General features: G+C 42.1%; 1 long non-coding RNA gene across 1 annotated transcript; it reads right to left on the reverse strand.

The window, feature by feature from the left end:
• Positions 1-17,087: 17,087 nt before the first annotated feature.
• Positions 17,088-47,278, reverse strand: LOC107183907. Its single transcript, XR_001514729.1, has 3 exons — positions 35,911-47,278; positions 33,586-33,587; positions 17,088-17,098 (listed from the first exon to the last, which is right to left on the reverse strand). It is a non-coding gene; the product is annotated as an uncharacterized LOC107183907 (long non-coding RNA).
• Positions 47,279-59,745: the final 12,467 nt, after the last annotated feature.

Here is a 59,745-nt window from a genome sequence, read left to right on the forward strand (position 1 = left end):
TCTATGTAAACACTATTTGTGCTGCATATTAGAAGTTTAATAAAAATGATATAGCACCTCTCTGTTAGATTTATAATTTGCATAGCAGTGGTGAATATGAGAATTTGATCAAAATGTTGCTCTGTGTAATAGTGTTTACAGGATTGTTGAAAAGAGGTGAAGTTTAGTATCTTCACTGCACCCCAGGAAGTCATTATGATGAAAATATATACTTCAGGGTAGCTTAGCGACCCCTAAGAAGTTACTGTTTTGAGTTAGAATCACAGGGTCTTAAAATACAAAAAACAGGTGGCATATTTTGCAAACAGTGCTCAGCCTAATATTTAAAAAAACACACTCTGATAAGATTTATGATGAGTGCATATATTGCAATTCTTTTTATAATAACTCGAAGGTGGAGAAGTCCAAGATTCAGCACTTAAGAAGCCCATTTCTTAAGACTGAATCTATCCCAAGTTTGTCCCATGGTGTCTGTGTGAGTTTTTTTGTTTTTTTTTTTACCATTTTGTTTTCCGCTGTGGAATCAGCTGAGGATAGAGTGTGAGGAGTGACTCCGAGTTTCCTTTGCTTTTGTCAAACTGTGTCACAACTGTAAAGTTATTTTAACAGAGTTTATTTGCCTAGGCATTTCCTTTCTCTGGTAGTAGTGTAAGAGAAAGGGAAACAACAGTTTAAAATCTAAGCCCAGTTGAGCGAGGATGAGCGACTCTCCCAGCTCCCAGCCTAAGCAGACAGTTTAGTGATAAGTTTGTGGGCTTTTTAAAGCTTTTAAGAAGTAGTCACACATCTCTTTTTGGAATCTTTCATTTCAATTTTCCTCCAGCAACTGCAGTGGGAATTAGACAAGTTCGAAAGTTCTATTTTTTTTTTCTTGGACCAGTCCTGCTGACTTCTATCACAGTTAACGCTGACTCAAATGGGGCTACTTTTGTGAGTTCTTTGATATATGGCGTATTTGGTATAAAAAATCATTACCTTACCCAAAATACGATCACTGAAGTCATTCATATGCTTGGTGGGATTATCCAATAGCTTTCCTTGAGGTCACTACTGAATCCTCCTTCCTTGGTCACCAACGCCCCCTGGGTTGTGGGTCTGGCTCTTGCCTAGTGATTGGTACAGTGGCCAGGGCCTAAGCCCCAGCACTGTGTGAGAACGCAAACAAGCAGGTTTCACAACCAGCTGACACTGAGACTGGCGCTCACTGTGCCAGACTCTCTCTACTGACTGCTCTCTCTCATCTTGGGCCAGCTGAGGGATCTGAGAACCTGTTGCTGTTAGAAAGAAGTCACCTGACTACTCAGTGTCCCTTCTGTCCATTCTCAATTACCCAAGCTCTCCCAGTCACCAGCAGCCAGGGTTTCCCACCGCTGTCCTGGCCAGAGGGGAGGCCCCAAAGGGTCCCAGGAGAAAGGCACCAAAAGAAAATGCACTATCAGTCCCTGTAGCATGTCTATAGTATCTCCATTTCCAGAGTCTCTTAAGTGTCTTAGCTCTTTTCCTCCCCTAAGTGTAGGAGGACAGGCTGTACTAATGTAATATGTAATAATAATACCTGGCATGTGTGCACAAATCTACTGGCTATTAGATAAGGCAATAATCAACACAGAGCCGGCTCACAGACATTTTTCACTTGATCCTCATAACCATATTTTGAAGGAAGAAGGGACAATTGTTCTGATAATGATTTTATAGGTGAGTAAACTGAGACTCAGACATTTTAACTGACTCTTCCCCCAACTGCCTCATGTCAGAATCCGGGCCTGATTCCTGCCTCCAGGTCCTACCTGACTCCAGATTATATCTGTGCTCTTGTCATTGCCTCTGAGGTACAAATCTAAGTCAGCACACAAAAGCCAACATAGGATTTCCAGCTATTTAGCAGAGTATGGGAGTGTAAGGATAATATCCCTGTTTATCTGATTCGGAGGATACAGCTGTGCCTGGGCAGGACTGGGAAGAGAAGTGGAGGGAAGAACTAAGACAAGGTCAAGGGGGACTGAAGTAAAAGGTGTAGGAAAAACAAGTCAGATCTAAGGAAAAGCATTTGGTGTGCAATGTGGTGCGATATGGTGAACATGCGTTAGTGGGACACGTTAAGTCCATCACTTTGGGCTGGAATAGGTTTTTACCTGGTTTGGAGGTTTTTTTTTTTAATTTTTACAATAACTCATCAAAGTTATATGCTGATCTACCATATTCACTCTCACCTCCCAATTTATTTGAACATTAAATTCAAATGGATTCCACAAATGAACAGACAGGTGTGTATGAAAAACTCAGTTAAGTACTTTTTGGGTTGACATTGTTTTCTGTGCCAATTAATGCTGCGAGGAGGATGTGAGGTTAGGTATCCAATTAAAAGTGCTGTTCTTCCCTCGATCATGGGGATGTTCTCGAGGTGGTCATGCTGAGACTGATTAGAGAACCGAGAAGGAATGTCACAGGTTCTACAATATCCATGGAAAACTGAGTCCCTTGCTCTATAGGAACTTGAAACTGACCCCATACTGCCCATAGTTGCAGGTTATTTTCATTCCTTCTTTAATGTTATCTATGTCATACACACACCCACCACCACCATCACCACCACTACACGCTACTTTACACTTTTCAGGCATTTTCATTTGCAAAAGGAAAAGTTCAAATTGAAAATTTCAACCAAATTTTTAATAACGTTTGAGAATTACCTTACTATGTATTTTCATAATTGAAACAGAAACTGAATAAATAGAAGCTGAACTGGAAATGCTCACCAGCATCTGTTAGCATCTGGGAGAGACTTGCAGCAAGTTACCTGGCTTTTTAATAAGAATACATCCAATTCTTGTCAGCTGGATGGGGATTAGTGGTATTGATTCCTATCACACTATTCACCTTGGCCATGACATAGATATACTAGATATTATGAGGCTGGGATTTCTAAAAAAAAAAAAAAAATCATCATTTTGTAATTTTGTTCACATATCAACTGCTGGAAGACACAGCAAATACTTACATTTTATAAGAGAAAGAAAAAAAAAATCCTGCCCATTCTTCTGAAATTTAAGTAGGCAGCCCTTGAAAGATCACTGGGAAAGGTCTGTATTTTCTCAGGTTTAACTAAATAATTTATGCATACTTTCACTTTGGCATGATGAAGCAATTTTAGCCTTTAAAACCCACAACTACTCAGGAGGGAAAAGGTCTGGTTCCTGCAACTTAAATAATTTAAACATCCAGGTGGAAATGCTTTCAGCAGTTTCCCTTTCAGAGACAAAGGAAGAAGATTTCAGAATTTTGAGATACCAAGAATAAAGAATTGATAAAAGACATCACCTCGGATGTATTTAATTTAGAATAGACATCCTGCCATATTTTTTGAATGATGTGGACCAGAGTGAGGAGTGGGGTGAAATGTCTGCTTGCCTGCTGTTTATAGTCAGTGAGCACATAGACAGTAATAGGTCAGCATAGCCCTAAGTTCTACAGAGACGTATATACACATATACAAATGGAAATAGCTATAAAATCGAATATAACCCCAAAGCCCATGTCAGCCCAAGCCTTAAGCATGAGGTAACTACAAAGAATCTTAAGAAAAGCGGTGCTGACATATATTGTACTTTATTTAATTCCTGGCTTCCTGGGTTATAGAAATGTGTATCTTTTGATACATAACTAGGTAGATTAGGATGAAGAAGAATGGGAAAAAATGTCACTTCTCTAGGATAAAAAGGATACTAGAGGAGGTCTTCCAATACAAGCGTGTGGTATAATCTGCATTCTGAGGCCTTGGCCCCTCAGACTGACATCAGCTCTCAGAACTGCCGTGGGGAAGTTCGCTCCCCACGTGCAGGTCTGTAAGTGACATACTTGTTAAAGAGCGTGGGACTTGGAACGCAGCCCCTGTAGATTTAGAGCAAAGTTTATTAGCAGAAAGTTTTGAGGGCAAAAAAGAAACAACAAAACTTCCTGCTGTCTTATACCAAAAAATGTGTAATGGCATTTAGTGTTGTAACTTCTTGTGGGAAAGAAAAACACCCAACAGCCCGTACCTAAAGCACTGGGTATTTTTGTTTGTTTGTTTTTCTTTCTTTCGTCTCTGTCACATCCAAGATTTGATGGCTCAAGTAAAGAGGAAAGTCAGCGAAGGTACAAAATAAGGTAACAAAGCTGAAGGGCTGGTTTCCTTTAGAGCTGAGTGTGATGACAATTCTGGAGGAAGGGTGAGAGGCAATCTCGCTATGTATGTATTCTTTAACAGGAGCAGGGGCTTCATTCTTCCTACAGGAAAAGTGGCCTTCCATATTCATGACTGTGAACTCTCCCAAACGTTTGGCCCTGTGCACGATGGGCTTGTAACACACTGGGTCCCCTAAAGAGAGGTCCCGGAGAAAATAAGAAGAAAGGTTACCCTCTGAGCCAACAGGAAATGTTAAGCTTGGCCAGGGCCGCAGAAAGGAGGGTTGCCGAAACCAAACATCACGTCCAGAACAAGGTCGCTGTGTTAGGATGATTTCATTCTGCCTGCGAAGCTGGATTTGTGTTTGCTGTGGTGGTGCGGGTGAGGGCCACCTAAGTGACGTAGATTAGCGATATGGAATGGGGAAGAGTGATACGAAGCCATGTGCTGTTCAGGGATTTCAGATATCTTATTCTCAATAGACTTAAGGACTCGAACGTCAACATCTAGGGTAGGGACTGTGAACGGTGGCCCAGAAAGGGTTTGAAGAGGGGTGGATGTTGCTGGGTTTTTTTAAGATCATTTTCTTTTCTCCCTTTTTTCTTTTTCTTTCTTCTTTTTCTTCTTTCTTTCTGGTCATCCATTGACTTTAATTAAGCCCAGCCAGCCTCTTAAGCATGGGAAAGTTGGAGAACTTTTTTGTTTAATGTGACCTTGTTCCCAGGCCTTTATCGCATTGCTGCTCTGAATCTCAGAGCAGGGCACCTGGCATAAACAGAAAACCTTCATCTCACCCGAAGTACAATCCTAAGAGCACTTTTTTTTTTAAAGGAAAAAGAAACCTTTCTCCATAATCCTGCTAGTTATACTTCTTAACTGTATTGTTTTCAGCCAATTAATTCCAATTTTAAAATAATGAAATTACTAGCAGAGACTCTAAACTTCTTTTAGTATATTAAATTGGGCAGATTGCTTCTCTCCTTCTAATTATGAATGTTGCAGTTACAAAAGAAACTGTCATTTTGATAGAGCAAAAGACAATCTGTCTGCCAAAAATGTCCAACCATAATTCTAAAAAAAAGTCACCGGCATCAAGAACATGCTACTTTGTTTGATGTACTGTCTTATTGGAAACCTAATTTGCTTTCAACCTCGGAGACAACACATAACATAAGTTTGTGTGACTAATTTTTTTCTTGGAAATATGAGTAATTAGAATTAGGGGCCATTTTCATAGCAGGAGTGGACAGGTTTTTAAAAGATTCAAACTAAGTGCTGGAGTTATTTTCTTTGCTTTTTAATAGCACTCCTAAAACCAAGTAAAGGGGGGATGCTGAGCTTTGTACAGGATAATGTGAGTCCCCATGTAAATTGTGAGCGATTGCAGAGCACGGAAAGGTTTATTACCTAAGGTGAGCCCTCCCAGAGTTCCTGGAGTATAAAAGCATTAAGCGTGTGTTCTAACCAAGTCATAAAAATCAATAAACAGGAACCCCCCACCTGGGCAATGGCCCCAGTGTTAAGTTTTATACTTGTAGTAATAGTGCATATCAATTTTCACCACCCTTCCTACGCCAGCTATTACAGGGCCTACCACCACCGGAGGGACGGCAAGAGCTGCGCCATTCATCCATCCCACGGAGTTGTCTACATGCCAGGCCCATTGCATCACTGTCACTTTTATTCTATCTGCAACTGGACAAGGCTGCAGCCCTAGCTTCTCTACGCCCACTCAGTACCGCAACAATTGCAAACTGTGTGCCTCTGTGTAAAGAGTTTACAAGTCCTCCTGAAAGGAAAAAACAGAACCGTTGCATATTAATGCCCGGACCCCGAAGGATCACACAATAGAAAGGCAAGAGACACGGCCCTGCCACTGATATGTGACCTTGTCCGACTGCCGCCGTGTCTCTGTCTTATTATTTAAAGGTTTAAAAAAATAATCAGGCATTCTCAACAGCATCTAGATGGCCAGGTTTCTACAGCAACTAGTTACAATCTGCATGCTCCTTAATAGCCGAAGTGTTCAGAAAGCACAGGTCACCGTTTTATGACACTCCGGGTAACATATGCTAAAAATTAGGCCCTAAATATGCAGCATTTGCACCAGGTTACAGAAATAACTACCAACATCACACTTATTTCATAATTAAAGGAAATCCTCCCACCCCACCTCCCCATTTTTTACCAATAAGGCAGAAAATATCACCGAATGTGTAACCTTTGTACCACATCTACTCTTCACCATCATTACTCTGTAAGGGTTGGGCGGGGGCTGGAGTGGGGGAAGACTTATTAAAATCCCAGCCACTTGTTGGTAAAAAGGTCCAATAACTTTGGGGGAAATACTTCACTTGGGGCATTCTGAAAAAACAAAAAAAACAAAAAAGAATAAAAGAAAAAAAAGCCCCATTTTAATTATAATCCAAAGATAACTAAGAGAGCCTCCATTCAGACACAGGACTTGGGTGAATTTTTTTCTTCCTTGTAAATGGTTCTATTGGCCATAGTTTTAATAGGCCTGGAAAACAAAAGGCAGCCCTTGGTGATGACTCCTCTTCTCCCTTCTCCAGCAGAAAAACAAAACCAAACCAAAAAAACAGGAATTTTATCTGTCTGAGGTGGCCTTTGATAGCGCTCACAGCACGGAAGTGCCACTCACGGGTACTTAAAGCTGCGTCATTTAGGAGCATAAAAATAGAATAAAGTTGTGCAGCAAATGAGAAATTATGATATAACTCAAGTGTTGTGGCATGAAACAGGAAAAATGAGCCATCTAAACATTTTCCAGAACAGAAAGAAAGAAAGAAAGAAAGAAAGAAAGAAAGAAAGAAAGAAAGAAAGCAAGGAAATGGAAAATGCAACTCATGTGTGATTTCCGTGAAGGTGTGCTTAACTCTTACTGACGCCAATGCCATCCATACACATAGTGGCTTTGGATATCATGAGAAAATGAGACATTTCTAGCAATGCAAAGAAAGTGAGGCACTGCAGTTGTGAACAGCTGGCACGCAATAGATAATCTAAGGGAAAGTGACCCTCATGTATAATTTTTAACTGAAGAACTGTCAGGCCCCATTAGCTCCAATAGGGCTGCCAGGACCGAGATAGGTTTATAGGAGCTTTGTATTAGAACAGTTTCTGAAAGAGCAGCGTGAACACATAACGTGGGGATTCAGTACATTTAGTGTTTTTAGAATTGGACACATTATTTGTTGTACTGACATCAATGCTCTCCGCCTATGTGTTCAGAATGAAAAGCCCAATAGGGTAGCAACTGCGATGGCAAACAATTTGTGAAAAAAATAAAACCCTTCTGAGTGGTTGTACGAGGTTCAGAAGTAACCCCCAAAAGTTAAATGGGAAAACAAATGGTGGCTGTTGGACTGATTATTCACTGTCGTTCTGGATGCTTATGACTCAAAGGCCTTGAAAGAAATAGGTCAAGGAGCAGAAGAACCATATACACCAGCAAAGTTCTCGTTAGGAAGTATGGGAATTCCCAGGCAGCGTGCGAAGGGCATGACACCATCTCATTGGGGAATATAATTTATGTATTTCAAAAGTGATAGCCAAAGCAAATCATAAAGAGAGAGAAAAAGAGGACACCTCTTCCCCTTCCAGTTGGCCATTCAACAAAGCAAGGACGTATTACTTGCATACTTGGCACCAGTTATCTAACTTAAACACCTGGTGGAATGATAATGATACGCAAGTGGCATGGGTTTGTGGCAGAGTAAAGGAAAGAATGCACACTCAGGGAAGGCCCCGTGGAGAAAGGAGGGGTGGAACTGATGTTCATACACAACACTTAGCCTGGTGCCTCGATGCTCAGTCAGCGGTGGCTCTGTTCAGCGTGTGGTGAAAGGACCTCACCTCACTTTCTTGTGTGATGTTGTGCCCTTTGAAATCCCGTTTGCCTTACTTCGCTATCTTTATGGAGAACTGCTTGATATTGTCTGGTTGGTATTCCTTGGTGTAACTGTTTTGAGGAAATTTCAGGTGCTTATGTCCTAAATTAATGGGATTCTTGGCACCCTCTTTCCTTTTTAATGTTTCACTGATGTGGAATTAATCTCTCTATTTAGGAGGTTTGTCTTTGCTACAAATATTAAATAATCTAGTCAACATCTTTATGTATTTAAATCTACCATTTTGTTATTTAGAGAGGCAACTATTCAGTTCCATAATTATAGCCACTTAAAGTCTACTAATTAGATAACATAGCTGGGCTTTGCAGGTATTATAGAATATTCTTTACTAGTCACTATATTACAAGCAATCATTAGCTCAGCTATAAAAGGGCTTAAATACTAATGTATTTTTTAATTTGCTTTATAACCTAAACAAGCAATCAATGTACATTAATAAGCATAATGTTTTTTTTGGCATCTGTCCATTCATCGGGTCCACCTTGACAGCTCCAGCAAACACATCAGCAGAACTCAGTAACCACAACACACAAGCAGGAATCATCAGTGGTGTCCTCTCAAATACATATTATGTGTTAAATTATTTTTATATTGAGAGATTAAAATCTCCGTAGCTCGCCATAATGTCCCCCTTACAGATGTTCCAGATGAGCAGTTTGATAGATATTTCCACCTCAAACACCACTGTCGAGTGGCCATAAAACAAGCCTTAATGAGGTGATAAATGTGTTTACTTTTGATTAGGTGAGCTGCTTGATAAGATAACATGAAGGACCACTTTCCAAGAGTAAATATGTACAGAAATTGCTGGTCACTTCATTTTGTTGGAATTCTAGACGTAAGCACATTTGTAACAGGAACACCTCACTTCCCAATACACCTTTCCGTTGGCCAGTTTGGCTTTGCCAATGGAAAGAGTAGCACGTGTAGGAGATTTTTCTAACACCTATGTGCTCCAACAAGTCTCAGAAAATCCATTCTTGGATTCTAAGACTCTGCTATACAACTTGACCACAGTACTCTCCATGTTATAGTAAAATTGGCTTCTTGTTTGTCTGTTCCTCAATAACCTGTGAGAGCTGAGATTTTGTTTTCCTCGTCTTTGTATCCTCTGAAGGTAGCACGGTGCCTGGCCCATGGTTGCCAGTAACTAGTATCTTTTGAATACATGGATTTTGTTGTTTTCTAGGGACACTGGAGCAGTGTTTTGTAATTCTAGAGATCCTCCTTACGTGGTGGGAGCCTTATATGTAGTCTTATGTATACAAATTTTCACATCGTTCTGCGTTTTGCCCAATAGAACAATAAACACCCAAGAGCCACTGTCCGGTAATTTACTCTCTGTTTGTCTCAGGGGACCTTCTTGCAGGGTGACTTTGGCATATTCACGACAAGGGTACGATGGTTTAATTTCACACAAGGAGATTGTTATCATTTGGTCCTAGACCACTTCCGAAAACAGCTCCCCTTAGTGCCAGTGGTTCTCAACCTTCCTAATGCCGCGACCCTTTAATACAGTTCTTCATGTTGTGGTGACCCCCGAACCATAAAATTATTTTCGTTGTTACTTCATAACTGTAATTTTGCTACTGTTATGAATCATAATGTAAATATCTGATATGCAGGATGTATTTTTTAGGGGTCGCGACCCACAGGTTGAGAACCGCTGCTAGCCAAACAAGCAAACATGTAGCTGATATAATCAAAGGAAAAAATAAGGCCAACATGGCAGCCTCCCCATACAACTTGTCTGCATTCTAAAATCAAAGAAATATGAATACAAGGTAACTTATTCAGTGTCACTCGTACATATTTATAGTTTAAAAATTAGTCAAAGTGTATGTCCTGAGGTTGCACCTACAGGAAGCCAGATGTGCCTTCTGCATGTGACCTAAGACAGGCCTAGAGCAACAACTAGATAATTTCTCGCTCATCCTCTCCATTGCCGATCGCGGCGGCTTTCTGAGGTGAGAGAAACTGACAGCACTAACTCTCCAGGGCAGAACTTTCCAGTCAAGTGGATCAACGGACTGAAAATCTCTTATGAATAGTCATTAGGCCTTCATTACAAACCCCTCAAAACCCAGTTCTCTTTTCGCAACCAAATGCCTTTTGTCATCTTCACAAGGTGCATCATTTAATTACCAATTGATTTCTTTATATATGACAACATGTCAGATAGCAAAATACAGTGGATCTCCCTTAGGGGAGAAGTCTGTTAACTATCAGTATGCCAGATTACTGAATTATCTGAAAAACAGGCACCCGGCATACTGTTCCTTTCGTTTAACTCCTTTTGCTAACATCTGAGTTTCTCTCTTTGTGTTGTAAAAAGCGAATAAAAGGGAGAAGAAGAAGAAGAAGAAGAAGAAGAAGAAGAAGAAGAAGCAGCAGCAGCTAATGAGAATCATGATAGAGTCCTCCCATCCCCTGAAACACTTTGAAATGAGTGAGCATACATTTGAAGTCTTTTCTGTATGGAAAAAAAAGGGAACAGTCAACGACATATAGAAAATACAGAGTAAATTCCCAAATACAATGACACAGAGCACCACCATAGCCCATCTTTCGACATTAAAAAAGTCAAACAATTGTTCTCATTATTAAACCGAGAATTTACTCAGCTTCTGCCTTGGTGAACGCACTGACTCTTCCGCTGCGCACCCGTGGCCTGATAATCAAGTCAGCACTGTATTAATAAGCTGAATAATAAGGGAATTTCAGAAATGTACAGGACTATTATACCGTAACAATAAAACCTCAAACGGGGTAAACCGGGCCAGTGCTGAAGGTAGGCGTCAGGAAATAATGAGGGCAGTGTTGCAGCAATGCCCTCCATTGTGTGGTGGGGTAAATGCCTGCTTCTTTCAGACACAGAAGCCACATTACATGAGTCCGAAATGTTCTCAGAGCGTCACTGTGCCGGGCTGCGCTAGAACCTGGCACCGGCGGCACTGAAAGCTGACATTATGCTGTAGGATGTGCTGCAGGTGTGCAGGCCTGGGAATGCGTGCTAATTACATATTTTCCTGCCGCGCAACAATTAAGGTCGCCAAAATAATTGCCAGCTTCTTAATCCCTCTCTAACAAGACTGACATAAGGAATGGTTTATTTTTCTCTGGTTGTTTGGGAAGTGTTCCTCGAGATTTGGGTTTTCTATGGAACTGCGTAAAACTAATTCTTACGTTCCGATGTGCGATTATACTCATTGTTAAAAAAAAAAAATGGGGGGGGAGGGATCCTGTCTTTGAATTGTAGTCAAACTCAAATAATAAAATAAGAGTTGTATAACCTGGGAGGTGGTTTAGACATTTTTCTTCTTTAAAGAAGGTAAATTTTCTTTAAAAACCCTGTTTTTACTTTCTGAACTGTTCAAATCATGTGGGATGTTAAAACGTATAGTTGCGGGGGGGGAGTGTGGAGGAGGGAGCAGACCATAGGAAAGCACAGACAAAATAGGTGTCTTCACTTATTTAGCGATGGTCCTTAACCTTTTGGGAGGTCATGGAGCTTCTGAAGGGTCTGATCACATGTACAGACCCAGTACCCAGGAGCGTGCATCAGTGTACGAAATGTTTCCTGCAATTTCTGGTGGTCCACAGACCCTTGAAACCCAGTAATAAACTTCAGGGAAAGAACCCCAGTCAACTAACATTGCAACTATTTATACACCTCCCTCATTCATCCATCTTGGCCTCCTCTGAGCCATCTGACCGCCACATGAAGGATGCAGCATCCACCACCGGCATCGGGAGCCAAGTTTGTGGGATTTATATTCCCAACTAAAACCCATTTATTTCATTATTGCTCGTTGTCAATTTCCCATTTTTTTGCTGGGCTAATTGGGCAGAGCTGAAATCATTGAGGGAATTTTGAGCCAGCTTACTCACTCTTGCCCCCTTTCCTACAAATCAGAAGAGAGTCATGCGTGCTGATTGAGTACTTAGCAGACAAACTGAAGTTATGTCAAGCGCGTTGCGATTTAACACCGGCTGAATGGTAGGGGCTGCAGATGTAACTAATGGGGTTAGGAGAGACGAAGCTCAAGTGGAGAGGGAGGGGATGGAGGGGAAACAAAAGTGATTGTATCGGTAATAGAGACTTCAAAGAGGGGTCTTTTGGAAGATTTGGGGGGGGGTGTGATCTGGCAAAGGGAGAAAGAGGCACATCTGCCTGTAGAGTGGCTGATACAGGAGAAGAAAGGCCTGCCAGGGGAAAAATCAGGAGGAGAATCAAAGGCAGGGAGACTAGTGCTGCAGACGGAAGGAAGCCTGATTCTACTTGTAGATGGAATGCCACAAGGCCTCGTACCCTTGGAAGTGTCCCAAACTGTCCTGCTTAGAGTGTCCCGCCCAGGAGACATCTTACTAAGGTAAAGACAAAAAGGAACTGTAATCAGTTTGTCTTGATGTTTGAAAATAAAACAAATTCATCTTGATGTTTGAGAAGTCTTTCATCACAACACTGGTGTGTGGTTTAAATATTAACCACTCCCCCCTCCTTCCTTCCCTACGTGTTGGAAGTTTGAAAACACCATTTGGTCAAAAAGGCACTCTTTTAGTGGAAAACTAAAGTTTGAGTTTTGTGGATAAAAGTGAGGAACAGGTAGGCAGTGTCTGCTCTTTCCTGAGACAAGGTAGATACTTGAGAAGCAGACACTTGAATCCCAATGTGTGTGTGTGTGTGTGTGTGTGTGTGTGTGTGTGTGAGAGGTGAGAGGTTTGTGTGTGTTCCTCAACTCACAAATAGAGAGAGAGAGAGAGAGCTATGCTGGCAGTACAATAGGAAGTGGGGAGAAAGGGCAAGGATCACATTTTTAAAGCAGCATCAAGGAGGAATGAGGAATGCAGGGTCCAGAGCTGGGCTGTGCCACTAAACATCACCCCACTTTCTGGAGAGCTGTTGCCACCACCAGTGGAACTCCTGTTCTGACATGGCGAACACCACTCCGTTTTTTAAGGCCAGCTCAAGCATGCCCTTTCTTACAGCTGTGGTGACCTGTACAAGGAGAGAAAATAAGTCCCTCCTTGTCCATAAATGGAATCAAGGACTTCCCTTGTTCATTACTGAATTCATTCCATCAGTCACTCAACAAACATGTATGGCTTTCTTGCATGTCTCTTGCATACTGAGCATTTATTGAATATCAAATGTCGGAACATTTACGACGTGCCAGGCTCTGACCTGGCCAGTTCTGGCGCTGATCCATGAGGCTCTGTGAGGACTCACCTTGGGACTATTGGTGGGAAAGTAGTGCCTGGCGCCTGGTGAGTGGCTAATATTTGTCAATTACAATCACGAATTGACTGACTATAAAATAACTTCCCTGTTGGCAGGTTTGTAGTAAAATGCTTCCAATAGGTGCGAGCTTTCAAAGCTTGCCTTTCTCCCGTAGAAGTATATACTCATTAGCAAAACAACTTTTAACATGTTGCAGTGCAGTTCTTGGTTTAATCACAATCATAGGTCAGGCAGCTCTTTCCTGGGCACAGCCCATACACCAGCGCACACGTAGCCTCTCACAGAGCCTGCGCGGTAGGGTCTGTGGATTCATTTCTGATTGATATAAATGCCAGCAGCCAGTACTGAGCACTCACAACATTGCTGAGCGCGGGGCTGATGTCCTGGGAGCCCACACTCTCCCTGTTAGACACTATTCAGACAATTCTACACTTACCCCATAACAGGCCTTTTTTTTTTTCTAACCCAATTTCCTTGACCTGTGTTTTCCTTCTAACCAGACTTCAGAGACAAAGGCAGAGCAGTAAATCATTTTCTTAGAAAAACACCGTCAGGCTATTTCAGTCATTGGAGCTGTTATTTATATGCCGTACCTGAACAGTTATTTTGAGATAGTGTGGCTCACTAAATTATATTTTCCTCATTATCATGATGACTTCAAAATGATCATTAATTTGCTCTTTGGTTTTTTAAGTGGGAAAACATCAAAGAAGCGAAAGTTCCCCCTAATTTAGCTTTTCTTGAAAGGTAACTGATTTACAAACAAATTACTTGGGCCTTGTAAGGAAGAGCCAAACTGCCTGCTCATTTGATACATTTTCAAGGGCTACGGTGTGGAAATGAAGCTCTCAGAAGCTCCCCTGTGATCCACAAACAACTTCACGCTGTATTACACGTGCATCAGATACACAGACCAAACCCTGTGAGCGGCCAGCAACCTGCCCTGCAGAACGCCAGCTTGCCAGGGCCTTACACTGGAGCTTATTGAAACTGCCAACTTGCCAGCCACCGCTTACAGGTGATTTTGAAAGTGATCAACTAAAGAGCTTCATCTCCGTGCTTTGTTTCTTAAATCACACATACATCATCTTTGAAAGGTGCTATTTCATCTCTCCTCCAAAAGCTCCCCAACTTTGTTAAGAAACTGCCTTACCGACTAAAAATGTATCTAAACCATGCATGAAGCTGCAACAGATATTCCAACTTGAGGGCAAATGATGTTAAGCGACACGGACAGGAATTTCCAGGATGAAGTTTTGCCTTGAATAAAGATCGCACGAGAGGCATTTTGAAGTCATAACTTTATGGTGTCAGATGATCAAAGCCAAGTATTAATACTTTTTTTTATCAGTTCACCTTCTAAACACTATTCCAGTAGATTTCCTTTCACACAGGGATATTTGTAATAAATGTTCTGCCTTTGTTTTAAAGTCAGTCTGTAGAAAGATGACATCAGCTTAGCAAACAATAAAGTGCCTGTAATATTGTCTCCAGAGGGCTGTTACATTTACTTTGTAGCAGTAAAATTCAATTTTCAAAAAACACTACATGAAGGATATGAGGTTATTAACCCTATCACCGCCGTAAAAATATCATCATTGTGTGCGGAATGTAGGTCACTGTCTAGAAGCCATAAGTTGCTTTTTTTGTGTGTGTGAAATAATCCATTTAAGCTTCTTTTCTCTCCTATTGCCTGGACTGTGTCCCTTCCCTTGGAGAAAAATATCCCAGCATTGAGTGAGCAGGCTAGAACAAGACCCCTACACTTTCCACTTTCAGCTTCTCTTCCTTTTTTGCTACCACGCTACACCGCCCAGTTTTGAAGTAGCCCTCTGCATTTACTTTTAACCCAAGCCAGTCCTGCGTCAATCAAAAATTAGTATATTTTGTCAGGTTTTCCACATGTTTCTCTTTTGGGACAAAAAGAAAAGGAAAGGATGTCCCCTTTCAAAGCTCGAGTCACTCTCGCATTTCCTGACCTTAAGCACCAACACTTGGTTTCTGGACCTGCCTGCGTCCTGCTGGCTGTGCAGGCATAGAAACGGTATACACCTGATAAAAGCAATCCCAACCCTTGCCGTTCAGAAAGAGTAGGAGCGGCAGCACATCAGCATGCAAAGAGTTAACTAGTTAAACTTCTACAAACCCCCACAGTAACTTTCCAAAAGCTGACAATAAGTAAAAGAAGTGCTGGTTATCCATTTTTTAAAGGGATGGGATTGGTGTTAGAAGAAGGGGAAAGAGGATCAAACACCTCAATGCAACAAAAGGTTGTGTCAGAAGGCCCTCAATCACAAACCTCCTTCAACAACAGATAGTCCAACCTTCCGGAGCAGTTACCCAGGCAGCGCAGCTAAAAAGTTCCATGACATGAAAAGAACAAAAACCAAAGGGACAGAGGTAGTTATTGTCATGCACACTCCTAACTCCTCTCTCTCTCTCTCTCTCTTCTCTCTCTCTCTGTTTGGGCTTTTCCCTCCCCCGTGAAACTTTTGCATAAGCTGGTGGAGAAAAGTGATGGTGTGACTTGCTGAAAAGAAATCCCCTATTTGTGTGCTACCTCCTAGGTGGTGAGGGGGACCGTGGATTTTCATGTCAGAAACACCTGATGAATGGAGAGGTCACCTCCGTGAAGACTTCACAAGGGTCGTCTGAAATTATAAGTATAAGTATAGCCCTGAAAATATTGTCAATATTCCCTGGAACACATTTTTAAAAAAAATTAATGATGTTTTTTTTTTCTCTCAGACAAATCCTGTCTTCAGTGCACAGTGGATGTAAGTTATTTGCATTTTCTGTGTTGGGTCTTAGAGGTATCTTAACAGCATGTACAAATTTTCCACTAAAATGTAAATTATTAACAAGTCAGAGTTTTCATTTGTTTTATCTCCTGATGTGAGATCTAAATAAGTATGTAGAACACTTAAAATTCTTACCATTTCTCTGTTTTCTGAGAAATAAATCTCATGCACACTGCACAATATATTTTCTTCTGCATAACATGCTCCCGTGTAATGGAAAATAAACTAATTTGAGAGGGAGTACCATGTTTCCTGGAGACCTAGTTGTGTAAGTAAAGAGTGTTAACCCAAAGGAGAACCTGGTCCTGTTTTCTTCACCCCCCACCGCTTCCTCCTCCAGAAGCATCACGTATGTCCTCATCATTACCTGGTTTGACACCAGCCACGTCCTTGATTTCTAACCTTCTCTTGAAATCAGATTTAAGAAACTCAGTGGTGCTGCCATCAAAATTTACACCCACAGATAAAACAGTACACAATGTCAGGGCGACTGGCAGGAGTGTGATGGGGTAGTTGTCCTTGGAGATACGATAACAACAACACAACCATTTAAATGGTGCTTACTCTGTGCTAGTCGTGTTTCACACAAACTCTCTCCTTCTTGGTCATAACAATCCATTTTATAGATGAGGAAACTGAGGCTCGGGGGTGTTAGGTAACTTGCGCAATGTCACAGGTAGCAAGTGATAGAACTAGGAGTTCTGGACCCGGGCATGCGCTCAACATCATGCTATATCAGAACGAAGTTAAGGAAAGGAAGGAAGGACTAATGAGATACCAAGAGCCAGGGCCTGCCATGTAGGGGTACGTATCCCGAGTTTGTTTGGCTCAGGAGAGTTCCTGAGACCCTGAGAGAAGGAGTGAATAATGAACGGGTGGGCTGGCCTTGACAGGAGAGACAAAGTACTGGAACGACGAGGAGATCGTTAGGTGAAGAGGTCGGACATAGGAAGGGAGCCTTGGAACCCAGTCTGGGGAGCAGTCGGCAGCCTTCGTGGAGCCCCGGGAAAATGATGGGCTGGTTAACGACGCAGAGAATAAAAGGGAGTTCATCTGTGGTGTTAAGCTGGGCTCATCCACTCCTGTGGACGGAGAGCGGCAAGAAGGCCGCGCATTCCCAGTGGGCCAAGGCCAAAGCCTAAACTCTGACCACAACTATGAGCATGAAAAGGAAGAGGGTGGATTCAGGAAATGTTGGCCAAGAAAAAAAGTGGCAACGGTTGGTAACAGACTGGATGTGGGGAGGGAGAAAGACAGTGGTGAGACGGAAATAACTCTGGGGTTCCCGGTTGGGAGGTCCATGATAGGGCGGTGTTTCCCACTGCGGAGGAAAGCGGGCCGATAGGGAAGATGAGTAGCTCTGGCCATGCTGTTTAAGTGGCCAACGCTAATGTCAGGGAGTTTTGAGATCTCTTGTGGGAAGAGGGCTTTGTGGGCCTAAAGCATGGCTGGTTTCACTGGTGGAGACCTCGACCTTTCTCATAGAGGTCAGGGGTCCAGGAGCTGCGCTCAGGAGAGAGGCTGTCAGGTGTGTAGGGGGCTGATGGGGGAGGCATGGGTGCTGGATGGCTGGAGCCCAATGTGCACAGGAGGAATGCCAGGAAAATGAGCGAGAAGCAGAGGCAAAGCCAGGTACAGAGGCGGAGGGGAGCTGCAGGTTATTTCTCCTAGTGTGGAGCCGAGTGAAAGGGCCCAAGACAATACTTCAGGCTACGTCGTGGACAACACCTCGTACCCTGGCTCTATCTGTTCTAGGAAGAACGGCACAAACATTCACCATTTCAACTCAGGCAAAGAACGTTGCATTTAAAACAAAACAAAACAAACAAACAAACAAATAACAGGATGTAGGAATACAAAGTGGTATATCATTGTCCTTTCATTTTCTGGGGTCAAATATTTCTCTACTGACTCAGCCAGTTTTCCCAAGTACTATTTCTAGGAGAGTAGGGCTTATCCATAAAATATCGAGGCTAAAAAAAAAAAATTCCCTCCAGTGCCTCCTCCTAGGTTCACCGATATTTACAAACATGCAGCCGTGTGAACAGTGACCCTCCTTCAGGAAGAGCCCTGGGAACGGCGGGTATTATTTCAGCTGGGGCAGAAGCAGAGCCCTGGGATGAGACTGATTGATTCAGACCAGATGGGTGGCCACACATAGGTGTGACCAAAATAGAAACACATTGCAGACATTCCAGGCACTGTCCTCCCCTGGCCAGGAGGTGGGCTGCCTGTGCCGCTCTCTTATCTACCTCCTAATGTGCTCTCCAATCGAAGAATGTTAATGATACGAACTCTTCTCCTTCATGTTCACAGCCTGGTCACATGGCACCGGGCTTGTAGTCCCATTTAAAAAAATAACACGACCAAAGCATGGCATCTAGTGCTGAAGTCCATGATTATTTGAATTTCCTCTTCCCCATGAAAACTAGCCTGTCAGAAACTTTCTTTGTTACCTCCCAGGAAAGAAGAGTGTGGCTGTAAATGACACCACTGTTGTCATCATTGATCAGAATTTAATTCCTAGGGCCTAAAAGAGGACCATGTACTAAGGATTCTAACCCAGTTATAGGCGCTTTAACTGTAAGTTCCCTGAGCCCCAGGACTCTGTTAGAAAAAGGTGGCACCTGCCATTAGACAACCATAGCTATCCTTTTTCTTTCTTTCTTTTTTTTGAGTCACCATTTGCTATTCAAGATTTCTCTCGGATTACTTCGGTTCTCCTTGCTACAAGTTAGTGAATTTTGCATTTATACATTAAGGTAAGGGTTTGTTACCTTGGCAATATTGGGGAAAGGAAATGCAGCTTTCTTATTTATTACAAGAATTACTCTCTTGCTTGAAAGGAAACCCAACAAGCATGGGAAATTTTCTATCATTCAAAACTGAAGTGTCGAAATTATGCACACATTTGAATATTTATCAACATTAAAGGAAACTCCCAAAGCTTTTGGTTCAACAATGTAAAACCTAGAGAAAGGATGAGCCTCCACTAAGGGCCCAGCGGCATTTAAACAAGTATGGGAGGGGCTCTGTCGTAATCAGAGCAAGGTTTCTCTCACCCTCTCCCTCCAGTGTCCTGCCCTGTTCTATCCCAGCATGAAGTTGGAGTTTATACATTCTCACAGAGGCCTGCAACTGTTACCTCCTTGTTATAAACCTTCTCAGATTTCACTGCTGTGGGTTCATCTGCAGGTTCTGACTGACATCCCGGCTGTCCCTCACACTCACCAAGAAGTTCTCAGAGACCTACCACCGGAGAGGCGAGGCAGACCGTTGTTTTCACTCTGCCCTCCATTTGCAACTAAACATGTAATTCCTCCGATACCATTTTGAACCAATTACATCTGGAGGGAATTGTTATTTTAGTCTAAAAGGTATAAAAGTATTGGGTCATTTTTTTTCTTTCCACAAACAGCTGGCCCATGGCTGCCATGACACCCTATAGAAGTAGGATTCTATGGAAGACTTTTCTCCTAAAAGTATAGGCTCATTTGGTGTGTGTGTCATCACAATTCCTAGAAATAATGTTCTGGTGATAGACAGCTCTTGAATTTACTCGGCCAGTAGGCTGCCTTCTTTAAAAAAAAAAAAAAAACACCAAAAAGATTCCTGTGCAGGTGGAGATTAGCATATGAAAAATGCTTTTAATTTTGTCCACTGCTGGACTTACCTATCTGTCAAACCCATGCATGTGACTGCAGTTGGGTTCAACTTATCTCTACGTTACCACCTCAGCAGCAGGTTTCACACAGTCCGTGTGTTGTTGGTTATTGCTCAGCCGAGTTCATTGAACTCCCTTTTCTCACAACAAACCCAGTAAAAGGCGTAGACACCAAACTGCTGCTCCGATGTCTGAGTACCAGAAATAAAAGCGATCATGTCCACGAGCCTGGGAAACGGCTTTCTCTGACATCAGCCCGTGCAAACCATCCCTTGGCAGCTACTATCCGAGATCCCCGCGGTTCTTACAACGTGGAACTTCGTTTCCATATTGCTTCTCTGCAGTAATATCGCATATTGACTACGTTTTATATTGTTCATCTTTCATCTCTCCAAAGCAAACTTGCCTGATTTTGCAGTTCTCCTCTGTGCCATGTGATCTGCGCAAACCACAGCTCGGGAGGCTTCTCGGAATGAAGTGCAACGAGATGGCCCAGGGGTGGTGTGGCTGTGGGCCTGTGGCGGCTCCCTGCTCCACTCACTGTCAGGATTCCCACAGGGCAGTACCTATCCCGAAGTGGGCCTCCGGGGGTTCCCGTGGGCTGACTCTCAAAACAGACTCGCAGCTCAGCACACCTATTCACTTATGAAGTCTGAGCAGCACATAGGTGCATGCAAGTGCTATTTCTATGAAAGGCCGCTGGAGGTCTGGCGGGAGGGAGAACGCTCTTTCCCACCATTCACACGAGAGGAAGATCAAGAACACCGGGCACCTCGCCTTCTTCAAAGGCACCGCGCTGAGGGGAGCACCTGAAACAACGTTTCCCTCCCACCTGCAGCCCGCGCCGGGAACAGGAAGACACTTCTCATATGAAAATAAACTAGCCCAGTCTTCTCTCCACGAGCCGACTTCTCTATAGTTTACTAGTCGTATTGTTTCACAGCGTGCTTGGGTAGTCAGCGGCCACAACTCAGGCGATGCTCCCAAAATGATTTCATCAAAGGAAAACAAACCCTTTTCACAATGCTTGTTGGATGTCTGGGTGAATGGGCAGACACCAGCGGGCTCAGTATTTCACATATTGCCTACTCATTTTACATAGCCTTTTCCATAATCAAAATTCTCCTGTTTTGGACAGTCAGAGGTAAGTGGACAATAGCCAAAGGCAACTTTTAAACTTTATCTACTCTAATCACTTGAAAATGTTCACCGGGGCAATGAAACAGAATTTATATATTATCTACTATCTCGGGTAAATATTGGTCTTAATAATAAACTGTCTGGTAGATGTATGAAACCTGTTCACCCTCCGATGGATGTTTTACTGGCCAGAAGAGCAAAGGCCCTACTTGATTTTAAATTTGACTCTACGAAAACGGTCAGCACCCAAGAAAATGCTAGCACGATTCCAGATAAAATATACTGTTGTGAGGCTGAAAAGTGCATGCAAAGCAAGCTGCATTATTAGAATGTTTAAATATTAATTATACCGCTGTGTAGTAAAGATGATCAAGTAGGAGTGTCAACTAATTTTCTAAAAGCTGCAACATTTACTTTCATCTAAACTTCCTTTGTTAAACTAAAACTAAAAGCCCAGCAAGTTTAGTCTACTTGAGTGTGTTTATTTTTATTGGTTTCTGCATAATTTTTTTCTACCATAAACCAACTTTAACCCCTTTTCTGTAATCTCTGCCAGTATAACTCCAATAGCACATCATAAAATTCCTATAATTCTTCAAAGCCACGGAGTTGGGAAGGAAAGGCTTGGGCATTTTGTAACCAACGCCAGCTCCAAGCTTCAGCCGATTACAGTTAACTCTTACAAACCTTCCCCTTTGTGCGCGTGGGTGAACTTATAGGTCTGAGCCGTGTGGTCACTCTCATCCCCACTCTTCGGTGGCTGCCTCGGAGTTGGGAGCCCGTTCCGTTTTGTGCAGAATGCCGTGGTGGTGGAGGTAGACCCCAGCCCTAACAGCCCAGGCGTCTAGGCTGACAGATGGGGAGACAGATGCACAGAGTCACGCAAACATCACAGACTTCTTACCTCATGCAGAAGCCTGTGCGCAGGGAGAGGAGGCGGCCTGACAAGTGGACACGGACATGAGCTCTGATGGGGGAGGAGTTCGGCAGAGTCACGGCCACTTTCCCCTTTGGCTGTCTCCCCAGCACCTCCTGCTCACTTAGATTCTAACGCAGCTCCTGCTCATCAGCCAGGAGAACCACTCTGAGAGTCTTAAGGAGAGACAAAGGGAGAGCCGCTCGGGTTTCATTCCGTCACCCATGGATGCCCAGCCAGAGTTTCCCACCTGAGGCAGATTGCGACGCGTGTTCGGCTCACTCATGCACAAGGAGCAATACCCAAGTTCAGTGTAAAGCCACTTTAAAAGCGCGTCGGGTGCATGCTTCCCTTGTACAAAAATACCTTATTCATGACGGAGCAGTGAGGGCCTAGGTAATTACTTGAATCAAGGTGGCCTCAGAAGTGTTTAAATCTACAAGGACACTCAGATCATGAATAATGCAAAATCATTTGCATCTAAATTTTTTAAGTGTTCTTTATTCAAAAACTAAAATGCAGTTCCGATTAAAGTTTGATGAGTGAAAGCTGAGCACTTCGTACCCACTGAGAAACGTCTCCTATCTGTGGAAATTATTTCAGACAGTGGGGCAGGGACAAAAGAGGATTTTCTTTCTTTTTCTTTTTCTTTTTTTTAAGTTGTGATTAAATCACGTTTCTTTTAAGCCTAACTTTCTTTGTGATGGCTACCAAGGTAGCTCCTGAGGTTGCTTATTTATCAAAGTCTAAATTTCAATCCAACCCTTAGGAAATACAATTCAAGCACTTACTTTCCTTGACCACGTAATTTGCCAAATAATAAAAAACATTTGCATTTAAAGTTAATGCAATGCAACTTCCTTTTTCTCTCACCTAAAATTTTTTTTATTCAAATGAGTCTTCTTTTGGAATCACTAGACATAAAAATATCTCTGTTCTCACAAAAACTTGGAATACCCCATTTCACTTCCTGGTTATCAAATTTATACTGTTGGGTAAATATACATTATTTAATATGTCACTGGCAAATGTTCCGTGCAACGCTGAGCGGTGTCAATATGTTAACCCATACTTTTTAGGGAAACAAGATTGAAAAGCTGAAAATCAATTAAGCACCCAAAGGCAACTTTGTTACAATAGCATGTCAAAATGATGATTATTACCACAAACAGCTTTTCTTCATCTAGTTTTCTAAAGTTGAACATTTTGAAGATTATTTCGAAGGACTGCTATTCTAAAGTTGAATTGTGACATTTTCGATTTATAACTTATTTTTTGTCGAGGGGTTGAAAAGGGGAAGTAAATAATAATTTTAAAATAACTTTTACTTTTATCTTGCAAAATGTCTACACTTCTCACGTGGGCTGCATCATCTGTCCTGGAACGTCACAGTATTTGCATTTTATTTAATTTTGTGACCCTTTCAGAAACCACAGTTCCAGAAACTTCCATTGTTTCTTGCATTCCTTTGCCATGGGGCAGGGAGCTCTCTTGGCCCCTCTTTTCTACCTGAGATAAAAGTAAAGTTCAATTAGGAAGCAGGCCTTTCTTGTCTAGCTTACAGGCGTCCTTCAGGCCTATGTGGATTCCTGCCCTGGAAATGCAGGTAGAAAAGGCGGTGGAGTCCTCCCAGCCTAGCCCTGGGCCTGACCTTCCCAGTGAATTTGCAAGGTAGGCCCCTCTGCAGTCCTCAGCACCTCAACTTTAAGGCCCTTGCAAAGGAAAATTATTTTCCTGCTGTAGCCCTTATAAAGTATAAAGACTCCCAATTTATTGCATGCTCCAACGCAGCCTTCTGCTTTATTGGATTTTTAGATGAGTGTGTTTGCCACGCTCTCGCTGAGTGGGTAAGCTTTTTTTAAAAATTTTATTTTGAACAATGAAAACATTTTTTAAACTCATGGAACAAAGATTTCCCCAGCAACAGACCCCTGCTCAGCAGGTCACCTATCTTTGCGACAGTTTTTCTTTTCCCACGCTAACCCCAGGGCTCATTTGCATAAGGTCTCTGTTGTGACAATTAGTTTCAGGTGAGCTGATTTCTATGCAGCCAGCCCAAGACGATGCACAAGCCCTGGGCCTCCCTGATCCTGGTCCTAATTGCGACCGACTGGCACCAGACACAATCATCCTCTTGATTCAGCAAATTGTCCTGCTAGTAGCTTGTTGTGACCCCGCAAAGCACAAATCAGATCACATCAGCCCAGCCTAGTAAACAACAAATAAAATACTCTCTGAAGGAACTTAATAATGTTGTTTCCATATTTTGGGCACATCTGACTCAGTGAGTGCAAATGGAAACAACAGTGTTTAACTTTTGGTTGCTGCTGGGAATGGGATTGTGGCTCCGCATAAAAACTTTTCAGGAAAGCAGACCACCCCCACTTCTCCATTCCATGGGTCTCCAGCCCTGTCACCTGGGGGAAGTCCCCAGGTAAACTCTCTGGCTGCTTTCAAATGTCTCTCAGCTTTGTTGCTGTGGAAATAAGTCACAGGCCCTTTCATCATCTCTGAAGCTACAGGCCACATCAATATGCACATTAGCAGAGCTCCCGATAGTCCCCACTAGACAGAAAAGCATTCAGAGCCCATGAAAATCTCACATCTCTGCATAGCAACCCAAGTTAAGGAAGAGCTTTTCTCAATTCTAGGAAGCAAGGCAGAAAAAAGATGAGTGGCTTAGCATTAGAGACTGTTTAAAGACAATAACTGTTCTTGAAAGTTGTCTCTGCCCCGCCCTCCACCCCCCACCCCATTCTGTCCACAATTCTGAACTTAACTGCTCAGTTTAAAAAACAAAAAAGAGAGCAAGCGAAGTAAATAATCCGAGAGCCATTTGACTACTTCCCCCTCCCTCTGAGATAAATACTGTCATCCCCATGGCATTGCTTTCCTTTTCTACAGGTGGTTGCATATAAGCATTCCTTCTTAGGATAGGAAAGATGTATCCATTCATATCCTGTCTAGGACAAAAGAAGTTTTTCAGGCACACAGCTACTTTTGAGAATTTTGTATCTGATTTCAATCTGGTTTCTAACAAATATAGGATAACTTGTTTGACTTGCAACACACATTGATTTTGTTTTTCTTTTCAGGCACTTACATCTTTGAAGTGAAGATCTTAGAAGGGGTTCAGGGATTATAGAAGGAAACCGAGGAAAGAAGAGAAGGAAGAGGAAAGGAAAAAGAGATGAGATCACATTTAGTGTTGAAGAGAATTGCTGCAGGTTCTCAGGAGATGATTTTTTTGCATTTACAGCAGAGGGACTGTTTACCCACCCTCTGATACACCAATCCTCTGCAGGGCCCTTCCCTCCGCTGTCCCTGCTCACACAGCCTATGTACTCTTGAGAGGCGCCATATCATGAGCACGTGGCTCAAGCACATGGTCCAGGGTGTGACTGGAAGGACATAATACTGATTTCCTTCTTTTTCCTATGCCTGTTATGACTTTTAACCCTGTTTTTACAGCAACACAGAAATTATATTGCCAATGGCTTTATATTAACTCAGTTAAGGAGGGAGACTAGAAATAGTTGGGGGAGAGGAAGCTTCTAAATTCTAGAGCCCCACAGAGTACACGTTTAGACCATTCAGAGCAAGAAAGTATCCTAATCCAGAAAAATGAATATATAGTAACCACGGTAAAGAACTGTGGAGGGATCGGCACAATTTTATTTCTAAAATACAGTCTATAAAAAACCTTTGATATGAAAAACCCGTAAATCAAGCTAAAAACTGAAAAGACCGTCTGTATAAGCAATGTAAATTACTCTCTAGAGTTATGTTTTGCCATAAATGTTTGGACATAATTCTCACTTTATATGAATTATGAATTTGTTGGAAGAAACAGTTTCAAAAAATGACTATGACCCCTAGCCCCATTCTTACACTCCCTGCAGTGCTCGGATCCTTCAGAGAGAGAGAGAGAGAGAGAGAGAGAGAGAGAGAGAGAACCATCAGGGTTACCTCACCTTTTGGAAAACTTGAAAAAGTCAAAAATTGCTCATTCTTGTATGCCTCACTCCTACGTTCAATGCTCTTAGCTCATAACTTTGATTCACTGTTTTTTCTTCTTCCCATTTTCCACCTTCTCACTGTTCACTGTGTTGTTTGTTTGTTTGTTTGTTTTAGAGCTTTGCCTCTTCCTCTGTCAGCTTGGGGCTCAGTCCCCTCCTGACACAGCATGAAGTCTCTCTCTCTCTCTCTCTCTCTCTCTCTCTCTCTCTCTCGTTCCTTTATGAATGCCTTCCTTTCCTACATCACTGCAGTTTATGGTGGTCCAAGTCATGTCTTTCCTGACTCATTTCCTTTACCTCCTCCACCATCTCTGGTTCTCACCTCATTCTACTTTCCACACATGCCTTCTTTCCCTTCAATATCATTTCTCTTTCTGCCTCTTAAAAACCCAAAGATTTCATTTACTAATTTCTTTCATTTTTTTATTGAGGTAAAATTCACATATAACATTATATGAGTTTCAGGTGTACAACCTAGTAACTCAGTCTTTGTACACACTACAAATCGGTCACCACAATCACTCTAGTTATCATTTGAGACCATTCAGCTAACGCCTTCACCTATTTTGCCCAACCCTTTTCCCCTCTGACAACCGCCAACCTATTCTCTGTATCTATGAGTTCTGTTTTGTTTTGTTTATTTGTTTTATTTGGGGGGATTTCCACATCTAAGTGAAACCATATGGTATTTGTCTTTCTCTGACTTATTTCACTTAGCATGATACCCACCGGGTTACTCCTGGTGTCCCAAATCACAAGGTTTCCTTCTTTTTATGGCTGTGTAATACTCCACTGTATATGTTTGTGTGTGTGTGTGTGTGTGTGTGTGTGTGCATATTACTGAGAGCTGCAAACAAATTAAATACACACACACACACACACAAACACACACACCACCTCTTCCTTATCCATTCTCCCATCAGAGAACATTCAGGTTGTTTCCAGCACTTACTAATGTCTATTCTTTCCTTCTAACCATGTTAATTGCCTTGCTTGTAATCCAAAGTTGTTGCTCCTGTCTTCACAGAGTTTAGTGATTAAAATTTATTTTACTTTCAGCTTCTGAATTCCTGAAAACATTTCTTTCTGTGTTTCCATCTTTACCACCTTCCCTTCTCCTCAAGTCTGCTCAGATGTCTTGCCTAGAGGTTTCCCTCCACACTTCCTAATTGTTCTCCCTCTCTAGTATTTCCCACTTCTCTCCTACCTCTGTCCTAAAGGATTTCACTTCTTAAATTACTATCAGTATTCTTATCTTTTCTCCTTATATTTATTCTCATCTCTCTATAATCTCTTTTTAAATGGTTTTTTACTTTGTTACTTTATAATTAAACTCTCCTCTAATCTTATTTTTCCATACACATTTGCCTGCCTTGTTTATGACTCTTTTGCCCCTTCTCCATCTACTAGTATATCATTAATTCATTGTAAAACTTCCATCTTAACTTATTCCCCACGCTATCCATGAATTGTTTTTATACGTGTGTTAGCTCCCCCTGGTAAAAAATTCAGCATTCACTTAAGAATAGCTATCAAAAAAGATTCTTCATTCAACTTAGAAAACATTGAGATCTGCTCAATTATGAGAAAAAAAAATCATTGTTTAGGCAGATGTCTATCTATTTGTCTACCTCCTATGACCCTGGAAACATAACTATACCAAGGAAAGCATTGATGTCAAACCAGAAGCTGTAAGTTTGAATCCTGGATCTTTCACATATTAAGCAAGTAGGCCAATTTTTTAATAGTTATCCAATTTTTCTGAATCTCAGACTCCTTGCTTAATACCTCTCTGTTTACATCCTAGAATTGTTGTGAAGATCAAATAAGATATTTCTGTCAAAGCACTTTGTACAATATTAAACACTCAATCCCCATTAATTACAAATGTTATTCTTTGTGTTTAAACAGAACATATCTGGAAAAGGGGTTTATAAAAGCATGACTTTCAATGGAATTTTTTTTTAATTTTAAAGAAGATCAAATAGCTCCTAGGCCAACATAATTCACTTGCAATCATATGATCAGAAAAAAATTCATGAACCCAATATTCAAATAGAAGACTGGAGACGTTTGTTTACTAGTAAATGTGAAAAAATGCTGTTACCTGAAGGGGCCTACTTTATTTGCTTTGGGTTTTAAAGAGTTAATTTGGGGATAATTTATGAAATACTCACATAGTTGGCTGGGTAGACAATAGTGTGAGGCCAGACCTTTCCTGTGACTTCCTTAAAGTCAACCTTTCCTAAGACACACCTGCCTCCCACCACCAGATTTCAAAGTGTGCGCTTGTTCCAAACAGGGCTGATTTATTTGCCCTAAAATATTTCCAACCTTATGTGATGCTTATATTTTATCATTCTGCAGTGTGTGTTGAAACCTAAGGATTCAGCATATCTCATTCAGTGACGCGAATCGACTTGGAATTACAGAAGTTCAGGTGGGAAGGAGCTGTGGAGAGGAGCAGGGTCACACACTCAACATCTACACTCTGAGCAGGGGAGGCGCCTGGTCCTTCTAACTGGGCCCCAGAGTGGTTCCCCCGTGGTCCTTCCATCGGCAGGTGGCCAGAGGCGTCAGATCGTCTGAGTTCTCCGGGGGACCTGGCAATCTAGATTTCTGAGGGAAACTGCTCAATTTTTAAAGATTGGCAATGAGTTTGAATGTGTTTAAAATACACTGTGAGCCAAATCAAACACATCTGTCAAATACCAGTTGCAACCTCTGTCCAATCCCTACGCTTTACAGCTAAGGCCAGGAGGCCCAGGGAGGTTAAGGGGGTGCCAGGGCCACGCTGAGACTGGACGGCAGGGCTGGGAGGGCCCCAGGTCCAAGTTTCCTGAACCATATCCCGCACTCTCCTCGTTACACCAGGGTGGGATCCCAAGGTGCCACGGATCAACTGGTTTGCTGGGATGGAAACTAGGAGAAGACACAGGGCTTGACCAGGAATGGCTCCTGCTGTACTTCTCCTGCCCCAAATCCTTCCAGGTTGCTGCTGCTACTGCCTGTGGAGCTAAATGTGGGGGAGGTAAATGTTGACCAGGGGGCCGGGAGCATAGGTCCTTTCATTCCTTCCTGGCAACTCCCCTGTCCTCCACAGACGCTCCCATGGACTCTTAAAATATATATATATATATAGATAGATAGATAGAAGATAGATAGATAGATAGATAGATTTCAGAGAGGAAGAGAGAGATAGAAACATCAATGATGAGAGAGAATCATTGATTGGCTGCCTCCTGCACACCCTCCACCGGGGATCGGAATCGAATCCGGTACTCCTCCATCCACAGGCCAATGCTCTATCCACTGAGCCAAACCACGGACTCTTCCTTCCCACCACCTCTCTGCCGTGCCCACACAGGCGCACCTCTGGAGTGGGCCTGGGGTGGGAACCCCAGAATGCAGGCTGATGTCAGTACCAGGTGACACATTTCTGAGCCTTCTGCCCAGCCTGTACAGGAATTATAAAAGCACCTCACCTAAAAAAAAAAAACGACTGACCAATCTTTCTAAAAGACACAGAAGTAGGAAACCAAAGAGACTTGTTCAGGACATGTGGCTCCATCGTCCAATAACTCAGCACGTAAGCACACCAAATTTTCTCATTCTAGCCATTTCACTCTTGGCCGTCACAACAACTGTAACCTGACGCTGCAGAGTAGGGAGGGAATCACTCAGCCTAAAAATAAGACATCATCTCACAATGGATGATGGGAGAAAACGATCAACAACAACAACAAAAGAAGAAACATTCAGGACAGCATCCTGTCCCTGGTTTGGAGTCTGGGGTTCAAACCCTGGCCCTGCGAAGCTCTGTTTTAATTTCTACCCAACAAGGAAGGCCTAGGGTGAGAATAGCTAAATTCTCCGTTTCCTTCCAAAGTTCTAAAAATATATGAAAGCTCTCTAGGGAAAATATTTTGAAATATTAAATATCAATGTCAGATGATGCAATGATTTTAAAATAGAAAAGATGTACAGATAAGTGATAATTTATATTATCAAATTTTTGAAAATTGAGTTGGGACACTTTCAGAACTAGAAAATCTGCTAGGCTTTAAAAAATATATTTGGACTCTATGAATATGTATTCTCACTTACCTATGCCAGTATTCGGATGAAAGGAAAATAATTTAAATACTTAGGGAACTAATCAGTTGGGATATTCCTTTATGATATAAACTGTTTCAAGGAACCATAAAATCAATTGACACTGCTTCCTCCCTGCTATTCCTTTTCTCCTTAGCGTACAAAAGTAAAAGGAATCAGTAATTTAACCCCGGCAAACAAGAACAATATTTTTGAGTCAGTGTTATTTTTCAAAGCCTCTGAGATTTTTAGCCTTTAATTGTCTTATTCCCGCAATGACATATATTTTATCTTACACTGTAAGTGGCGCCTCAGATGAATCTAGAAATCTGACTGTGACGTGTGAGGTACCTCACATGAGTTTACAAAACTTGTGTAGTTGGCTCAAAAGGACACTTGGAAAAGAACAACAACACAAACACAGCAATTAAAAACAAGAAACACCTTTCCCTGAGAGAATCCTTGTATTGTACGTACACCTCACCTCTTACTAACCCTTTCCCATTGTGCATAAAAATGTAGATTATTTATTTATTTTTGGGGGGGTCTACATTAAAAATGGGTATTTCAATAAGCATAGAAAAAGAAAATGCCAACGTACTAACATAGTTTTTGAAAGAAAGAATATGTGTTTTTCTCAATTTCATTTTTTTAAAATAGAAGAATGTCCAGTCCAGGGGGACTTGCCATTGATTTTATCTGCTCCTTATTTCCATGTGTGTACCTTTAAAAAAATAAGACTACCTGGATCATGGTCTGACTGCAAATCCCGAAAACAATTATGGAAATGATCTTTAATATAATAATATGTTTTACTGAGTGTCTCGGCTTTTTCATCCCAACAACTGCAACAGAGACAATTCTTTGCATGTTGAAATGTGTAATTATCATGTATCCAAAAGGGAGGGTGTAATTTTCACATCTGATTACAAGGGAAGGGTGTAAGCGAAGCTGCCTTGGTAAACTTACACTTGTTTACAAAGAGCAATACCTTTGATATTAAAAACTCAAAACATGCACAACGCTGAGAAAAATCAAGATCAGCATGCACAAAACTAAACAGAAACGTAAGTATTTTTCTTGGCCCTGCCACAACAATAAAGTCAGTTCTTCTGAACTTGTGTTAGTCGACTTATTTCTGATGATTTTAAGACTCAAACACTATTTTGTAGGCTAGTTTGTGACTGTACCATTGAAGGTTAGGAAGCTCAAGCCCTGGATTCAACTTAAAAGGAAACTTCAAATTCTCATTATGCCCATAAACCAACATGGTCAGTTTAAACTAGAGAATGATTTTCATCTCAACAGAACACACTTCCCTAAATACAACAAGTGTTTTCAAGACATGCATTTTTAATGCTTTTTAACTTCTGATTTACTTTTGATAACATCAACTTCTGCTCATGCGAACTTAGATTTTGGACATGTAGGAAGGGTTAATATGAAGTGGCGGCTATCACTTAGCAAGAAAATTAAAGACAGGGATAAGGTCTCTTAACAGGTAGGAAAAAGAAACTACCTTAACAGCCAAACACGTATGAGGAGCAATTTTGTATGACATGTAATCATGATTGGTAAGTAACTGGGGCAGATATCTGAAGAGCTTAAAAAGATAGACGCTGAATATTAAACATACTTAATATTCCTCTTGGATCTCAAAAGCGGGCAAGAAAGGGAAATAAAGAGAAGGAAACACGAGGAAGTTTAAGATATCAATTTAGGAATAATACAAACTTTTTCATGTTAAAAGGAACCCATTAAAATGAACTTAGTTATCTTTTTAACTTTACAATTACATAGAAAGCAATGACTTCGTTAGAATGCTATTAAGTTATATTAGGTTTTCAAATGCAATACTAATGGAAGGCTGATAGTTGGTATACTTTAGAAATTAGTGTTTTTGGTTTTGGTGTGTTTTTCCCCCTGGTAATTTGCCCAGTCAAACTTAACAAACAAGAAGTTTGAGAAAGGATACAAGCTACCAAAATATTAAGATTTAAGAATTACAATTAAATAAAAAACTTATTCTGTTAAAAAAAGAACTAGGCCCTGGCCAGCATAGTTCAGTTGTTTGGAGCATCGTATGGTTCACCAAGAGCTGGTGGGTTTGATTCCCAGTCAGGGCACATACCCAGGTTGCGGGTCAATCCCAGGTCAGGGTGTGTGTGTGTGAGGCAACCGATCGATGTTTCTCTCTCACACCGATATTTTTCTTTCTCTCTTCCTTCCTCTCTCTTAAATCAATTAAAAAAGAAAAGAAAAGAAAGAACTAGGCTCCTCATTCATCAGTTGATGTAGCCTAAAGCATTTTGGATGATAGAGCTTAACTTTTATAAGATCTTAGCTGTTTTCCTTTTATATAGGATTTCCCTGAGTCTTACCTTCTGCTTCCCATTAAAGCAAAAAACAAAACACTTGACATGGATCTCCTTCCTCCTCTACTTCAGGGGGCGGGCCTGCACCCTTGCTTGGATGGATGGGTGGGAGATGACGTGGGTGGGTGTGGGTGGAGAGGAGGTTGGGAGGAGAACTGCTGTTTCTAGGTAGTTTAGAGGCTTGCCCACCACAGCACACCCGTGTCTGCAGCATACCAATCAATGCTCAGTGCAGAGCACATTTTTCACTGTGTTGTTAGAGTACATTTGCTTATATTTTGCACAATTTTAATTTAACCATATTGATCAAACTGAACACTCAATAAGACCCTAGGCACCTTAGGCTTATTAAAATTAGTCAACATGAAGCAAGTAAGCAAGGACATAATGGAAACTGTTTGGAGATTTAAATACAGTGGAACCCACTTAAATAAATACCTGTTAATGAAATAAATCTATTAAATGAATTTATTTTCTCTGGACCAAATCAAAATACATAGAGTAATCCTCAAGGGGGCCTTTATATAAATACTGCTTAAATGAATAAGCATCTTAAATGGACATGCTTCTCCAGAAAGGCAAATAGTATTTTCATGTTCTCTAAGGTTAATTAAAGCAAAAAGTCCATGTTGACTTTTTTGGATGTATTGTCATCATTTGGAATTTAGCAGGGAAAAGTTGCTTAGATAACAATATTTAAATAATGTAAACATTTTTCTTAAGGGTAATTGCCTCTCTCTCTCTCTGTGTGTGTGTGTGTGTGTGTGTGTGTGTGTGTTTGTGATGGGCACTAGGCTCAGAGGGCACAAGCCCTTGAAAAAACAGATTGTGTCCATTGTTCATTTGTCTGCAATTTACATATGGCAAGTTAAAACAGAAAAGTATTTTAAATTTTCATTTAAAACCCCATCTCATAGAGAAATGGACTAGCTACTTTCATTTGCCTCTTTGGGAAGTTCTATTATTTCTCCAACATGGCTGAAAAGCGCGATTACAAGAATCAACTCCCTTACCTAACGATAATTTGTAATAAGAGCCTTGTTGGCACCTTCAGGGTGCTCAAAATAATGTTTTTTAAGAGACACAAATACTTTTTTGTGTGGTTAAAAAACACATAACGCGCCACGTACCCTATTAACAAATGTGCCGGTGTAGCATCGTTCCTACGCGTGCATTGTGCAGCCAAGCCTAGAACTCACACAAATGCTCTTTCCCATAAAGTGTAGGTCGGACCACATCTTTAACGGATCGGGTCTCGCCTTTTCGCAGAGGGGTTGACCTATGGTGGTGCGCTATTATAATAAAAGCAAAAATGCAACCCACATTGAGGTCTTAAAGTAATACTATCTTTTCAAAACGCAGTGGGCACACAACCCACAGCGATGTTCCTCAGGCCCCCTTTATCTCGCCTTGCCTTTAGAGGGCCTTGTGCATTCATTTTTCCCCTGGCCTAATAAAAGATATTAGCTCTTTTCCCTAAGCAAAAACACTCCTATCATGAATCAGGCCAACTAGTGGGAGACTGCTGGCCAGGTTTCACCCCACTAAAATTCTAATCTATACTTTGTCTTTGAGAATTAAAGAGAAAATGCGTATCAGCAGAATCTCCTCTCCACTTTATTTCATTTATAAATTACGAGAATGATGCTATTATATATTATTAATTTCTGCTGTTCTCCAACTCTGCTGCGGCAGTGAGCTGCGGATGTTGGAACGGTGTAATTATGTTCTAGTAGGGTAGCCATCCGTTTCCTTTCAAAAATTTACAGGATTCTTAATCACGCTGCTCATTTGGGTGCGCAGCAGCGAGGATGGCGAAACACAAACAGGGCACGTTCGTTTACACAGGAACACCTGCTTAGCATGATAGCAGATGTCAGTCAGCGCGCAGAACACAAAAGGGGGGAAAATACCACCAGCCGCAACCTCGCACCATTTTGATTTGGTGCGGGGAAATCTTTGCAGGGGTGAGGGCCAAGTGTTGTTTGTGGTGAACGTGCTGTCAGAGAGAAAGGGCGTTTGTGCTCTTGTGTTCTGGTGTTGACTCAGACTCTCTTTATTATTTGGAGGATTTACTAAAACTACCCTGCCTCAGTTTCCTGATCAGTAAGGGTTGGAGAGTCTAAATAAAAACCCAGTTCCCCGAAGGTGATCGTTGTTGGAGGTGACGTTATAACAGCATGGCTCTCACCAGACCCAGTTCAGATCCCACTGCTGTCACTTAACGTTTGTGTGACATCAGTCAAGCGGTTTAACCTCGCGGAGTCACAGTTTCCCGATTTGTAAAGTCCACTGAGAAAATTAAATGAGCTAATATATACCAAGTGCCTGCCACACAGTGAGAATACATTAAATGGTGGGTAGAGTATTGTTGTTGTTGTTGGTCTTATGATCATCAGTATTTTATTTTGATCTTTGCAAAACCTTTCCTACTCAACATGTTATTTATTAAAGGCCTGGAAATGACAACCAACCGAAATCTCTTGCAGAGATCATCATAAAAGTGATATTTTTGATGTGTGAAGTTCTGCGAGATTATTATAATGACACCTATTACTGTTATTTTATAGTTAGAGAGCCTGTCATCGTTTCCACTATATTTTCTGGGATTTATATCTGAACCATAAAAAGGGTTTTCTGGGCTATACCCTGCCTGAAAAAGAGTCTCCAAGAAAGTGAAGTGCTTTCTAGCTCTCTGACACAATAAAATGAGGCCATGGAAAGGAAAAAATTAGAAGTTCATCGTCTTCACAGGCCCACCCCACCCCACCCTTCCAACGTTTGCACCCTTATTTTAAGGCCTTTGCAGACTATTCTGGTCTTTTCCCTTCTCGCCCTTTCCTCAAAATGGTTAAAATTCAAAATGGAAAACAGCTCTCACACATGGGCAATGACTAATTTTCCGAAGGAATTTTAGCATTCGGAACGTGTCTGCCTGGGCAGGGCTGTGGGCTAAAGGCTCCCCGAGTGGGCATTGACTTGATACCCAATAATGGCAGCTAAGGAGCCGTTATGTGGTGCCGTGTCAATGATCCGTGCACTGAGGGCTCCCCGAGTACGCATTGACACGACAGACCGGAACGGCTCCGAAGAAGCCGTTATGGTCCATCATGCCAATGATGTGCGGATATTGGCAGGGCCTCTGGCCCTTCCATGGAAATGATGGAGTCTCGAAAGGAACCGGTGCGGGCGCCATGTGGGCGCCATCAGTGAGCTAACCACAGCACTATTTCCCCGTCTCTTGGGTTTACTTCCAAAGAGTCAGGTTGGAAAAGTTGTCCAGTAACTTCAGGGGTCCCGCCTTACATGACCAGGACATAAGCAAGCATGAACGATATTCTCGCCCTTTAGTCTTTTGTTTCTTCTGAAACTGATACTGTTGATATTAAAAAGGAGAGGCAAGAATTAAGGTTATTTTTTTCACATTTAAAAAAATTGATTATAAATATCTCATCTGCTTTATGAATTTCATGTGATACGCGTGTGTGGTACTGGGGAGGCTCTCTGTTGTGCTGGTGATTTTATGAGATTGAAACATTTAATCCATGCAAAGAAAAATACCTTTTTATATGTCCTCGGCAGTGGAATAGGTACTCAGAGCTCAGCATATAGGAAATGGTTCAAAAAACCTTGGGAAGAGAAGTGCAAGTTCAAGAATAAAGTTTGGATTCACACATGCTTTACCAACTTCAGGCGGTAATTAATTCACTTATGGTATTTACATGCCCCTCTTCAGAGACTTATGGAGAACATGGGAATTTTAAATTCACAATTCAGTGCAAAATTTAAAATGATCTTCATTAGAATTTGAAGCTATACTCTCAACTGCTTTATATACTACCAACAGGGAGCCTCATTATGTAGTACTATATTTGGACTATCTTCTTTACATTCTGTGGCTGTGGGTTTTGAATGTATTTCTGGTATGCTGAAGAAGAATCAAACAAAGTGCTTTAATCTGCTCTATTAACTAACCAACCCACATAGTTGCGTGGCAAACAAATAAAGTCAAGAGGCTGAATGCATCTTCTTTTCTGATATCTTCAAAGGATCACGGAAGAAGAGAGATCTGAGACACCCAAGCGCAAAATGGTGGTGGAGCCTTACAGAAACACCGAAATGGTTCACTGAAAAGGGTGGTGGGAACAAAGGAGCAGTCAGATCAGGCAGAAACAGTCGTTGTGATTCCAGATGCTTCTGCACGCTCATTTCCTTGAGCAAAAATAAATAAATAAATAAAAATAAATAAATATGAGAGTTCCAACTCTCATAAGGAACTTTGGAACTGGGGTAAGAAAGATCCACCAGGGGTGTGGAGTAAGTGTTGATTGACAGGAGGAGCAAAGGGGGAAGGCCCTATGGGTGCCAACCCAAAGTAAATACGCAGTAAACGTTGAAGAGTAGGCAACATTAAATACCTACTATGTGCTGGGTCCTTTACCTATTTCCAGCATGTCTTCACAATGACCCTGTTACACAGGCCGCAGGAGAAATGGAGACCCAGTTGGGCTGAGCAACTTGCTCCCGTTCCCATGGCTGGTGTGAAGTAGAAACCAGAGGCGAGTTCAGCTATCCAAAGCCTAAGCTCTCTTGAGCACCCACACTGCCTTTCTGCCTGCCTCCCTGACTCACAGGTCTTACAGGTATCATTGAGAAAGGTGGAAAGCCAGTTGATTTGAATACAACTGAAAAACCAAAGAAAAGAAATAAAAAAAAAATCCCAAGTATTCAAAATGGCATAGCTGTCACTAAGTGGAGTTTAAGATATTGTTTATAGGGTAGTAGGGGGCCTAACATAAGTTATCCAAAGCTTTTTCCTAGACTTCATATGCACTACATCTTTAATGTACCTGCCCTATTCATTTTCAGTAGAATGGATTTGTCTTCCTACTAAGTATAGTCTCGCTTTATCAAAACACACTGCGCTAGTCACTGGTCACAACGGGATGGACAAGACTGTCCTCAAAGCATCTACATGTGTGAGAAGACAAATAGGAACCAGGTATTGTAAGTGCTGTGATAAAGGTCAGCCCAGAATATAGGGGGATTTTGTTAGAGGGCATTGCTCCTATAAGGAAAAGTACCACGTCCACTTCCTGGAAAGGCAGAGGTATGAGACCATGCCAAGCACCTTGACTATTTCTTTTCCTTTTTTGTTTTTTTAAAACTCCTAAAGAATTGAAAAGGAATGAATACCTCAGCTGATGGTCATGGTTTCCTCTTCTCAAGAGGGTTGCAGCATGGCCCGGAGACTGAAGTAGCTCTATCATAGAATTCCTGGTAGCCTGATTAGACTCACCAGGAAATATTAATAATCAGAATTTATTGAATATAGCTCCAGATACTGCCCTTAGAATTTTGTTCAACACTCCCAATCATCCTGTAGTGAGTGTTGGTCCCTACTTTCAGCATTATGAACTGAAGCTCAGAGAGGCTAAAACACATTCAGGGCCACCGGGAAACTAGTGGCAGAATCAGAATTCGGACACAGATTTGTTTGTGTCTGAATGCTGTGTTTGTTGTGTGTGTGTGTGTGTGTGTGTGTGTGTGTGTGTTGTGTGTGATTTTTTCCTCATGATATTGAATTCCTCACTCCTGGGGAGAGAGGAAGAGGAAGACCGGGCTCCATTCATTTTAAGTGAATGGATCTAGGGATGTTCTTGGGACAGGAGTCTAGGGAGTGAAGACGTGGACATGAAATAGCGGCTCACCTTGGAGGTATTCTCCTACAGCACACAGTAGGGGTGTGAAAGGAAGTACCATTTCATCTACAAGTGGACCAGTTAATAGCTCCTAAATTTCACCCTGAGTTGTGTAAGCTCTTTGGGGACCTTTAAAAAAATCTTGACTTCACATCCCATGAACGTGTGTTATGGCTCTTGTCCAAATCCTGTTATCTATGAACTTCATTTAAAATAACTTGGTCTTTTTGAATTGTCAAAAACTCTAATAAAACAGGACTATTTACCACTTGCACAGACAGAATTCTGTGGGACATCCGAAGCTTAGCTCTTAAATTATGTCCTCAGATCAGTGAAGAGGTAAAATCTAAACTTTGTTGAAAAGCACAATGCAGATATGAATTCTAATGAATCTGTGACTCTATGCAGCCTGTGTGAGAGCTACTATGCTGCTTATTACCTATATCTATTAATAGGCATTAATTGTAATGATTGTCAGACATTTTAACCAAATGGTTAGGTTAAAAACTCAGAAATTACTCAGTTATTGTTCTTTTTTGACAATGTAAATTAATTTCTGAAAAGGCAGACATTTCTGAGTTCATTTCCTTAAAGTCCAAGCCCTTTAAGAAAGGTAAACAATGTGGGAATACGCAGCTGCAATTTTTTTTTTAAGGCTACTGTTCCTTTAATGCCCAGCTGGTTCTGAGATGTAATAAAATTGACATATTGATTCTTTTGAATTTACAAATGCCTGTTTCATAAACTCCATCTCCAAAGCCTAGGCATCTTTAGAGCACTGTCATTTTTTTTCTCCAAATGGATCAATTATGTGCCCACGTAATCCTGTTACCTGTGAAATCCATGCATACTTCTCCCATTTGCTGCAGCTCCCAGGCGGACAAACTTGCATTATGTACGCATAAACAAACAGCGCATTTTCCTGATATTAGAGATTGTTTTCAAAGTGAAAGGCAATCTCTTGGGTCCTTTACTCAAAAAGAAAAAAAAGGGGCGGGGGGTGGGGAGAGAAAGACAGAGGGAAAGAAAAACTGCCTGTTCCTTCAAGCAACCTCAGTGTATGTGCACACACAAACGCGCGTATGTGTATAAATGTGATATGTATGTGTTTATGTTTACTATTTACAGTTGCTAACCATTCATTTAAATCACATGGTTTTGCTATGTGCAGTCCTTTAACTCATCCAAGGAAGCAAGTTCCTTCATTTCAGTTAAACTAGTTCATGACGGTTTATCACGGGTTTTTTTTTTAAGGCTGTCTGTGCTCCTTTGTTGATAATTAGTTATTTAAGGGCAAATCATCCCCTAGATACCTTAAAAGAACTGAGAAACGAAAACCCAGGGCGAATTGGGTTATAAAGTTTGCAGGGGCTTTATAGAAAGAAAGTCCTCCGTATTTTGCATTGTAGCACTTGACAGTCCCTGGCTCTGCGTCTTCTTTAAACACACACAGAGTCCTCTATTGAAACAGCCGCAGAAAACACAAAGATTCTGCTTCTAATACACTGGGAGAGAAACGCCTCAGTGAACCAGAAGGTCTTGCTCATGTCTTAAATCTGTACCAGCAAATTGTCTTCCCACACAGGCATATGTACATGTTCACGTGTGGACACCCTCACCAGTACAAAATGCACAGAGGAGGCTCAGGTGCGAACATACCCACAGGCTGGGCCTATGGCCTCCCTGCAAATAGCCCACAAGCAAACATGCTTTTGTCTATGTGTGAACTCTGTGTGAGCAAAGTACTGTGCATGTTCTGCACAGAGATATGAATTCCCGCTTCATTCTTTCAGCCTGTGCTGTATCTGATTTTCCTCACTTCACTGGGCACCCAGCAGTCCGGCTACACTGCACTTGCTCTCTACAATTTGTCTCTAAGAGATTCCCCAAATCACAAAACATCTTGTCTGCTGCCCAACGTGCTCCCCACATGCAGAAAAGATGGTCTAAAAAATTGGGTTGTGCTGGGAGCCCTGTGGCCTGGCCCACTGCTGCCATTGTGCAGGGTGGTTTTGAAGATAAATGGCTGCATGTTAACCAGATTTGACATGCTGTACAAAGGCAGGCACCTTTGGTCCCAGGACACAGCCAAACAGAAAACACAACAAGCAAGCCTGGCAAAAATGTCCGACATGAATAAAAGCACAACGATTTGTCACATAGTTGTTACAAAATGTTAGCAGCTTTAGGGCTTGCCGTGGGATGGCAGAGATAAGGCAGTGTGGAGAATTCGGAAGTTGGAGGATTGTGAGTCTTAGGCGATGGAAGAGTTAATTCAGTAAAGGAAGGAAAATAGTCATCGCAAAGGGATTATTTTCATTTGCTTCCTCATAAGGCCGAAGAAGGCCCTACTGTCATGAAATAAATCAGCAAGGCCAGTGTTCCAGGTTTACTAAACTCCACTGTTTTGAAGGGCTGTCTGTTAACCATCTCTGTCCAAACTCCCAAAGAGCTACACATTCTAGTATCCATTTCTTGAGGATCAAGAATCGTTTTTCATTTTCTTTTTCAAACTGACACAGTAATGAATGAAATGAAGAATTTTAAGGATTAAAAAAAAACCTTAGTCCCCACTTCATCTCACCACTCACCCAGAGAAAAGGGAACCAAACCACCTCACTTTAACTCTTTTTCAAATGCTGGGTTTCCCTTTCCAAATGTCTTTCCAGAGTTACTTGTTAATTCTGGAAATTCCACGATTCCAGTAACATTTAACCATAAACTTTCTTCCTGACTCTGGCCTCGTGCTTTTCCTAAGCCTCCATTTCCTCATCTGTAAAAAGTGTGTTACAATCATCGTATTATTTATTTGATAGAATCGTTGTTAGGGCAACATCAGATGACACAGACAAAATTCTTAGCACATTATAAGTACTCAATAAATGTTAGATAACATTAGCTTTCATACACTTGCCAGAGACATTTTGCTGGAACACAAATATGATTATGTCATTCTTCTTCTTTAAAAAGGATTCGCATGCTCATCATCACCTGTTTACTGGATAAGAGCCAGAAATATGGGACAGGACATTCTTCTACTCCCAGGCCACCTTTGCAGACTCAATGGATCACATCCTCCTGCACGTGCCCTATGGTCAGACATTTCTGTTGGCTGACGATAGCTGAGCTGTTCTCCCTTTCCCTCCTCCAATGCCTGTCCCAGCCCTTCCCTCACACCACTGGTAATATCCAAGTCATGAGACCATAGTCTCCTTAAAAGCCACTTCCTCCAGGAAGTCTGCCTCACCGCCTTCTCCCAAATCTAGATGCAACATCTTCTGCACTCTCTACTCACAGGTGTGTTTTTATAGCACTTATCACATTTTCCTCATTTCTTCACCCCCGCTTTCCCACTAGGCAGCAAACTCCTCAGTGGCCCAGGCTCCACCATTCATTTTTTGATCAGCAGCCTCAAGAACAGTGCCTGCATGTAGTAAGTGCTCAATTAATGAGGAATGAGTAAACACTGCAATTTTCTGCTGAAATACCGGAATCGCAAGAAGGACCTGGTGGCATACTTGTCAATTATTTTTGCAACAAGAAAAAAAAAATCCTTTCTTCTAATGCAATGCTCAGATCACTCTTAAGAATGAAGGTGAAAGAAGCCCTGAGGGGGAAAAGAAAATATGCCTTTTTCTTCCACAAACCTGCCTTCAGCTCCAAAGAGGTGCTGCTTCTAGCAATAGCAGAATAAATCAAGTAAGCGCGCATGGAAACTTTGAAAAGAAAGAGGACTCAAAATACCAAATTGCTGGCCAATCCAGTGCTAGTAGAGCCACATAGTCAGACCTTTTCTGAGCGTCCTGATGCTGCTGTAAGAGTTGGAGAAGACACCTGGGGGAGGGAGCGTGTATAAAGGCATTGCCTCTGTCAATCATTTGACATAACATGGGTGAAATCTCCCTAGCAAAGAACCCCGCATCGTGTTGCCCTGCTCGCTTCCAGAGGACTAAGAACTACATGTGAAGCGGTAAGAAGATTTCTACTGCAAATTTTTTAAGGGGTAGGGCCAGGAGCTCTATTGACATCTGTGATTCTCTAACCTTGGTGACCCCTTGTAAACCCAGAACCAGCGCAGCCTGGAGGGTGAAGTCGTACCTCCCCCGTCTCACCGCTCTCCTGAAATCTGAGCCAAGGCCCATGTGGCCGCAGATCTCATGTTCACGGGTCCATAAGGGAATCCAGGAAGCCATTCCCTGATGAAGTGTGCACTCTCCCTCCCCAAAGGTGGACTGACTGCTGGAAGATGAAATCGTCCTAATCGCAGTTGGTGGGGGGTAAGGAGCTGGTGAAAGGCGAGGGATCGTGAAGTTAACTGGTGACCTCTCAGTTTCCTCCATTTATAGGTCTCCTTTTATTTCTACTTGTAATATTAAATGGAAAACAGATTGAGAGGCAGGAGAAATGACGGCATGCCACTTGGAACAACTGGCCGAGTTGTCACCTCGAAACTGCGCAGTTCACTTGTATCCCCAGAGTAAGGAGGAAAGGTCCAGGGGAAGGCCTGGCACCCGGCCTGACCCCAGAGGATGCGAAGATACTGTCAGGGAAGAAGGCTGCTCCCGCTGTTTCGTCTCTCTCCCCGCATTGTCAGCGTGCAGGTGTCTGACCCAAGTATGTCTTCACAGGGAAATCATGGATGTCTGCCTCACACAGCAAACAATCATGCAGATCATGCAGAATATTTTACATTTTCAACTCTGATTATTAATCCGTAACAGCTAACATATTCTTAGGATGGACTTTCTGTGGAGAGAATGCTTTAAAGTCCCAAGAAGTCTCTTTAGCACCACTGCAGCCAGATACTTAAACCCCATATTTTCCTCCATCATGAAAATATTTTAAATGTATATTGCTCAGATGGTCAAGATAAGGACATACAAGTTCAATTTCCTCCATGAAAAGGAGATTTTAAAAGCCTAGTGGTTCTATTTTAGTAATACTGTAAATAAAAATAAATTTTTAAATAGTACCTAAACTATAAATTTACTCATGTGCCAAGAGAATGCCTGAAATATAGGACACGGATGGCATAATATTTGGTTAAGAAGTTGCATCTTTGTTAAAAAAGAGAGATTCTATTAATAAGCAGAGTTCACTTCTGAAAAAAAATATTTCTAATGATACCTTATTAACTGGTTTTCAAGGATTTATAGGTAGAATAATAAAAATTAAAGATCCTAAGGAAAAGATCAGCCATATTATAATTCTCAAGGTCTTCCTTAAACTTTAAAAATAAAACCTCATGCATTTTTTGGATTGGTTAAGAGTCTTTCTGTCTGTTTCTGAGAATAGTTCCCTCCAGGTCCCTATTTTATTGATGTGGTGCCGTGCAGCAAAGCAAATTCACATTAGTCAGAATTTCAGGTGTACAATTTTGACCCTTGTAACAATTTGAGGTCTGTAATTTCTGTCATTATATTTCTTGATCTAGGTCTGAAATAACTGTAGCATTGCTTTTAGAAAATAAAACAACTGATGGATCGTGCCATCTATGGCAGCATTTGTTCAGCATTTGGTACAAACGGGAGAAAAAAGATACAGAATGCATGGATTGATTTTCAAATTACCTCAATATTTTGAAAACATTTTCACCTGCATGCTGAGAATGCTAAGAATGGCAAGGAAGGCAATTGTGCATTTGCACAGCCTCCACTGCATTCATTTATAAATTACCTCATCACTGACTGAAATTAACACTGATTCTTACAGGCAATTTCTCAATTTCCAATGCTAATTACATTTTTTTTACTTTTAAATTCTGTACCACCTGTTTTGGGCAAGACATCTTAGGCAGCGCGACCGCATTTAATCACAATTTTAATTAACCGCCCTGTAGATGTGAAAAAGAAGCAATTATAATGTAGATGAATGATGATTTTTCTGCATTAAATTGTTTTGTTTCCCTGGTATGTTGATTGTAACACAGCACACAAATACAGTAACTGTACAATTTTTTTCCTATTGTAATTTAGTAATTGTTTTTGGAAAACCAGTTTGGGAATGAGTGACTTCATCTGTTTACAAATTGATTGATACTGTTCACTCCCTGATTGCTGTGGCGTATATTTTGGTATTGCACAGCCTAGCATAAAATATAATTAGAGACGCACCGGCTTTGCAGCACCATTTTGGAATCTGAAAATCAACTGTAACCGACGTATGTTTTCCTTGAGCAGACTAGTATCAGTTGGGGCTGATGAAATGATAATCAAAACAATGGGCTTTCCAATGCCACCACTCGTAGAGATCCTGGGTTTCGATCTGATAGTCTAATACGGTAAGTTTATGAATGACTCTGTACTAGGCCTGGGAGCTGGGGGCTGGCAAGTCTGAAGCTTGCACGACTCAGTCAGATCCATATCACAAGAAGCACACAAGTGAGGTAAGGGAACAATGATGGAAAATAAAAGAGTGGCTGCTTTGGAAATGAGAGGATCGTTCCAGCCACCCGGGCACAATGCACTGATGTGCTGTAGCTCTAGCCTATCTCATCTCTACACTGTGATACAATGAGATCACCTTCATGCTCCCAGCTTGCAGATACTGATCGCCCAAGCCCTACCTCGTGGCAGAGACATTCAAAGATCTTATGTACATGAAGCAGACCTTGTTCCTCACTGGGCCAGGGGTGGGATGGGGGAAACCACAGCCACCCCTCTCTGTTTCCTTGAAACCTCTTGCTGAAGAATGGCCAGAAGGCCTTATTATTCTCGCAGGAATTAGACATTCCTTCAAGAATGCCCTGTACTCACACCACACCCGCTCCCACTTGTACGAAAGTTCTCAGTAAATACACTTCATTGGTATCCTAGGGCTGGAGCCTCCCTCAAATCATCCAATGAACAACTCTGAAGGGTGCTCTCTTGGATGAGCCCTGGGCTAGGCCATTTCTGCTAGCCTGGAAAAAAGGGGGAAAGGCCATGTAAGCAACTGTGCATGTTCAAAGGAAACTATTTATGAGATATCTTCATCTCCACTTTGCTCCTTTTTGTACTTCATTTCTTAGAAGATCCTGAACTAGGGCAGTTCATTAAAAGGTGAGAAGTCATGTTGGTCCTAGCCCTGTGTTTGTTATAAAACATAGCTAGGATACAGCTTCACTTAGAGCAATTTACGGATAGGACATTATGAGCTGGCGACAAAACAGATAATGTTCAGCTGGGGGTTGGGGCAGGAGGACCATTAGGGGCAACTTCTATGTGTCTCCTTTATAAACAGATGCTAACAAAGTATTCATAGGGACCTTCAGACTAGTGCCAAGATTCATTTCATATATTAAGTAAAAATCTGTCCTATTAATATATTAAAGGTCTATTCTTTGCCAGGTTGGAGATTTGTGTGTCTAAATCTGGGTCACACCAGTGGGACTGGACACAGAAACCTCTCATGAAACTTAAAGAGAACAGGCCACAGAGTATCTTGTAAGCAGGTGTGCCTTTTCCACATGTGATGTTATACAAAAACCAGCAATAAAAGCTTGATCTTTCCTTGTCACCCCTACCTGTGTCACCCTTTCTGGCTGTGAGAATTATTTGCTATAAATGAACATTGAGTAAAACTACTACTCTAAAAAAAAGGCAATTCATTTCAGTTAGTAAAACTGTCCTTGCTAAGAATTATGCTTAGGGCAGGTGAAAATGTGTATGTGTTTTACCCTAGAGATTCAATTTCAGATTTTTTTGTGCAGTCTCACTGGTGAGTAGCAGAAATACTTTGTTTCATGCTGCTATTTTCCGCTCCTTCGCCACCTTCCTCACCTTCCCCATTACAGCTCTCCAGAAAGAAGTTGTTTTATGAATGGAGGTAAAAATAACCCTGAATATCTCAAATTATAGCCTCTTTACATAATGAAAAGGGAGTGTGCTGGCAATAGACTTAAAGAGATTTTTTTTTTCATAAAGTTGTTCCTGCAATAATGCTTGTTTGGAAGTTTCTAAAAGGGGTAGCATCTGTGCTCCTGCTGGGACGAGATGTCATTCCACAAGCCTTTCTGTGAGTGGTTGTCTCAGAGAGAAAATAAAGTACCTGATCCCGGGCCTCAGTCAGCCTTAGCTCCCAGCATCTTCACGCTCTGACCCACTGTGCGTTCCTGCAAGGGGAGAGCTGCTTCCCATGGCTACCTCCTCAGTATAAACTTGCTAACTAATCTCTCAGCAAACACTTGAAGCAAACCTGAAGGGAAGAAAAAGGGGCAGAGGGGGAACAAAAAACCCAGGGCACAGATAAAGCTCAGGACACATTCGACGGGACACTGGGAGCTACATTTAGTATCAACTTCAGTTTTCTTTGGACAAACTAGCTCTTGTCAGTGGAACAGGGATTTTTATAACAATTATTTTATTTGGGGGCCTCAATCTTAATTCTTCTTTCTCTTCCATAGGGCTTACTTTAACATAAACCTCTTTGATTCTCCCCCCACCCCTCTAGAAGCAGCAATGTGTGTACCCTCATAGGTATTTATAAATGGTTTCTTTAAGAACTGAATATCTTTTTTTTGATAATATATCTTTCTAAAATATTTGTTTTTAAAAGTCTACCCAGATTGTATACACACAAGGTAACTTTTCCTGAGGAATTTACGGGAGAATCCACTGTTGGAAACAAATAATGACTTTCAACCGTGATCAAAGAAAAATAAATCTTTTACCCTAATAAGACTTTTTAAGACTAGAATCCCTTTCTTAAATGGATAACAGTTAAGAGGCTACTGGCAATCTAGTTATTTCCAAAGCTGCGTTTTCACGTGGGCTACGTGGAAACTAGAAGAGCAAATGCACCCTAGGGTCTTCAAAGTTCAAGCTTTCACAATCAAGTTGGTATGTAGTCTCTGAAAACATATTGTTTGGAATTTAAGTTTTAATATCTAGGAATAAACAGAGCATTAAATCAAGCAAAACTGTGACAAGGCCAATATGCACATGGACGATGCCAGGGAGGCATCTCCAGCCCTTTGTTCACAGCTTAACAAAACTGTGCCGTCACACCACTTTAGCTCAACAGTGCCTGTCGAATGGGCATCAGCAGATCAGCCAATGCCTGTCATACACACAGCCTGAAGACAGTTTGAAAGCAAGGGCTTATTCGACCCCCAGGTCTAGTTGGAAAATGGTGAGGATTTTAAATCATCTGGTAAAGACAACAGCACCCCCCCAACCCCTGAAGTTAGAAAAGATGGGAAAGAATGACAAAAAAAAAATCTTGCTTAAAAAAAAATAGACACAAAAGACTAAAAAAAAAAATGTACTTGGGCAAAGGAGGCAATTTTCATATTTGTTTTCTTTGTAAGAGCAATTACAAATGTTTTGCAATCAGGATTTTTTGAAAGTGATGTTCCCGATAGTAAAATAAAAGTTTAATGTCATTGCTATTTTAAGATTTTTGCCATGTTTTTTGGCCTTTCAACAATTGAATAAATGTTCTTACATGAAAGGATAGGAGGATGCTATTTTATAAAGAGCACGTGCAACACCCCCCCTCCCCCGCCCCTCTCCCCGTTATTCAACGCGGCACCTCTTCAAATATAATTTTTTGCTAGTGGCTGCTTTTGTGGACCAAAATGCACTAAGTTTTGACTTTACAGCCTCCTGAGCTCTGGTCTCAGCCAACATTTAATCTGCCTCAGAAGAGAACCCGGAGAAAACAACCCCGGTAAAGTGAAGGAATTGTTAACTTTGCTACAAGTTAACAATTAGGAAGAAATCCAAACTGCCTTATTTTCCTCCTGTAACACTGATCATGAGCTTTGGCTTTCAGGCTTTAAGGCGTGCTGAGGAGGTGCCTCAGACAGAACTTTCCTCCTGTTTAATTAAGTGTGCCCCCTCCTCTTAGGCATCCAATCAGATTCAACGAGAGCCACCCCCCCACCCCAACACACACACACACACAGAGAGAGAGAGAGAGAGAGAGAGAGAGAGAGGGAGGAGCAGGACTGGGGAGCCCTAGCGGTAAGAATTAGCTGAAGGTGTCCTGAATCTCTCCACCTTCCCAGTCCTCCAGGGGACGTTGCTACTGAGACCCCGGCAGGAGTTGAGGTTTCCCTTCCACTGAAGTTGAAAAGCTCTGCCTCTCAACCTCTCCGCCTCCCCCCCACAGCCACCCCCCCCCCACTCTGTCTTTCACTCTGTTACTGTCAGTGGCTGCCTGTACTTTAGCTGTCTCTTTTCCAGTCTCTACTCTGTCAGTTTCTGGCCTGCCAATTTCAACTTGAAGCTTGACTGGGCTGATTTGATGCAAATACCTCCAGGGAAAACCCTGAAACTGATGAACAGTTATGTCAAGTCGATTTTGCACCATCGGGAAAAGGTAACCTCTGCGAGAAAAAAAAACAACAAGGTTAAAGAGACAGGGCTTTTCACGTGTAATACCTCTGCTGTACATCTCGTTCACTGTTCACCATCCCTCAGAAATTGTAACTGTCAGAATTAGTCCTAATTGCAGATGCGAAAGCTGCCATTATAATAAAAACAGAGGCAGTGCAGGCATTAAATGTAGCAGCCTAATTTGTGAGACTACAGAAAAGGTAGAGTAAATGAATATTTCATTACTTTAATTACCAGGGACTACTCTTTTCTTGCTGTCTTATGATAAGTGTTGCTGTAACTAGCAACAGCAAACATCCACTAAAATATAAAGTGCAATAATCGTCCTGCTGTCAGGATCACCGCTTTAAAATACGAGCTGGGGAAAAAAATATAATGGTTTATCTATTTTTTAGAGATTGCAGAAGTAGAAGATGGAAATTCATTTAATGACGGGGGGGGGGGGGGGGGGGGGGGGGACACACAAAGGCACCAGTAAACAGGTTTTAGTCAGAGAATAATGGCTTTGAGAGAGAAGGGTAAAAAAAAATCAGCTGGCTATACATTTGAGGTGTGAGACCTAAAAGAATGCTGGTGAGGGGAAAGTAGGAGGTAAACAGTGTTTGGACTTTTTAAGGCAAAATGTTGTTTTGTGTTGCACAACGTAATGGCTTGAACATTAGAAAATAAAACCCCGGTGACTAGGGGAAAGACAAGAGGAGAGCAAGTGGTTTTCAAATGATTAAGCAAAGGTGGAAAAAGTTCAAGTTGGCAAAAGTTTAGAAGCTCGGTCCAGTTCCATTTAAAAGAGACTAGATGAAGCCTGCCAGAGAAAGGACTTTGCCTGCACGTTCAGAGCACTGATTCGTAAGATTTGGGGAGTAACTGTAATTACTCACCACTGACACCTTGAAAAGCCCTGGCACCTCTGTGTAAATGTCCACTTCAGGTAAAGGGGCACAGCCCGGTGGGGAGGTGGCTGCCCTGAGAGGGAGGTGGGCCTGGGGGTGGGGGTGGAAGTGTGGCTGAGGAGGCTGCTGAGACTGGTTGAAGCCAGCCTGTCTCTGCATTTATCACTTTGTCCCAGAGGAGGTGTTTGTTCAACACAGCAGTTTGACAGCACAAAAACACTGAGGCCAGAAGCCCTATCAAAGAACCTCCTGACACATAGCGTTTGTGGTCTTGGTTCCCTCACCTTTTATCGGCACAAGTATAAAACTCCACACGTTGCCAAGTGTTCAGTATAGTTTAATCCTCTCCCCCACTTTTTTTTTCTTTTAAATATTGTAAACACTACCTTGAAATGCCACCTTTATTCAGGGCTCCCGAATGCTGTTTTAAAAACCATAATAGTTTGCAATCAATTTGGCATCATCTGTATTAAGGTTGGTAATATTGAAGGAAAATGGGGGGAAACAGTTTCAAAGCATGAAACTTGTAATTTACCCTAAATAATGCACCTGAAGTGTAGATGAATAGGTGCAAGTAGGTTTTGTAAGAGTCACGTGGCACAGGGTACGCGTCCTCTCTTGCAATAAATCCTACCAAACGGGAGTCTCAATGAATTCCTCATCTCTGCTATTCCTGTTGTATTTCGTTCATTCACAAGCTCTATGATTGCAGTGAAAGCTTAAGAGAAGAAGTAGCAGAGTTGGGGTCCTGGAGTGCATTTGTGTATGAGTGCATAGGATCTGTATTTAGTTTTCGAATGCCCTTCAGCAGAGCAAAGGTGATGGGAACCTGTAGGACAACGGTATTGCTTAGATGTTTCCTCTCGATGGGCCTATTTATTAGGAAAACACAGCTTCCTGAGGTCTTTATACATAAACCTCACCTCTTGAAACTGAGAAATCTCATGATGCGAAACACTTCCATTGATGTGCTTTGTGTCTAAAACAGAAACTTAAGTACTTCCAAGAACAGGCGCAAAGTTTCTTCGATTACAGTTAACTCGGATATATAAGACAATATAAATACAATTTGCACTAGGAAACAGTGAAAGCTACATTCCACATTTATAGATCACTTGGGCATTGAATCCTTGATATTTACTCATCCATTTAAGAGAGAGGGAAATATCTCATCTTATAAATAGCATGATATCTTAATCTGTTGATCTATTGCTGATTACTTATTTTTGCAGGTAGTGTCTATCACCTTGTCAGGAGTACCTTTCTTTCCTGGAGTTGATTATAAAAAGAAATATGAAACCATATAAATAACAAAAATCACTATATTGTCATATCAGCCGTGTATAAAAACGTATTACACATTTTTATGTAGGGCACGTTTGCACCTTTTGTCATGGGAAATCAATAAGGACAATTTACCTGGTCCCAAAATAATGCAGGTAAATTGCCTGGGATTATTTTAAAATGTTTACCTCCAGTACCTGGGATTATTTTAAAATGATTCCATGGTAATTCAAAAATACACCTTCATATATTTTGCTCTTGTGACAAATAAGGTTAGCTAAACTGACTAGTTCTGCACTAATTGTTTGCTTGAAAGAATACCTTCATGTAAGTGGGATTTAAAATTTTTTAACTTCACAATATTCAAATTCATAATTAGGTCTCCTTCAGTCTAAAGTGAAGTGTGTGTGGGTCTCAGCTGAGATATCATACAGCAATCGAGAAAAATGAAGAACTAAAAATGGATTTCGTACCATAGAACATAACATTTAATCTCGTAGATTACGGGATCCAGAGTCTTAATTTCATAGTAATATTTCTTTAAAAAAAAAAGAAACAAAGGTAACCTAAATATGTACACCAACATTTCCGTGTTGTCTTTTAATTCTAACGACTCCCCCAAATATCCCCTCAGCTCAGTCACTGAACTAAATTTGTTACAAAAATGCATGAATCATTATGATGATTACATTCAACTGAAAAATGAAAGCAAAGTTCAATCAGATCCTGCTCGAAATGTTTGCGCCCCTTCCACCCCTTCTGTATCCCAGCTGCTCGCTCTTCCCAAATCTGGTTTTCAGAAGCTGATATTAATTTCTAACCAAGACTGCAGCACCCACTGCAACGCACGCGGCTTGATTAGCTATCGTCTTTTCTTGGGTCGCAAACACACAATATCTGATGAGAAACTGATCATCTCCCTTCTCTTTCCTCTTCTCAGCATCTCTAACTTCCCTGTCAGGAGCCTGAAAAAATATGCGCAGTTACTGTTGCTGAAGGGAGACAAAGTTTAACTTCTGGGTTGGCAATGGGAGAATAATTCATGAGCAGATTTCTAGCAAATGATATGATTTGCTAAATTTTGGTCTTTTGATTTATATTTATGTACTCCTGCTACTGCTAAGGTTTTGCCAACCTCAATTAGATCATGAATGAGATCATTTTAATTCAGCCCCCAAACTGTGACCTGACCATGGTCTGAAAGTGTGCAAAAAGTAATGTTAAGCCTCCCTTTGATTTGCAAAGGGATACTGCATGCTTGGTCGTTCATACAAATAACATAAAACTTAATTATTGGATGATTTGGCAGAGGAACTTAATGCCAAACAACAGTCAATGCCAGCTACTGTGATGCTGGCGGTGCCCGGGCCCCCGCACGCACAGCCCCCTGTACACATCGTTTGTTCATTGTGTCTCAGGGCGAGATGCTTGGAGATAGGACTCGCGGGTCTGGGAGGCAGGGTGCGCGCGAGGGATGCACCGCATTTATAACTCCAGTTAGAAAATGCTGTCTCACCTAGGAGGGAAGTAGATTTGCGCTGTCAAATCACCAGGAGGCTGTGACAAAGGGAGCTTGCAGCCTGACACACGGTGTAACAACATAGCAAACACCTTTAATTCTGTCATGTCTCATACCCTTTACTTTCTCACACGTTGGTGGCTGCTCCAATGTTGACACCTACGCTCCCTTTCGGAACTAAATAAGGCAATCTTATTTGAGCCGGAATGCAGCACCTGTAAAGTTATTCTTGTGCCCGGCCAAAAAAAAAAAAAGAGTGATTAACTCCTTCCTCTTACAAACGCCTCTCTGCTGGCTTTGCAGAGGCTCAGGTTGGTCAGAGCCGGCCTGAGGCCCTGATTCCAAGGCTCACATGACTTCCCAAGTTCCGGAAGCTAGGCAACGCCCCCCCCCCAAAAAAAAGGGGGTGAGGGCTGCAAGAATGCCAGCCTCCGAATTAGCCCCTCGCAGCTTCTGCATCACAAACTTCTGGTGTCCTTTAGAGGCAGGAGCCGCCCAGCTGCTTCATTCCCTCTAGCTACCCTAGTCTAATATTTTAAAAGCTGGAAATGAAAATAGCTTTTCTAAAGATATTTCCTGGAATTTTTAATGTGCTGCATTATTTTTTCTTTTTTTTTTTCTCCTTGCCAATTATAAACCACCATTTGGAGGCCTTATGAGCAATGGAAGTCCACCTCATCTAATTAAACCACATTGTTTTAAAAGCTTGAACAGTTTTCACGTCTGCAGGACTTGTCTGAATAATAAACGGGGAGAGCCAGAATTCTCAGTGTCTTCAGAGAGCTGGGGTTTTATCTGCTGAGCGTGAAGGGCCAGGCGCACAAAGAGTTAAAGAGCGTTCCCTCATTGCTGGGTAGGTTAATATCACAGCTGCTTGGTAAAGCATTATCCCGGTGCCTCACTTAACAAAAGCCTCCTTTTGCAAACAGACTCCCACTTTCCCCCCAAGTGTCCAAAGGTGTTTACTGAAGTAAATCTGCCTAAATCCTTCATTGCTTGGGTCATGGGGGTGGGCAGGAGGGGTGGAAGGTGTAGGGATAATCTCTTTTGGTAAATTCTGTAAATCTCTGGGGGGAAAAAATCAGGAATCTGTGTCACATGCTCTGTACAACTTCTAATATCTCCACTAGTTTTTGCGCTTGCAAGTGCAACCTGCCACCATGGTTATCCGAAAAGCCAGGTTTCCAATTCTTCACTCTGCTGTGTGAAGCGATTGTCCTTCCAAAGGCGTGTGTGTGTGTGTGTGTGTGTGTGTGTGTGTGTGTGTGTGTGTGTGTTGCATGCTTAATCTAATTGTTGCAGAAAAACTGTTGGTATCTTAAAAGTGGTTTCAGAAAGAGGAAAAGAAAAAGACAAGATAGTTTAGGAGCAAGATAATGTAGCTGAAAAGTTGTCACGAGAGGTTTCTGCTCGTGCTGCGGTCTCATTCCAATACCATTAGCTGCATGTTACTTTTGCATGTTGGAAATGGAGGCACATCGCACGGTAAAACCTGACAGGTCGGCCTGCGAGGTTTTAAACAGTTCCCAGCAAGAAGGGAGCCCTTTAGGCATAAACTTTCTCTCTTAAGAAAACGTGAATACCACCAGCCCCTCCCTACCAATCTTGCAGCATCCAGTTTGAGATACAAAAAGGCTGTCATCTCACAAATGTTAAACATACTAAAAAAAATCTGAAAAAAAAGTATGGAGAAGGTGTGAAAAACGTGGCACTTTACAGCCCTCAAAGCTTTTTAAAATAGAACAACTTTTCCCCCTAAAATTCTTTTCAGAGAATTTTTTTTCTCCTTTTTGGCTCATTTGAGAGTTTCTTTCTTGGCTTTTTTCCCCTTTCATTTGAAAATATGAATTATCATAAAAAGTCAGGGGGAAAAATGGGAAAGTCTTTTCCAGTTTTCCTGAAGATGTATCAGTGTGTTCAGGCACCTCTCCCTTTCCCTCTGGGCCAGACACCCACCCCTGAAAGCAGACCAGGGCCCTGGAGACTTCCTCCCTTCTCCTGAGCGGCCTCCAGCCTGCCCCCACCCCTCCCGCCCGCACTCACCTCCCCTGTCTGATGCTAAACACTCAGAGTTAAGCCAAACAGTAGGCAGCACTCAGGAGTGGGAAGCCCACACACCTATGCCCAGTCTAACAGGCTTCTGGGGGAGAATCCGATCCCTCCCTGACACTTTTTACCTCAAGTGTTGAGCTGGTGGCCATGAATAGTACAGACATGCCATCTTGTAACACTATATGCCTGTCAGGAGGGACAGGGCCTGGTTGAGCATCAACTATATAAGGCTGGTAACTAGGGAAAGCCCAACAAACAGCCACAAACACCTAAGTTATTTTACTCAGCCACTACCCTCTGCCTCTCTTCTCTCTCTCTCTCTCTCTCTCTCTCTCTCTCTCTCTCTCTCTCTCTCTCTTTCTTTTCATCTTGGCTTTCCGTGGCAGAATGCAAATGGAGCCTGCCGGCGGTGAAAGGGCTGAATTGTGATTAAGAAGAAGAAGAGCTCCTTTCTTTGTTCTCCCCTCAGGGGATGTTTACTGGGAGAGACACAGCGGATCAGATATGAAAGGCATTCAGGTCAGCATTGATGTGAGCGAAAGTGAAATCATACCTAAGGCATTCAAAAGACCGCCGTGTCAGGGGTTCAGCTAACGGTACAGCTACCGTGTGTGTCTTCCCGGAGAGGCAGAAATCTTTCACACACTGGCGATTTTTCCTCCCTAATTTACTACGAAATTATAAAAGTTTGACTGCCCCCTGTTTACCTCCCGCCAGATGACACGGGGGTTAGTATTTTCTCTCTCTGTGGACCACACGTGAAATCAGACCAACTTCTAATAACTGTATTTCCTAAATGAACCAGCGAGGCACCATCTGAACTGTGAAATCTTTTTTTTTCCCCAAAGCAGGTGTATTCATGTGTACTACATACATGCATAATATGGAATGGAGAACTGATTGAAGAGAAAAGCCAAAAAGACACAGGCATGGGGGGCTTTTCTTCTCACCTCCCTCAGAGGAAATACAAACAACACACACACACACACACACACACACACACACACACACACACACACACGGTATAAAAACTGTACCCAGCACCTGAAAACAAAATTCTTTATTTACTTTGTAACTACTAGTTACACTTTTCCTGAGAGCTTTCCCTGTGGCACAACTGTCACCCAAGATAAAAGTATTTGGCACATAGCTATTAAGGCAAAGGCTTCCATAGAGTCTACTGATTATTACTGCTTTCCTTAAAAAAAAATGCTCGATGAAGAAATACTTGGCTCTTACTTTTTAAAAGTTTACACTCCCCACAGCCCAAATAGTCATTCAATAGATTTTCCAAGTGGTAAGCTGATGCTATTGGCATAAACAGAGCTATGTAAATATATACCAAATTCACAAATCACAGCAAACACACAAATAATGAGGAGGTGCCTAGATGTTTCAAGGCTTAAAAATGAAAAGGAAAATCACATTTCATCTTCTGATTGCTAAAGAAAGAAAAGAAACAGGGAGGAGGGAGCAGGTCTATATTTATTGGTTTTAAATCGTCTTTCCCTCTGCTCTGAATTATTATTTTTTTTCAACCTTCACATCTTGGCTAAAAAGCATATTTGGGCTTATGTTAACATCTGCTTTTGTGGTGACATTTAATTCTGTGTATTTTCAACTAGTGTTTCTGCACCACAGATTTTCCTCCTTTATCTCTTTGCTCTAAAAAGACAACCAAAGAGCAATCAAAAAGGTGTCTGACTTGGCCATTCAGACAATTGCCCCCTTGTGGGAATGCGGGAATGAATGGTACAGTGGACACCCCAGCACCATTGACGTTATAAACATGTAAATGAAACACATTAGGGCAGACAATCAATTGTCTGTGAGCATTGCAAACCTGCACTCCCTCTCTCTGTGACAGGCACAAAATAGTGTCTACCTTGGGAAGCCACGATGCTGGAAAGGAAAAGGACAAAGCGTTCCCTTTCACACAGAAGAAAATGCACCTTAAAATCCCTGGAAGAATGCAGATGACAAAAACTGTTGTGAGGAAAGGACTCTCCCCCCCCTCCTCCGCATCCCCCCCCCTCCCATCTTGGAATAAACGCGGCTCTGCTACAGAGCTAGCAACACCCTCCCTTCCTACCTTCAGGGCACACACATTTTTCCCAGGAAATATTCTTAATGCAGAATGAGGGTCTTTGATAACCTCTTGGAATTTTCTTTACTTTGAGCACATTAAGCAGGCAAGGAAGGAAGCATCTGCAACATATGACATAGCAGCTTAGTGGGGGAACTTTGCAATCTTGGCTTTACTCGTATTTGGAAAAGAACCTGCTTAAAGACGTGACTTTATTTTTATTTGGCAACAGAGAAACAATGTAAAGTTTAAAATCCTTAGCTGACCCTTACTCCTAGAGGCGCGGCAGGCCATGGGCGCCAGCAGACTGGAGGCTCTGCTGTGAAGGAAGGCAAGGCTTCTATCCCAATTGACTTGGTTTTCCCAACCCCAAAGAGAACAGATAGATCGGTCTGGAAACACAGCCCTCAGTGTTGGGTGTGTGCGGCGTGACACAACTTGCAGAGGATCTCCGCAGAGAGGAAAGGATGGAGATGGATATCTCTGGCGAGCCCTGAGCACTGTGTGGTCCCTGCCATCCATGCTGCCTCTGAGCGCTGTGCCTGCCAGCAACACAGGCTTCCTAATAAGCTCATCAACTTTAGGAAGAAAGCAGCGGCAAACGGCTTTCACACTTGCAAAGATAACCAAGTCTGAACTGACTTATGCGCAGGTAACGCCCTGCACTGAGGGACTCTCCTGGAGGCCGCCCTGTCCCAACTTTACCTCTCAGAGAGGAGCCACCTCCAGAAGGAGGGCCTGCCTGAATTTCTCCGGTCATTTCAGCATCTCCGAACCAGGAGCAACTTGTGTGTCCCCTATTGCTTCTAAGCATCACCACCAGCAACCTCCACTCCCTTTAAGGAAGTGGTAGCAAGCAAGGATTTATCTTCAACAAGGAGGGTCATTTCTGCTCCTCAGATTGTTCCTCCTCTAGGATCCACAGTCCTGAAAGCACCCAGCTTCAGCCCCTCTCTCTGCCACTGAACCTCAGAGACCAAAGGCATTTGTGAAAAATCTCCCCCAGGCCCCAAAGATTTCCCCAAAACCTTTAGCAGAAACTTTGCAGAACAATCTAATTTAACTTTCCTTTCTTCCTTCCATGTCCTTGCTCCCTCCACTCCGAATTCAGTTTTCATGTAAAAGGCAACTTCATTCCCTTTTCTGAAACAGTTTCTTGATTTGATTTTTGTTACAACGTGCATGTGTCTGTGCAGTTTTTTCGGAGGCTGATGCTGGAAGGTGGTGGGTTGGGGAGGCAGGCCGGTCTTCCCAGGCTCCGCGGGAGGCAAGAGGGAGGCCGGGCATCCCCAGGAGCGCTGCCTGCATCTGGGGCTAAAGCAACAAACTTTGCAAGTTACCAGCGGGGGCTGTGCCAGGGGCGGCAGCAGCCGGCATCCCCCGTGCTCACTTCTGACTCCAAGGCTGTATGGAGATAGTGGGGTATCGTCAGGGGAATGGAAGTGGGGTGGGTGTGTGGGGGGGTTCCCCTCCTCTCCAGCTTCAGTGAAAGTGTTACAAAGTGAGTCAGGCGACTGAGGATCATCTGACTGAACTTCTTGAAACCGACACACATTCTTGTGTTCGGCAACTTGCTTTTTGCCTCCTTCCCCCTCACCCCTCTCCCCCTTCCCTCCTGCACATCTTTTTTTTCTGGGAAGAGATTTCATCCTTTCTATGTGGGCCAAAGGAGACTGTCCACTATGGATTAACTTGGCCCTGGCACTGTCTCTGCCAGGCATCTTTCTAGCCTGAGAACATGAAAGGCTAGATTTTTACTTTCTCATTTCTCTCTTGGTAAATTTATTTTCCTTGAGCTGCCTCCTTCTCCTTTGCTTTTTAATAATCGTATACAGCCTCATCTTCTATCTAACCCACGTTCTTGACCAGCCACACACACACACGCACACACACACACACACACACACACAGCTGTACACGTTTTATCTCCTTGTCGCCTTAGTCTGTATATACACTGTTGACTTCATTAAAATTATATAAAGTGCAATTCTAGTTCCCTGGATGGCCATCTTTTTTTCTCTTTCCTTTGCAGCTTCTACTTCTATGATTAGTATTGCCATTATTTCTTTCCAGGAATTTCTATATGATTTTGATAAGCATCATCATATTTAGTGTTATCAGCAAAGACACAAGCTCAAAAGTGACATATTTTCCATGAATCCAGGAAAGAAGAAAAATCCACTCAGTTCAGATAAATCCTGGCAATTCCCAAAGGAAAAGGCATTGGATACATGCTTGATGAGAAAAAAAAAAATAGGGAAAACTCTTCTACCTGCTTCTGGAAACCAGGATGTTGCCTGGCCAAATTAAACCCAAAGCAAGACACATACAAGTCACCAATTCACAGCATGCTTTCCCACGGATTACTTGGAAAAAGAGACAGGTACTAGTCAAAGTTCTAGAAGCTCTCAGAGATGGACAGGCTTGCTGTGAAGTGTGCAGAGACTGGGCGAAATGCCTTAAAATGTGCAATTCAACTTTCCATTTCAGAGTGTGGAGGCTTCTCCCAAGTTGGTGGCTGGGCGGAGGGGAAATGGGTGCAGGGTCCGCGGCGGAGGCAGAGCCCCTCCCTGGCGTTCTGTCCACCTGTACAGCCCCCACAGCAGGCCTCCCTCTCCCAGCGCCAGCCCCCCCTCCCCCTTCCCAGCGGTTCCCAGGAAGCCTGGAGCCCTCTATTTCCCCAGACCTGGGCTCCGGCCTGACCTCACTCCTGGGGCCAGGCTGGTCAACGGTGGCAAAATCCCGAAGGGGATGGGAGGGGCGGGCAAGAAGAAACAAACATTTTAAATAGTCTGTTCTGCAAAGCAACACTTCTGGGAGCCTTGCTTTAAATTTCATTCTCTTTTTTTCTCTCTCTCTTTCTCAAAAAAAAAAAAAAAAAAAAAAAGATTGTTTAACACAAGGGAAAAAAGCCTCCTTGACACAAAGCTTTTGTTATCCAGTTGATCAGCAACGTGCTTTAGATACTTGTAAAGGGGGGGGGGCGCCCCACAACAGACATTGATTTTAGAAAATCAATAAGCAACATTTAATAAAAGGAAGAGGAAACACAAGAGCGGAGAGGGGACACTAGGTGTAATTTCAGTGACTACTAAATTACCCAGTGATGGGGCAGAGGGGTCTCCTGTGCAAGGACCCCCTTAAATAATGCCAGACACTAGCGTGAAGAAGAAATTAGAGAAAGAGAGAGACAGCCTGAACTGGATGTTGGGGGAGCAGCTCAGAATATATTATTATACTTGTTTTTTTTTTGTTATTTTTTTTTTGTCATACTAAGCCAAGCGAATAGATCAAAGGCAGCACAAAGGGAAAAGGCAGGATAACGTAACGAACAGTTTCTGACTAAAATTCCTCTATCACTCCCCCATATGGCTCGACACCTTCACCACAACAAGCAAAAGACACACACACACACACACACACACACACACACACACACACACACACAACCTAGGGAGAGACAGAGACAGGCAGAGACAGAGGAACAGAGAGAGACGGGGAGCAGCATCATTTGTCTCTAATCAAATTTCTCGAGTCTTTG

This window comes from Myotis davidii, unplaced genomic scaffold, assembly GCF_000327345.1.
Source record: "Myotis davidii unplaced genomic scaffold, ASM32734v1 scaffold560, whole genome shotgun sequence".
Taxonomy (NCBI): Eukaryota; Metazoa; Chordata; class Mammalia; order Chiroptera; family Vespertilionidae; genus Myotis; species Myotis davidii.